Source organism: Pyrus communis, chromosome 3, assembly GCF_041283825.1.
Source record: "Pyrus communis isolate YQ-2024b chromosome 3, ASM4128382v1, whole genome shotgun sequence".
NCBI lineage: Eukaryota > Viridiplantae > Streptophyta > Magnoliopsida > Rosales > Rosaceae > Pyrus > Pyrus communis.
In genome coordinates, this window is record NC_142567.1 from 11,137,209 (window position 1) to 11,198,156 (window position 60,948).

General features: G+C 38.3%; 2 protein-coding genes and 1 pseudogene across 2 annotated transcripts; 1 reads left to right on the forward strand and 2 right to left on the reverse strand.

Moving 5' to 3' along the window:
- Positions 1–32,339: 32,339 nt before the first annotated feature.
- Positions 32,340–37,268, forward strand: LOC137716020 (NAD(P)-binding Rossmann-fold superfamily protein). Its single transcript, XM_068455405.2, has 9 exons — positions 32,340–32,738; positions 33,288–33,400; positions 33,732–33,785; positions 33,895–33,979; positions 34,229–34,334; positions 35,081–35,167; positions 35,326–35,423; positions 36,025–36,134; positions 37,057–37,268. Exons 1-9 carry the CDS (start codon positions 32,432–32,434, stop codon positions 37,120–37,122), a joined length of 1,026 nt encoding a protein of 341 aa, XP_068311506.1. The 5' UTR covers positions 32,340–32,431; the 3' UTR covers positions 37,123–37,268.
- Positions 37,269–37,552: 284 nt separating this feature from the next.
- Positions 37,553–42,854, reverse strand: HY2 (phytochromobilin:ferredoxin oxidoreductase, chloroplast / phytochromobilin synthase (HY2)). The gene is made up of 8 exons (XM_068455406.2): positions 42,430–42,854; positions 40,480–40,596; positions 39,704–39,798; positions 39,118–39,211; positions 38,875–39,006; positions 38,620–38,724; positions 38,076–38,126; positions 37,553–37,994 (listed from the first exon to the last, which is right to left on the reverse strand). Exons 1-8 carry the CDS (start codon positions 42,649–42,651, stop codon positions 37,809–37,811), a joined length of 1,002 nt encoding a protein of 333 aa, XP_068311507.2. The 5' UTR covers positions 42,652–42,854; the 3' UTR covers positions 37,553–37,808.
- A 6,572-nt stretch (positions 42,855–49,426) lies between these two features.
- Positions 49,427–55,065, reverse strand: LOC137714400 (protein pleiotropic regulator PRL2 pseudogene; annotated as a pseudogene).
- Between the last annotated feature and the right edge of the window lie 5,883 nt (positions 55,066–60,948).

The window sequence follows — 60,948 nt, forward strand, 5'->3', positions numbered from 1 at the left end:
CTTATAGTGTGTTTTTGAGTATTTTGAGTCAAAACCAATTCTATTTTTGTCAAAATTAAGTCCTAGAGTTTAAATTGAGTCTTTTTTATTGTTTGTGTTGTTTTGAGTCTTTTAAGTTTGTTTTGAGTCATATACGTTGAGTTAAGAGTCTTTGAGTTTGTTTAAGTGTTTTTAAGCATATTTTTGTATCTTTGGGTCAGTTTTCATTAGATTAGCAATCCCTCATAATCCCCGGCCTAGAACGATCCCTACTTATATCTATACTACAATTGTCAAAAAGAGGGTTTAATTTGAGTGCTATTATTTATGACATCAACTCCTCCGTCTAGATTATGCGATTCTGCAGGGGAAGACATCGTGCTACAGTGATTTGTTCCAGCTCATTGTGCTGCATTCTTCTCTGCTTGTTTCTTTTGCATAGCCGAAGTGGTGTGCAACCCTTTGCCTTTAAATGGTCCTTCAGAGCATCACTTTTTAGTAACTCATCCATGCTTGGCAGCTTCAGTGTAAAGAACCGACATCATGTCAACTGTCCTGAAGTATTCGCTGAGGGAATTCGAGACCTATCAACAGTTGAAAACGAGCACTCGAGAGCGGTGCTAGGTAAGTGACCAGGCAAAGCTTCCGAGCAATCAGTTCCATATCGGAAGTTTGATTTCAGCTTCCGACTGATTGCTTTCTTTCTTCTTGTCCTGAAGGCAAAAGCAAGGGCAAAGGGAAAAACATGATATGAGATACCTTTGCTTTTGACCCCGATGATATGAGATACGTTTGCTTTTGAAGAAGTAGTGGATGGATCAGCACATGTATTTGTTGCGCTTGTCTCCACATGCTTCGATGTGTCATCTTCACTTGCCTCATCTGTTTTCTAGGCAGATGTGGTGTCTTCTTTGGAAGTACATCAACGGTTGAAGATGAGTACTTGAGGGCAATGCTAGGTAAGCACTCAGAGATGGGGTTTCCAGGCAGTCGGTTCCAAGTCGAAAGGTTGATTCCAAGTGTCAGCTGATTACTCTCTTTTTCTTTGACCTGGAGGGAAATATAAGAACAAAGAAAAGGACAGGGAGAAGACATGCTATGAGATACTCTTACTTTCGACCCTAATGATATGAGATACGTTTGCTTTTGAAGACTCGGTTGAAAAGGTGTTTTCAGGGAAGAAGAAAACTGAGCATATTGAGAGGTTTGGTTCCAGCTGCATCCTTGGCAAGGAAGAAGAGTCATGCATTTTGGATGTATGCCTTGCCATGGAGGATGAATGTTGACATATATAGGGATTTTAATAGCAGCTAGTGGTGCAGGTGCGGCTTTGTCACCCACGCTTGTCGGCAAAAGTGTGGTAGTTGGAATAATGAACTCCACACGTTTTCAACTTTGTCAGAGATCTTTGACAAAGTTGCACGCGTTGTCTGAAAAGCTGAGATTGCGTCTGAAAAGTGTTGATGAACTTTACACAGGAAAATCCAGCTTTTAAAATTTGAAGAATGGTGTCTCTTCGATTTTTTTGGAATTGGTGACTGTGTTGCCTCTCCTTTTATAGAGGTATCGATCACATCCAACATGCACACTTTGAAGATTGCCCGCTTGTGAAAATCGTCTCCAGTGTATTTTTTTTGATATTTTACTCCATCCAACCCTTTTATTTTAACATCTTTGAAAATGGCTAACCCATTTAACAGTTGCTTAAATTTGAGTCTCAGCGGTGATACAGGTGCACCGCGTCAAGGTAATATATGGTGCCCGTCCTTCTTATCTTCTAATGGCCTTCTTATAGGTGAAGACTCTGTGATGAGGGATGCAACAACGGTTACAGTAGTAGCTAGGAACCTCCTCACTTCTAGAGATAATAAGCTGCTTTCAAGATGGTCCGATGAGTTGGTCATTCAAGAGTCCCTAGCTCTCAGTGTTCAGTGTGCGGACTCTGTGTCCAACATGGGCCAACGCTTACTTGCTTGAACCCGTCAAGTTGAATCATTGACGGCCGAGGTGAAAAATCTTAGACAAGAGATCAGACAACTTAAGCGCGAGAATAGAGATTTGCACATGCTTGCAAATAATAATTCGACAAGCATGAAGAGGAAGCTTGATCAATTGCAAGATTCTGAAGGTCAGATTCAAAGTGACCATCAGAGGTTTGTGGCTTTCTTCCAGAGGCACATTTTGCCTTCGTCATCTAGCGTTCAACCAAGTATTAAGGCTTCGAATAATCTATCTTCAATGCCACCTGCTCCTGGGGTTTCACCAAATAGTGGGGCTTCACGTAAGCAACCTTTGTGAAGGGCTCCCTCTTTTTTTCTTTCTTTCTTTCTTTTTTTTTTTAATTATTTATTTATTTTTTAATTTTTATTTTTGTACGCATTTGTAATTTCTTGGAGATATCAATAGACATGCTTTATTTCATTCAGCGTATTATGCTAAGTACAAAGAAAACATATTAAGATGTGTTACTTCCTTTTTTTTTTTTTTTTTTTTAGATGGTGTCTGATGCATCATCATCCCCATTTTTGTTTCTATCTTTCAATGATTTTATCGCCACCGCCCTTTTTCTTTTCTTTCTTTTTGACTTGCTAACAGTAGCATGCATTTGTGAGTAGTGGCTTGAAGATGGCATGGCTGGGTTCCTCAGTGGGCTTCCTCACTGTACTGCACCTCTGTATGTGGACCATTTTCATTTGCTTATCTGGAGACCATCATTTGCACAATCACTGCACTAATAGTTTTTTTTTTATGATTTTATATATATATATATATATATATATATGTGTGGTGTATGGGATGAAAGGCAGCCACCTGCAGCAGGATAGGAGAAGCTTGCAAAGGGTATGGCAGTTTGAGCAAGGACGGCGTGGCTGCTGGCCATTGGCCAAAAAGGAGTCTCGGTGCTAGAGATGGACTGGTGGCTACGATGATGTAGAAGAAGAGTAGGGTCTTTGTAGAAGGAGCAACAGATGGTGGAGTGCTTCGACGAACCACTGGCGCTCGGACTTGGTCTCGCTGGAGTTGTAGGTCGAGAACGAAGGAGCGGGGAATAAAAAAAAACCATGTCCCTAGGGCTGACCACACTAGTGGCGGAGAAAAAGATGATGAGTCATCCATGGAATAGCTTGGATTTGCTGCAGCTGTGGAAGAGCTTGGATTACTGCAACCGTGAAGGAAAAATACGATGAGTCAGCCATGGAAGAACTTGGATTTGTTGTAGCCATGGCGATCGAATCTTCAAACCACGAGGGCTGAATGTGGGTGGTGATGTTGAAGCCAAGGGACTCAAGCTTGAAGTGGATAGAGGTGCAGTTGCTTCTTCTCGAGATTTGATGGTTAGGAGGATGGTGCGAATGGTTAGGCTTGGGGAATCCGTCTGTGTCGAACGAGGTGGGGATGATGATGGCACTGGGCCAGCCCGTGGGGTGTGGTGAGCTTGGCGAGAGCTGGACTTGGGCCTGCTGTGATTGAGATCGTTTTCCTTCATCCATGCGGCTTTTAAGTAGACACTTCAACATATGTATATAATATATATATATATATATATATTTTTTACAACCTGTATTTTTTATTATTATTTTTATTATTATTATTATTTTTATAGGTGCTCTCTTCATTCATGGATTTCCTTGTTGTTCTGACGGATTACCCATGTTCACAGTTGGTGGCAGTTTCTTGTGAATTTGTAATTAGTGACTTAGTGAGAATGATGTAGGTGCAACTGTGTTGTTTGCCTGGTGCTTGTTGCAGTGCGTTATCATTTTTTTTTTACCGCATGGTGTTGTGCAAAAGACTGCAGCTGGATTTCGCTATGTAGTGTCTTTTGCTCACGGTTTTCCTTTGGTGGTGACGTTGTTGTGCACATTGGCCTTACTGCTAGCTATGGGCTCTTTGCCGCTGCTGCTCAGAGCTTGTTCCAGTGCGTCACTTTTACCGTGTCGGGTTGTGCAAAAGACTGCAGCGAGTTTATGTTGTGTAGTGCCTTTTGGTCACAGTTTTCCCTCGATTGTGACATCGTTGTGCTGCTTGTTGCACCGCCGTTGCTACACCTTGGTTGAGAAGGGATCAAGTCATGACGTCATTCAAATGAGTGATGGTTTTGATGATGATTTTGTCGTACACAGTTTATGCTCTTGCGGGCAGGAGCGTTTGGTGCCATTTGCAATTTCAACTCATGTAGGCAAGGAGCGTCTTAGTGCCATTTGCAGTTTCAACTCGTGCAAGCTATGAGCGTTTGGTGCCGTTTGCAGTTTCAACTCGTGTAGGCAAAGAGAGTCTTAGTGCCATTTGCAGTTTCAACTCGTGTAGGCAATGAGCGTTTGGTGCTGTTTGCAGTTTCAACTCGTGCAGGCAAGAAGCATCTTGGTGCCATTTGCAATTTCAACTCATACAAGCAAGGGTTGTCGCCTTTTAGGCTCGTGCGAACGATGAGCTTTGTGAATTTGTCAAACGATCTTGGAGAGGCATTTCTTGCAATCTTCATAGCAAGGAGTCTTGACCAAGTGATTGAAAAAGTCTTTAGGGAAGAAATCGCGCATCGTGATGGCAACGGACGATCTTCGTGTCATAATTTCATCATCCTAAACACTTTCATGTAGCTTTGGAGGTTGACGATAGTTGTTTTGCCTTCTTTCCAATTGGTGAACTTGTGGATTACACGTATGCTTCTTATGCATTTTCTTTGGAGTGACATAAGCCCATCCTTCAACTTCACTTGACTTGACTAACATGGTTTTGGAGCATGAACCCAGCGGTTAAGGTGAAGATTTTGAGTCGAAAGAGCCAGAAGTGACGGTGGTATAGTTTGACTTCACCACATCGTTAAGATCTAGCTCGATGATTCTTTTTTTAGCCAGCTTCATGATGACTGATGAAGCGGTGGAATTTACAGTACCTTGGATTGTCAGTGCGGTTCATCTTTTCCGGCCGTTTGCACTCAGGTAGGTCAATCACCTTTTTGTTAAGCAAGTCTTTCAACATGGCAACCACATCAGAGTCGAGGAATGGAAAAGTTTTCTCCTCAAGCTTCTTCAAAGTGCATCTACGCATCTCTTGACCATGAAAAGCTTCGATTTGAATCGCCTTGCCTCGTGTAGAGATTTTGACTGGAGCTGTGTTGACTATCATTACTTCCTTGGTGGGTTGCCACGTAGCCTTATCTGCCTTTGGCCCCAAAATTTTGTCGTTTTTGTAGTCGGCGATCGGTTCTTTCTTCCCATGATGGGCAATGCTTAACTTCATATCATGGGCGCGGGTGGTTAACTCCTCAAAGGTTTATGGTTTGATGCCTTGAAGGATGTAATGTAGTCTCCACTGCATGCCTTGAACGCACATCTCAATGGCTGAGGTTTCAGAAAGCCGATCTTTGCAATCCAGACTTAATGAACGCCATCTATTGATGTAGTCGACGAGAGGTTCATCATTCCACTGTTTCGTACTGGTCAAGTCCAGCATGCTCACAGTGCGACTAGTGTTGTAGAAGCGATTGAGGAATTCCCTTTCTAGCTGATTCCAACTGTTGATAGACTCGGGCTCGAGGTCGGTGTACCAGTCAAAGGTGTTACCTTTTAGCGAGCGCAAAAACTGGTTGACGAGGTAGTCTCCCTCCGTCCTAGCATTGTTGTAAGTTTCAATGAAATGGGCGACATGTTGCTTTGGGTTTCCCTTTCCATTGAACTGTATGAATTTTCACGACTGATAACCCGTCGGCATCCGTAAGCTATCAACCCTCTTGGTGTATGGCTTTGAGTACAGCAGTGCATCCTGCGAAGTGCCTCCCACCTGTGTTCTGACGGTGTAGGCAATCATGTCCTGGCTTTGAGTATAACAGTGCAATCATGTCCTGGATATGCTATATGGAAAGAGAGCCTATGAGTGTCATTGCTTGGTCTAGCTTCTCCTCGACTTTCTCCACCAGAGGTTTCTCTTCTTCGTCGGCTTCTCTCTTTAGTGGATCAACCTTTGGGTCGCAGTCAACTTTTTTGTCATTCTGCACCTCTAATCAGTTGATGAGTGCGGTGATTTGCAAGTCTTTCTCCTCTACGATCCTTGTAAGCCTTGCAATTGCTTCACTTATTTAAGCTAGTTGTTCTTCAATAGAGGTAACGCCGATGGTCATGACTTGTGCAACCAATAGACATGACTTTCTTTCAGACATCCAGGGTGCTGACGAAAAACCCCATTAGCCGTTATGGGATGTTATCTTGTATGCCTCAGCAACATGCTTCGGTGCCCCCAGCGAGGTTAGGTTGATGATGGACTCGCACATTTGATGCTTCCCTTGCTCCCTTAATGGCACTAACTTTGAAGCGGCATGTTGATGAGCGGTTGTGGAGCCAATGTATTGTCCGTTTGCAACGGAAGTGCTCAAGATCTTTCCCTTGGTGATTGCTAGAATGGCTTGTCCCTTGCTTGATGCCATGGATTTTGAGGTGTGTTCGGATTCCTTAACGGAGAAAGAGATAAGAGGTAGAGGTTGTCCCACTGGGTGTGCCAAATTTGTAAACACGAAAATTCCTAAAACAAGAACACGTGTACAAAATATATTTTTTATTGATTTTGGGGTTACAATCTTTTTTACAATTTGATCCTTTTACTTTATCTTCGTAAAATGTAGATATGCGGATGGGCTATTGATCTAAAGGGCTATTGAGGCTTGGTCTAAGGATGAACAGTTATGCGGATTTATTAATTTTGTTGATCCAAAGGGTCGTCGGGGCTTAATCTTAGGATGAACGATTGATGAACGGATCTTCAAGGGCTTTTGTGCTTGATCTTGAAGAACGGGTGTGTGGATTTGTTGATGTTGTTGATCCAAATGGCCGTTGGGGCTTGATCTTAGGATAAACGGATGATGAACGATGAACACTTTCTTCAAGGGCCGTCGGGGCTTGATCATGAAGGAGGATTTGACGAAGAACGAATAGGGCTTTCTTGATCCTTCGGGATTTGCTTGAGAGCTTTAGAGTTTCAAAGCTTCAAGGTTTTGGTGTGATGTCAATTGGTCTTCTTTCTCCCCCTTTATCCCTTGATGGAGAAGCCTATTTATAGGCTTTGAGAATGAATCACCACCATCCGTTTTTTCTGGTGAAGTGAGTACATGTTGTAGGTGAAATGAGTGGAGTTTGTAGGTGAAGTAAGTGTGTGATATTGGTGAAGTAAGTGGAAGTTGTAGGTGAGATGAGTGGAGTTTGTAGGTGAAATGTGTGTGATGTAGGTGAAATGAATAAAGGTTGTAATTTTAATGCATTGGTCAACATTTATTTCACTGAAATTTTGATGTCTATAGATATATATTACAACGGGAGAAGACTCGTCTGCTGAAAGAGAACCTACGGATACAAATGAATTACAAAAATGAGACAGAGGCCAAAACCCATAGAAGGATAAAAGCTAGGTTTAGGTGTTTTTTTTTTTCTTGTTTTGTGAATGATTAAGAATGTCGCAAGAAGGTAAGTAGAATTTGAAAATTTAGGTGTTCTTGGAAGTTTTTTTTTACAAACTAGTATCCTTTAAGCTTGTAGAAACTGAAAGAAAAGGGATATAAGTAGAAATATGTATGTAAAGTTCCACTCTTGGTTAAGCTTATGCTATAATGATATCGCATTTTGTTCTTATGTTCTGTAAACACCGTAAACACAATAAAGCACTTGCGTAGAGAAAGTCTGGCTTACATTAACAAGGCTATAAACGAACTTGCATATGCTATTTTATGTGTTTTTAAGTTTTGGTATGATTTTTAGCTGATACCTACTACCACTGCATGAAAACTAATGGTTAAGCTAGATTCCATGCTTCGTTATGTGGTCTAATGCTTCAAAACAATGTTATTATTAGTGGACATGACCTCTGTTGGACAACTCCTTGCTGCTTACCTATGTGCATTCATTTTGTCTCGTCAATAGATATAAATAGGAGATTCCCCTCATTAGAGCTTTTGCACCGCTCTCCAAGAGTGATGGATTAACATTCAATAATCACAGGGGGTTTTTGACACGTCTTTGCTAAAGAGCTCTGTCTTTCTTCAATCAAGTAAGATGCTAACTCGCTCACCTTCTATGCATTACATTAGGAGGGTAGGACTTGATCATTTTGTCGTCAACTGTTTTGGAAGTTTGAGATTGAATTCAAATGGGTAGATATATTTTTCTTGAAGTTGTGCCTCTTAATCAAATGTTGCAAATCAAGAGATGTGAGGTTTTGAATGGTTGTTTAACCATTCTAGAATGGAACACTAAAACCTTTATACATAGAGACGAATTTGGAAGGAAACACGATTAAAATTCCTACAAATACTTTACAAATGCTGTATACAAGACATATTATTACCTTTACCTTTTTTTATTGAGAAACCAAAGCAATAAAGACCAATTTTCTGTAAATTTTCTTCTTGGTATAAACTTGAGTGTTTCTTTTTATTTTTTGTGTGTTCGGGATTTGCTTTAGGAATGTGCAAAACTTTGACAAACAATACACGTAAGGTCAGACTTCATTAAATTTACATGGCATATTCGCATCATGCTTATTAATCGTTTGATTCTCCAATTACTCATGTTTTAGGTTTCAGCTAAAGAATTTCTTTATCGGCTTCCTAGTTTCTTGCCCCTTCTGTTCCCCAGTTTTTAAGCTTCGTTATATTAATGACTGCCCGATCGACAGTATTGAGTATATGAACTTTTTTTTTTTCTTCTTCTGGTGAATTATATGAACTTGTTACTATCCCCACACCCTAAAATCTATTGCAAGACTCATACATACAATGTCACTCAAAAAATCGATTGAATTTTTGTTTTCCTTTTACGAATGATTCGTACATACAATATATACTCTCCCTTGTAGTTGCGTTTGTAAATTTTTTCCTCTTTATTCGCATACTATATTTACTTAATTTGTTTCAGTTACATATTTTACTTGACTTCTTAATCATTAGGCATTTTAATGTTCTAATTCTGGAAACTATTGATTATATTCAATCATGATGGACAAAAGTTGGGCCACTTTGAATCCATTTATGGAGGATTACAAAACGGGGCTAGCAAAATTTTCTCAAACTCATTGCAAGTTTCTTCTCATGATGGCAACATCAAATGTCCATGTGCTAAATGCTTGAATAGATTCTGGTTAAGTAACAATGAAGTCGAAGCGCATCTAATTGTTGAAGGTATGAACCGTTCATACTTAGAAGGCTCATAGGTATGGCATGGAGAGACATTTGGTGACCCTCTTCCAAGTAGCCAAGCTGCACAACAAATTGTTGTTGTTAATACTCCTTATTGTGAACTAGGCCCCTTGCTTGAAGATATTTTCTCGGGTCCCAGTGTAATGGGTGGCATGCCTATTAATAATCACAGCGGTCAGGAAGCTCCAATACCTGCATATCCACGTAAGTTTGAAGCCATGGGGCAAGACGCCAACACATAATTATATCTGGGTTGTGGTATGAAGAAAATGGATTTCCTAATATGAGTATTTCAAAACAAGTGCTTATATGGGTGCAACAAAAGTGCAGTGCAAGCTAATCTTCAGCTTTTCAAACATATACTCCCAAATGGTCATTCTTTACCGAAGAAGGTGATGAGTACAAAGGGATTGCTAAAAATTTTCATGTTGCCTCACCAAAAGATCCATGCATGTGAAAATGATTACAGGCTATATTGGAAACATAACAGTGGTTTAGATGTTTGCCATACATGTGGTGTTTCCAGATATAAAACCGAGGTAGATGACACAGCGCCAAGCGGTAAAAAGAGAATACCTCGGAAGGTGCTAGCATATTTTCCTATTACACCTCGCTTGCAAAGGCTTTACATGTCTGGACACACTAGTGAAGACATGTGTTGGCATGGTCTTTCTCGCCCCAAGGATGGCTTCTTAAGACATCCAGCTGATTCCTTTGCATGGAAGCAATTAGACATGAAATTTCCAACATTTGGTGGTGAAATGCGCAATCTACGTCTTAGGTTGGCAAGTGACAGATTCAACCCCTTTGAAAAATGTAGCACCGACTATAGCACCTGGCCAGTATTGTTGACCATATACAATTTACCACCTTGGTTGTGTATGAAATCACCATTCATATTGATGGCTTTGTTAATATCGGGAAAAAAATCTTCGGTAAATGATATTGATGTATACCTTGAACCATTAATAGACGAGTTGAAGGTATTGTGAACCTCAAGGGTTCCCACTTATGATACGTTTTAAGTAAGAGACCTTCACCTAACGAGCAGCTATTTTGTAGACTATTAGCGACTTCCCTTCCTATGGGAACTGGTCCGGCTGGAGCACATATGGGAAATTAGCATAACCTCATTGCAACTACAAGACTAAGTCGACATATCTAAAAAAGGGTAGGAAATATTATTATATGGGTCACTGTCGTTTCTTGCCCATGTCACATGTTTTTTGTCAACAGAGGAAATCCTTTAATCTTTCTGACGAAAGAGAGCAAGCACCTTCCTTGGTGACCAGATGGGAATACCATCGGCAGGTGTCCATTTTATTGTTCAAATATGGTAAGACCTCACGGAAAAAGGTTGGAGAAAAAAGACCACCACCTAGACCAACAGTTGGGCCATGAAAGAAACATAGTATTTTCTTTAAATTGCCGTATTGGGAAAATCTTGTCCTTCGACACTGCCTTTATGTCATGCATATTGAAAAAAATGTCACTAAAAGTTTGGTTGCAACTCTTCTGGGTATTGTTGGGAAAAGCAAGGATAACCTGAATGCAAGGTTGGACCTAGAATTGATGGGCATGAAACCGGGGTTGCAGAGAAAATTTGTCAATGGAAAGTCAAAGATGCCTCCCGGCTCATATACTATGAAACCATTAGAGAAGGAATTGTTTTGCAAGGTTTTAGCCTCAATAAAAGTGCCTGACAATTACTCGTCAAATATTTCACGGCTTGTGCATGTAAAGGAAAAGATTGTAAGGGGACTTAAAAGTCATGATTGTCATGTTTTGATGCAACAGTTCTTTCGAATTGCTATACGCAAAAGCCTCCCAGCTGGGACTGCATAGATATTATTAGAACTAAGTGTATTCTTCAAACATTTGTGTACTAAAAAAGGGTCAGTGGATGACTTTCAGAAACTTACACCAAAAATAGTTATGATCCTATGCTAATTGGAAAGGATATTACCTCATGCATTCTTTGTCGTCAATCTTCACCTCACAATACATCTTGCCAAGGAAGCTGCACTTGCAGGTCTAATACACTACAGATGGATGTACCCAATTGAGAGGTATTCCTTAACCTTAATATGTTTCCATGGGTATTACATTTGTGCATCATACAATTTATAATAGTAAAACTGATTTTGTAGTATTTAAATTAGGTACCTGCTGACCTTGAAGAAGTATGTTCGAAATAAAAATCGACCCGAGGGAAGCATGCCCCAAGGATATCTGGCTGAGGAGTGCTTGTGTTTTTGTGCGATGTACTTGGAAGGTGTGGAGACATGTTTGAACCGTCCAAGCCGAAATACAGATAGAATATGTCCTGACCATGATGGTGACATTGACATATTTTGTGCCATCGGGCATTCACTTGGTATGCGGGAAGATTATCATCTTGACAACCACGATTGGGAAATTGCACGATTGTATGTTGTAGCCAATTGTGATAAGTCAATGGAATATAGGAGGTAATTAAACTTAAATGTTATAGACTGCAGTTGAATGGCCCTAAATTCTGAAACTTGACTTGTGGGTATATAGAGTGACATTGACATTATTTTCACAGACAAAAATTACATGGAGAATGCTCAAAGAACTCGAGGGAGACGTGTAACCATGCTACAAGAAGAGAAATAAGCTATTAAATCCTTCCCAGATTGGTTTGAAAAACATGTTAGTACGGAATAAGTTGATTCTACATATAATGGTTTCCTATTTATTTTCCTATTCTGAACTATGCATATGAACCTGTGTGTAAATTGTGTAGGTTAATGAATTGCAACAATCAAGTGATCTAAGGGCAATTAAAGACTTGGTGGCGCTTGCTAATAGACCTAGTAAGTGGTGTCAGAGATATAAGATTTTTGTATGTAATGGGTTCAGGTTCAAAGTAAGAGGCGCACAATCCAATGGGAAATGCCAAAACTATGGTGTTTTCCTATTGTCTGATGTTCCAAGTTATGCTAGCCCATGTGACCGGAACCCTATTACTGGTTTAGTAGACTACTATGGAGTTCTGATTGATGTATTTAAAATCAAGTACCATATGAAACGCACAGTGGTATTATTCAAGTGCAACTGGTTTAATGGCACTTCTAGAAATACTGGTCAGGGAGTAAAAATAGATAGATATGGCTTTACATTGGTTAACTTCAATAAGATTTCGTATGCGAGTGACCACTTCATTCTCGCATCACAAGCACTACAAGTGTTCTATGTACAAGACCCAACTGATATTGAATGGCACGTTCCAATCAAAACAAGACCACGTGATTTCTTTGATATGTCATCAACACATGATCATGATCTGTGCGATAGACAGGATGTGGAACATGCAACTAGTGATAATGATGAGGTTCAAGTTAGAAGCGATGTAAACGCCTAAGACTTCAAAGAATGCCTGTAAAAGAATCTCACTTTTGATGAAGGTAATAGTTATAGGAAGTATTGATTCGATGAAAGTGTTGTAGGATATGGAAATATTTGTACATTTTGGCATTTAATCTTGAACCAAGCATTGCTCTGACTAATAGTTTTTTTATTCGGTATTATATGCAATATATTAAACTGGTGTCTTTATGTGGCAGCTTCAGGTAGGAAGGATGACTAAAGGTGCAATGGAGGATTGGTTTTTTCCTAATTTAGATCACTACAGTATATTGAAGCCTTCTAGACATAGCACTGCTGCTTGTTCTTTTTTATCTCGCACTCGATAATTGAGTAGTAAGAATATAATCGAGGTATGAAATGAATTGTGAATTAACCAGTTATATTGTCATGATATTTAATTAGCGTAACTGTAGCTGAATACATATAAATTAAACTAGTACACATTTTTATAATTGCAAAATACACAGAGTAGTCTTACAAAATTTTGATTCCATAAACCATCCATACATAAACAAAAATAACAGAGCAATCTATATAGTTACCAACTGCCTAGGTTCAAAATATAAACATCCATATCTTCTGCGGTGGTACAAACTGAGAAGGAATGTTTACAAAAAGCAAAAGACAAGAGATTAAGGTTGATATCATGCGTGCACTGGACATACATGAATACTAATACCACATTGTAACATCCATTCCCACCTAGGTTCAACTATTCTTACCATAAGCGTCATCGGATGGTGATTTTGCATTCTGAATTTGAATATGGATGGCTTTCTGTTTTGCTTTACCTGTAGCACGATTCATCCAATCACAGTGTTCTTGACCACCCACATATTCACATGCAGCACACTCCTTAACAACCTTGTAAGTTTTTTGAGAATGATGAGTCTTCGTTGTACTAGTACAATCAGAATCAAAATTGAAGTGTACAACATTGCAAATCTCAATAGGATCAAAGTGATATGAATCACCCAGGAAAAAAGATGATATTATTTTCACTGTGTCACCACTAATGGAAGGTTATTTTCCACTGGTCATTAATTTCTCAGTATCACCACTGATGCAAGGTTGCTTTCCACTACTACCATGCTTCATGTAGCTGATTTCGTTGGACTAGGGCGGAAGCACATTCACACCGAAACCTGGAAGATCAGATGGAAAGTTCTCATCTTTCAAGATCACATTTTTCGATGCCTTATCACAACGAGATAGTAAATATTGATCAAGGGATTGGGTGATTGAGGAGGGTAAACGAGCATGTTAGAGCCATGCGAAAAGTCGTTCCATTCACCCCAAGCAATAATTGTCTTTACAGGGGATTCAAACTGCTGATTGGCACCTAACTGCAGTGTAGGGTTTTGCTCGTACTTGACTTCGACATGAAAGTTAGCCTCTAGGTAACACCAAAAATCAGGATCTTCATGATTGGCAGTGAGTACAGGTACAAGGTTTTCCTGGGTGGGAACCTTGGTTGCAGTGATATTGGTTGAGGCAAGCATCATGGGACCAATTACTTCATGATCAACCGTAGGAACAAAGGGTTCACTTGTGAGCGTTTGGGAATAAAAGGGCCATTGGTGATTAGTTGTGATTTTGAGAGTTTTTGAAACTGCTGTAAGTCCAAAAAACTCTTCATGGTTGATATTTATAATTGACATTAGAATGGAGGGCAAGGCACTTGTAAGTTCACACCCACTTAGTGTAAAAAAAAATTAATTATGGTGTCAACAATTAATAGTCTGGGATGCTCCTTACAAAAACACCGAACTTTGACCACACAATGCATATGTCAATCTCATCAACCATGAATTCAAAATCTGCTAACTCACCGACTGCCAAATTATTTAATGGGTTGCCAATTTTTTTATTTGGTAATAGCAACACCTGGCAAGTTTGTGTGGCTAGGGGCTTACCTCCATAAGAGTATATCAATTATTTAATGGTTTTACTAGGGATTACTAAGCGGGAAGACTTCCTGCTCGCCTTAACTATCTGCAAAAATTTGAAGATTGGATTTCAAAAAGGAAACATGTATGGCTTAATAGATATCACTTTATTCACTTTACTTGTTTAATTGCATCAAGCTATCAACTCAAACAAGAAAATATCTTAAGGGCACGGAGATTTTATTGAAGCCATTTTAGAAGGTATCTACTACTCTTCTCTTCTTACCAGAAAATTAACGGAGGTATTAAATAGAAATACTTTTGTTTACAATTGTTAATTTAACACACTTGTCTTGTGTTTACATGATAGGTAATTACGAAGGTACTGTGGGTCAACAACAATAACTTACTTGCATCAATGTCAATTGACGATGGCTTCGAAACTCAACCACCGGCATTCAACTTGATGGAACATGACCACATAGATCATTTCATTGTTGCAAATAATGTCGAAGGCGTCGTGGATGAACATCAACGTATGAACCATAGAGCATAGGCTCCTAGGGGAATAAATAGGCCACGATAGGCACCAAATGGTACAAAGGAGATGATGAAATTTAATGAGAAAGGGTAGCCGGTAGAGCCTCCTCATACTGTTGCTAGATTTTCTAGGTTCTTAGGAATGCTTTCTCAAAAAGCATCATATTTTCCAATTAACATAGTTGATTAAAGGCATTTCTATAGGGCTTCAAACATGGATCGTGCTTGGCAGAGGATTAAGGTAAATCAACAGAAGAGGCATTAATGGTTGGTTGGCTTTCTTATATATATAGCTAGTTATTTCATTGTCTTTTAGTTTTAACCCTCGAATAAAAAAAAACCCCCCACAAAATGCCATCACATGGGCTTTTATTTACTTTGTCAACAAGCAAGTTGAAACCATAAGTTTTTAATTATGATTAATTCATTCCAAACTTACTTTGACCTCAACTGCTATTATCCATACACAAGTTTAACTCTTCATTAGTTATGTCAATTATTTTGCAGTTGGTCACTCATAAAGGAGCACTAGAACATATTACGGTTAATTGTGATATATTTGAAATAAGATGCCCCAATTACTTAGTAAGAGGCTCCATATACAATTAGAATAGGGTCCACAACACATTATGCATCACTAAAAGGCAGCATCCATGCAGATTGGTGATGTGCAAGATGGCTTCTTTTAACTTTGTCTCCTTTAATTGTAATTTGTTTTAGTAGAAAAATATTTGAAACCTACTGAAGGGGTATTACAAAGTAATTGTACAGATTCATATTTCATATATTAAATGATGGTGCATAATTAACAATAGCATATATATGTACATGGGCAGGGGACTCTTTATTGGCCAGATGCTATAACACTAGAATTGGAGCCAAAAATTCAGTGGGTTTGTGAGAAGAAGTTGAATGATAGATGGAAGAATTACAAGGCAAACCTCAAGAAGGCATACTATACTCCATGTCTGCACTCACCATTAGTGGAAAGGTTCCATTGTCATGATGGCCGTGTCAACCAAGGCCAATAGAAATTGTTAGTGCAGCTATGGGATACCGTAGATGCTCAGGTACCACACACAAGCAACAAATGTTCTTCCCTTTTTATACACCATATATGCTTCATTTAGTTATGACATATTATGGATGATAAATGTATGGATTGTATGCATTGGAAATTAGGATGAATTTCCTTTCACATAGCCCTACTAATGCATGCTAAACTTGACATATGCAGAAGTGTGCTACATTATGTAGAAAGAACAGGAAGATCCTACAAATAAATCACACGGCTGCAACCAAGACTTTTGTGCAAATCAGACAAAAACATGTAAGGCTCTTCCAAGTGTTATGTGTTATGGTAACTTAAGTACATGTTAGTGCAAATGGAATCAAGATGCAGGTTGATGTCAAGATATGAAATAATGTGGAAATTAGTTGTTTGACATTTTATGTTAATAGGAACAAGTAAATGGAAGCAAACCGGACTGCATTACATTCTTTACGCTGACACATACTCGAAAGAATGGGGAACCAGTGGATACTCGGCCAGCTGCAATAATTGTAAGTATGCCATCAATTACCAGCTGCTACTATTTATATGTAGGCGAGATATATAAAAGGTTTGTCGATTTTAAACTATCAGGTGTTTTAGATTAATTGTTATTTAGTGTCAGTGAAACAAAGAGTATAAGCCAACGACAGCTTGCATTAGTGAACACAGTGAAGTAATGAAAGAGATTCCCATGCATATGAGTTTATTGGTATGCACTATCGCCTGAAGAACAAAACAATCACTCATAGCACACGTATTATTGAGAAACATGGTTGGAATATCTTTGATTTAGAAGGCTTTCAAATGTATATAGAGTGCTTATACATTAACAATCAATCTTGGCAAGTACTTGCAAGATGATTTCAATACAAAGCTGAAACAGTACGAGGATAGGAATGAGATCATAATTGATGAGGTTCACCATATTGTGTACGCTGATGTATTGGGGCTTGAGAGAAACAACCATGTAAGAGGGTTTGGGACAGGGGTTATGAGGTCTAACGTGCCAAGTATTATAATTGAGAAAAAAGGGAATTTGTAGAGAGGTTGAAGCAATTAGAGCATCATATGAAGAGCAAAGAAAAGCTACTAATATTGAAATTGAGAGACTTAGGATGGAGGCAAGTGAAAGAGAGAAGAAAGGCAAAGGATTGAGTTAGAAAATGGGCTGGCATAATTGAGGAAAGAGCATACTGATTCAATGATGGCACACAACAGACGAGTGGAATTGGAAGTGAAGAACATGAAGCGTGAAATGAGGGCTGGAATTATGTCTGCGTTGACGATGACTGCTAATGGAGGCATGGTGGAACCAAATGAAGTTAATCTGACTCAAGTTTGTGTCAATAGAATTGAACAAATGACTAGTTTGGAGATCCAAGCAAGTGGAGAAGTTGAAGATGAAGGTTTTGTTGTGCTGCAGAACATTGGCAGATGATGAGATCAGGTATTGTCCATGCATAGTGAATGTCACTGGCATTAGTAAGTGAAAAGTTAACTGTGATCCTTTTTGTGAATTTTACTTGATGTATATAGTACAAATGCCATAAGGAAGGCATAGAACCAATTGGGCAGGTTTTGTTAGTTATCAATTTGATGTTGGTGGATTTGCATAAGTGCATAGGTGTTATAAAATGTAACGTCATCACCCTTGGATACTTGGTTGTGTTGGACAACATCGTTGAATGTAATATGCTTTCTTATGTAGCACAAACGTTGTTATTGAGACTCTCTATTGGATACAAAGTTTGGTTGGTTGGAAATGTAAATCCTTTTGCAAATTTAAATTTCATGTGAATTTTATATGTTGAAGCTGAGTTTTAATATAGTACAATGGCCCTATTACTAAAATGCATGATTCTCCAATTTGAACCTACTAGCCATTTGGGATGCTATAGATTCACACCAACTTTCGTGTCTATACTTTAAAAGCCAATTATCCTAATACAGACACATAGGATTGGTGTGTGTATGAGTATGAAAGGTACCAATGTTAGTCTCAAATCTAGCCACTAATAAGAGGGACAATGAGATATTTTGAATTTTAGAAATAATTATAAAATATAAAAAAGTTGTACTACTCACGTACACACCAATGCAATATTGGTAGCCATTGTTACAATAGAATCCTCTACATAGGCCATGTTCTCTAGTTTAGTGGCTGCTTGGTGGCCATTGAGGTTTGCCACCAATGAGAGTGTCCACACTTGACAATAGACACCAATGAAAAAGGTGGCTTTTAGCCAAATTGCTAGTAGTGTGAAAACATTACGAGCCTTAGAACGCTGATTCTACACCACCTGTAAAAAATATATCCGTCTTTTATAAGTGAAAGCACAAGACATCATAGTTGTATAATTAAAATCATGTATAACTTGAATGTTCAGTGCAATTTTACATATAATTCAAGCCAGACTACTTTTAAACAAAACAACAAGTGGAATACCGATAACTTGGTAGTTGGTACACATTCTTGTGCTTGTTCTGGGTTTGCTTATATAATCAGGAAACACCAACAACCGATTATCCTCTCAAAAAGTACACAAAGTTGACAATCAGAGTCATGACAGAATTTCACGACTCTTTGAAATTGAAGACTTTTCCTGGAGGATGTCATTGCATATAGCATATGGCTAGACACAGTATACATGATGGAACAACTTAAAAATGCCAAGACAAGAAAATAGTAAGAGATGGAAATCTAAAGAGTTTAGTCATTAAGTCCAAGTCAGAATGCTTCTATCTAAACATTTACACACAAAAAATACAGGTATGGTTTCAATGCTACGTAATGCAAAGGGTATTTTAGCCTTTAGAATTGATTTCCACAACTGTTTAGATCTTCTATTGTTCGCCCCCTATATTAGCCATGGGCATCGCAGACATGCCCGGAATTTACTCGAATAGGGAACTGGCGGGTTGCGAGTGTGCCACTACTAGATGCCGCTAGTAGACAAGATTTGAATGATTGAGATTGCACTTGAGTTCGACTTCTAACCAAGAGATTGTGCCATTGAGTGGGAATGGCTCAAATCAAGGTTCTTTCTTTGCCTTAAAGATAAGGATTTTACTTTTATAGAGAAATGTAACAACATGTAAATGGCAGGGTTGCTGGAAGTGCAACTGACGGAGGAAAGTAAATGACTGGTATTATAGATTGCTTGTGAACTAAATGACTAGAAATGAGTTGTACATAAAATATAAAGGAGATTGATACTACCAGGTGAGTAGCAGAGCTATAAAACTAGACAAAAGATAGCTTTTCTAAGGAATCTATTGCTTAAAAGAATTGGGATCTGGGCTGATTACAGTTTTTGGATGCAAATCTAGCTTGAGAGTGGAGTTTGTATGTTTGTTTGTTTGATTAGTTGAGGATCCTTATCTCTGAGGCCTCTTCTTCCTTTTATAAGCGAATTAGCCCAACTGTTGTGACTTTGCTTTTGCCCGAAAGCATTCGGAGGGTAGTGACTCATCATTTTTTTACTTGTATTACCACTAAAAACTGTTTTTTGGCTGATTGTAAGTTAGTCTCCATCACTTGACATTTAAATCATAAACACATGGTCTATGCATTAATAAGGAGATGCCAATTTGTCTCTGGGCCTGGTGCTGGGCTTCGGGCAAGTCTTCTTTTAATTGGCATCTCCGGGCTTCTTTATTCTTGCAGCCCAATGTTCAAATATTAACCCAAACAGTACCCCCTTTAATCATTGTTGAGTCTACAACCCAAGATGCTAATAATGATTAAACAGTCGTCACATGCTTTCACTCGAGACTTGCACCATTTAAAGCGACCGTTGGTTAACTAAAACCCTTGCACTAACCCACAAACTCCATCGTTAAGTAACCGCTCACTATATAATTCTAACTTAAACTCCTCGGCAAAGTGTCTTAGCCATTTCAAGCCTTCAAATTTCTAGAACTTCCCAGAATCCTCAACTCTATCATAATTTCTAGAAATTTCTTCTTGCTCTTCAGTTCCTACCCTCTAATTCCGATTTTCTTCCCATCTTCTCCTGAAAATCATCCAATGGCACCCAAAGTTGCTCGAATTCAATTTCCTGTGAGACTAGTGAGGGGATTTCCACCATGCCCCACTTGCTCAACGACCTTCATCGCCTTCAGGTAGGCCTGCAGACTTATCTTTTCTTCGAGGAGGGAGAAGTACACTCATTGGGACCTGCATGGACTTTTATGACATTGAGAAGTAGCCGAGTAGCTTTAATCGCACTGGTAAATCCCACTTGTTCACATAAAGCTGTCCTTCCTTGCACTGATATCCACAAGCCCAGACTTCTCCATAGCTTCTGCCTTCTTGATCACTTCATCATCCTATGTGTATGCTTCAGGATCAACTACCATGACCTTGCTGGTTTTAGGACCAACGTCACGGACTTTGGTAGGACTTGTGGAGAAAGGCGCTACTATGGAGGCAAGGATTACAGAGGTGTCTTTTGACATTGAGAGGTTAGAGGAGTAAACCAACCAGTATTTACCAGAAGATTAAATAGGTGAAGAAAATAAATGTTGAAGTTGAAGATGCTGAAGCACAGTTAGCCAATCTAGGATAGCTACCTTAGCCAAAGATGTAAAACTATTGAGCTGGTTCTTATGTAATTCAACATTTAATGAAATGCAAAAGACTTCTTTAATCTTATTTAGCTTGCATTTCCTCCTTGAAAATCAATTGTGATGAATATATACGCTAACTTTAGATCTCTCACAATATTTACACTTCTTCAATGTAGCAATCCCTAACATCCCACAAGGTTGTGTGGTATTTCTTTAAAAACTTAGCATTGATTGGATGCCTCTGCAAGCTTCCTTCCAAATTTGTGAAGTAATATCCTCCTTTGTCTAGCACTTGATTAATAATGAAAGGACCCTTCCAAGTCAGGCTCCACTTCCCAAAGCCTCTTATTTGAGCTCCCAAAGGTAGAATTTCTTTCCATACTAACTCTCCTTCCTTGAAGGTCTTTAATTTTACCTTCTTGTTGTATGCTCAGGCAACAACTCTCTTCCCCTCTTGAATTTTATCTAGGGCTTCAATTTGGGCTATATCTAGATCTTCAACTCCTTCACATATAGCCTGAATATATTCTTCACTGTGTAGCCCGAACTAATTTTGAATCTTAATAGAACTCACATTAATCTTCATGGGGAGTATAGCATATTGCCTGAAAGTCAAGGCATAAGGAGTAGTTCCAGTTCCTACCCTCTTGGAAGTTCTGTGAGCTCACAAAGTGTCTCCCAACTTCTCATGCCACTTCTCTGGACTATCTGCCACCATTATTTTGATAATGTTCACCAAGACCTTGTTGCGAGCTTATGCTTGACCATTTAACTTGGGGTAATAAGGACTAGATTAGATCGCTTTTATCTTGAACTTACTTGCAAACTCCTATACTTCCCTTAAAATAAAAGATAGCATGCGGTCTATAACAATTGTCTCGGGCACCCCAAATATATGTAAGATTTTGGTTTCAATGAACTTGTTGACTGCAGTTGAAGTGATAGTCTTCACAGTTGAAGCTTCTACGCACTTGGTGAAGTTATTCGTTGCCACAATTATGAACGTGTGTCATTTGCTAGAGGTTGGGCGAATCTGCCCAATAAAGTCCATTGCCCATCCTCTAAAGGGCCAAGGCTTGACCACGGGGTTCAAGGGTACTGAGGGCACATGTTGGAGAGGTCCATGTCTTTGGCATTCTTCACACCCTCAGGCATAAGCTTTGCAGTCTTTCTCCATCTCGGGCCAAAAATAGCCATATCTTCTAAGCAACCATCTCATCTTAGTTCCAGCCTGATATACCCCACAGATTCCTTCATGTACTTCAGCCATTACCCTCATTGATTCTTCCTAGCCTAAGCACTTTAGCAAAAGTCCATCTGGAATCTTTCTTAACATAGCTTTACCCCCACAAAACATACTTAGCTGGTTGTCGTCTATTTTTCTTACTTGTGGGGAATGATGGATCTTCCAAATACTGATCAATAGGTGTCCTCCAATCCTCTAACTTTATTTCTTTAGTCATCACATCTAAGTTAAATCCCCATTCAAAGATAGAAGGGATATGTCTTTTCTGCATTTCTATATCCCCTTCAAACTTTCTTTCTTGGATCTATGCTCCAGAAGCCAATTGTGCCATCTCATTGGCAATTACGTTTGACTCTTTAGGGATATTGCTGACTGATATTTCATTGCCCCAAGAGCTCAATAGTTGTGTAGATGCCAAATAGTAACCTACCATGGTGATGTGTCTACATTTGTATTCTCCATTTAACTGATTGATCACTAATTTTGAATCACCAAACACCTCAACTTCAATTGCTCCTAACTCTATTAATATTTCCAGGCCAATTATCAATGCTTCATACTTTGCCCGATTGGTGGTAGTCTCTTGATAATCCAGGAATAATGAATAACAATAGTGCATTCCTCTAGGATCAAGGATGACAATCTCGGCTCCAATAGCATTTTTAGAACAAAAACCATCAAAATATGGTCTCTAATGAGTGATCCAGAGGTTATTTATTCTTTTTATCTTTTGCTGGATCCATTCTTCTCTGCCCGAGAAGGCTCTGCTTGGTGGGATCCACACATTGGCTACCTCCAGAGTTCCTGGGATGTTGATAATCTCTTCTTGAGACTCTTGGTGCTCAGCCAAGAAGTCTGCAATTGCTTATCCCTTAATCGCTCTTTGAGGCACATATTGAAAGCTGAACTCTGATAGTGCTAGAATGCACTTTACAATTCTCCCAATTAGCATTGTTTTTTACAGCATATGCTTGATCACATCTGTCTTGGCAATAATGTGGATGTGGCAAAGCAACATATAATGCCTTAGTTTGCAGGCAGTGAAGTATAGAGCCAAGCACAACCTCTCAACTACTGTATATCTTGTCTCTACCTCAGTAAGGATTATACTGAGGTAGTATATTGATTGTTCCTTCCCACTTTAAAGGCTTCCTCCTTTGAGGTGGCATGAGCACTGGTGGAGAGGTCAAGTAAGCCTTTATTCTGTCAAAAACCTCTTGGTATGGTGGACCCCACTCAAGCTCTTCTTTGTCTTTCAATCTTAGCAAAGGAGTTAGTGGTTGAATCTTGCCCGCCAAGTTAGCAATGAATCTCTTTAAGAAGTTGATCTTTCCCAGCAGCCTTTGCAGTTGTACTTTATTGGTGGAAGGAGGTGATTCTGTTATTGCCCGAGCTTTGTTCTTGTCAATCTCTACACCTCTTTGATGAACAAGGAATCCCAAAAAGTTGCCCGACCTAACCCCAAAAGCACATTTCTTTGGATTCATTTTTAAATTATGGATCCTTATTCTTGCTAAAGCTTGTCTGAGGTCTATCAAGTATTGTTCTTCAGTTTTAGACTTCATCACGATGTCATCAACCCAGCAGCCTTTGCAGTTGTATTTTATTGGTGGGAGGAGGTGATTCCGTTATTGCCCGAGCTTTGTTCTTGTCAATCTCTACACCTCTTTGATGAACAAGGAATCCCAAAAAGTTGCCCGACCTGACCCCGAAATCACATTTCTTTGGATTCATTTTTAGATTATGGATCCTTATTCTTGTTAAAGCTTGTCTGAGGTCTATCAAGTATTGTTCTTCAGTTTTAGACTTCATCACGATGTCATCAATGTATACCTCCATGATATGACCAATTAAGTCATGAAAAATGGCATTCATCGCTCTTTGATAGGTTGTACCAGCATTTTTTAGCCCGAATGGCGACTAAGTATTCATATGCTCCCACATGACTTAGGCACCTAAAGGCTGTTTTGTGTATATTTTCTTTAGCATTTTTATCTGATTATAACGGGCATTCCCATCCATGAAAGATAGGACTTTATGTTTGGCAACTGCATTTATGGATGAGTCAGCCATGGGCATGGGATATTCATCTTTAGGCGTAGCTCCATTTATGTTTCTATAGTCAACGTAACATTGAACTGCTTTCATTATAACTTTCAATACAGGTACAATGTTGGCCAACCACTTGACATATTAGGCAGGCCTAATAAATCTAATATTTACTAGCCTTTCAATTTCTCCTTTGATTTTCTCCTCGGTCTCCTTTGACATCCTCTGTGGTGCTTGCTTTACAGGTTTATATTCCTCCTTAATAGGCATCATGTGTTCTACTAAGGTTGCATCTAAACCTAGCATCTCAGTATAATGCCAAGCAAAATAGTTTTTGAACTCGTGCAATAGGTTGACTATCTTTGCTCGATCCTCCACTTCTAATAGGCCACTAACCTGTATAGGCCTTGGATCTTCCTTAATCCTTAAATCAATAGTCTCCAAGGGGTCTTGCACATCTGGTGGTGGCTTGTCAGGTTATACACATAAAAACTCGACTAACTCTGGATTATTGGGCAAGTCTTCTGGCCTATCCAGGTCATATATACATTCGGCCATTTGTATGGCTGCTTCCAACTCTCTTCCAAAAAACTTTTCTTCACCTCGGTTCTGGCTGCTTGAAGCTTATTCCCCTTGTTCATCAGCCAAGCTCTCCCTTTCCTGCTTCTTCTCTCTTTCATACATCAACAGTCTTTTGATTAAGGACCTGACTGCAACTACTTGGTCCTTTCTTCTTTGTTCTATCATTACCGGTGTTGGGGAGTTGGGACAATATGGGGCTTATCCCATTCTTCCTTGGTGAGGAATAATCCTTACTCTAGAAGCTTTTGGGCCGTCACCTTAGTCGAACGGCTGTTCTTATCAACTCCTAAGCATTGAAGAATCCCAACACTAGGATTGTAAAAGCCGGCTTCTGCCACATTAGTAGTGGGGAGAAATGACCGTGACTCGACCTCCACCATTTCCTAAAATCCTGGTTCCATGGCTCCCTCCCCGTGGTACTGCTACTTGTTGGTATATGGAGGAAGGCACATAGAGACTCTGAAGAATCTAATCTCGGCCTAGTAAAGCTCCATAAGTGGAAGTGTTGTCCACCACGAAAAGGCTAGTATGATTTGGTTGGAACCTAAGTCAACCTCTAGGGGCAATATCCCATAAGTTCTAGTGATGGCTCCAGAGAAGTTGGAAACTCTTGAAGGGCACTCCCTCCAGATGAGCAGTTACATAAATAGGCTTGAGATGGTTGGCTAGGATCAAACTTGGGTGACTGAAGACCATTATATCTGAGTATACTCTTTTAGGCTCTTTCTTTATGAGCTCAGGCAAACCTATTATGCCCGACTCCTATTTTCCTACCTCTTCAACACTAACATGTGCCATCATAGGTTCTGTTGCCAAGTAATCACCCTCTATTGGCAAGTTGATCATGCTTGGGACAAAACATGGCAGATAAAACATATTTCATGTTTACATGGAAGTTGCTAGGTTCAAGTAAGTCATTCTCCTTACCCCCAATGTGACTCATGAATTCATCTAACCAGGCTTGTGTTTCTTCGGGCAATATCAGCTCGGGTAGTGCTTCTTCTTGAGTTACGCCAAAGTTTGGCATTGGTCCTGGAACTTCGCAAAGAGTATCGATCAACAAAGGTGAGGGTATCCCCTTCTCAGGTGAGATAGTTCCAAAACATATAGGTTATGGGCTCCATCTTGGGGTTGGCATCATCACCATATCTTCTTAAGCTCTCCTCAAGATTTTGTACTTTCCTGGATAAGGGTTTTGTGGCACATGATCTCATTCCCCCTCAGTCTTGCTATTTTCCTTTTCTACCTCTTTCTTGCTCTTCCATTGAAGTTGATTTCTTCCCCCATGAGGTACTTTCTCAAACTTCACATTCTCAGAGGTTTCTGAGGTAGTGGGGATTTTTAATGAGTTCATGTGGGTTTTGTGCTGCCTCTGAATTCTCCTAATCATAGAGGCTCCCATTTCTTTGACGGGTATCCCATCATTTCCAAGCATATACCATTTTCGCCCGAGTCGGGCATGATTCTTCTTTGTGACTGGATTCACTATCATTTCCCTTCTTCTGACATGTCCATCGATATAGCTTGGCTGAGGTGGCCTCATATCCACCCATCTTGGTATTTTGGCTTCTCTATCCTCCACCTCTTCAGAGGCTTCATAATTTCTAAATACCTCTGATAAGCCCTTTGATTAAGAATCTTCTCCCAACCTTTGGAAAACATTCATGGAGGTCTCTTTGTCAGCTGTCCGTAAAATACTTATGCGGGCTTCATGTTCTTCTTTCTCTCTTCTTTTGATCAACTCCTGATCAATGATAGCTCATGATGCTGGTACTTCCAACTCACATTCACACTGACAACTACTGCATAATACCACTCATTTGACTATAGTTGTTTTAGGCTTCTCGGGCAACTTGATAGCTCATTCTGTTGGCCTATCAACTTGCCTCCTTTCTGCTTTGACTTCACAGGTAGCCTTCCATTTCCCTTTCTCAGCCCATGTCAAGTTGATCATGTTTATTGGGGCTTCTGGGAAGGGATCCGTGTCAATCATCATATTGGCTTGTGGTTTTTCCAGCAACAACTTTCCTTTCACTATAAGGTCTTATATCCAATCCCTAAACTGGACATAATTGGTTATGGAGTGATTGAAAGTATAATGTAACTTGCAATAATTTTTCCCTCTTAGTTCCTCTAGTTATGGCACCTTTTTGGTTATGTCGGGCACAATCACTCTTGCCTGTACCAATTATTCATAGATCTCCAAGGCCTTGATTAAATCAAAGGAATAACTCTGGTATTTAGGGGGCTTCATGAGGACAAATCCATCATCATTCATCACCAATTTCTGATCCTTGACTGGTTGGACTAACCTTTCACTATTAAAGGTTTAAAGGGGGTAGTCATCTCTGCTGCACACATGTCCATCCATTCTCTTCTATGACCATCACTTTCTTCTGGCTTTGCCTTTTCAAACTCCACTTGGTGAATTGCAGCTTTGCTTTTGTAGAAAGAATGAGCTTTAGATGAGTGTTTCACTTGTTGTTCTTCAAGCAACAGCTTCTCATACTTTGTGGCAACAATCACCAACTCTTGCAACTCATAAAACTGTACATCATAAAACTTCTTCCTCAAAGGCAGCCTCTAGGCCTTCTGAGTAATGGACATAAGTTAGACATGATTGATAGGGAATTGGCACCTCATTCTTGTCCTTCTAAACCTCATCATGAAGTCCTCTGTAGACTCATGTTCATATTGTTTTACCTCCACTAGGTCATTGATAGACATCTCGAGCTCCATCCTATAAAACTACTCATGGAAAGCCATCTCCATTTGCCCCCAATTAGCAATAGAATTTGGAGGCAATAGAGAATACCATTGAGATGCTAGGCCAACCAATGAGTTCCCAAACAATCTTAACTTATAATTAGGATTGTCTTCAAATGCCACGCAATGGTTGAAGAACTTGAAGATATAGTCTTTAGAGGATACACTGCCATCTTCCCCACTAAAAGTGGGAAACGTGGGCATCTTGAAGTAGAGTGGAAAAGGGTTCTGCTCATTAATATACTTCGGGTATGGCTTCTAGTAAGTGATTCTGAACAGCGGGCGAGCCTTGGGTTGGGCATTCTGGGCCACCATCCTCCTCAACTTGGTTAACTCGTCTCTGAGCTATTGGTTAGTTGTATTATTGTATGAAGTATGTGGAGGTTCCCACTTCGGGCTGTAATCATTGCCCAAGAAAATTTCCTTCCTTGGTTCGGGCTTCCTCCATTTAGCATCTCCTCCTTTACTGGCCAATGGTGAAAGCCTGTAAGGAAGAGGCTTGTCTGCCTTGGTACGTTCGCCTTTTCCACTAGGCTCTCTAATTGACTGAGGCATCCCATACTTCATTCTTTCTTGCCTGCTCTGCCCCCTACTATCTAGTGAAAATAATAGGGGGTCAGGCAACTCCACATCTAGGATTTCCTCCAACACTGGCAGACTAGTTCCAAATTCTTCCTTGTTTTTTCCCTTATCCTTTTTTTCTTCAAGCAAAAGAAACAGGGGAATAACTGGTTCTTTCTCAAGATTAGCTCATTTCATCACTTCCATGGCATAACCATTTTTTGGAGTAGAGAACTCCAGATCTAATCTTATTTGCAAACTCCCTGTTAAAGAACAGAGTCTGCTTACTTTTGCTCTGGTTTCCAGAGTGATTTTCTCCATACTTTTCAGCATTTGTACAATGGTGGCTTGCAAATCTTCATTAGTCACCTTTCCCCCTGACTTCTCAAATGAAGTCGAGCTTCCGAGAATATTTGGCCCTTGCAGGGAAGGAAAATCCTCTGGATGATTTGTCATGCTTGACCTTGGTAGACACTGGGGTGGCCCGTATTCTGTGTTCCACCTGAAGGTTTTCTCCTTCCTTCTTCTTCTTGGCATACAAGACTATGAATGTCCCACCGAGCTTGCCAAAACTATGTTCGCCCCCTAAATTTGCCATGGGCATCGCAGACATGCCGGGAATTTACTCTAACAAGGAACTGGCAGGTTGCGAGTGTGCCACTATTAGATGCCATAGTAGATGGGATTTGAATGATTGAGATTGCACCTGAGTTCGACTTCTAACCAAGAGATTGTGCCATTGAGTGGGAGTAGCTCAAATCAAGGTTCTTTCTTTGCCTTAAAGATAAGGACTTTACTTATATAAAGAAATGTAACATGTAAATGGCAGGGTTGCTGGAAGTGCAACTGATAGAGGAAAGTAAATGACTGGTATTGTAGATTGCTTGTGAACTAAATGACCAGAAATGAGTTGTACATAAACTACAAAGGATATCGATAATACCAGGTGAGTAGCAGAGCTAATAAACTAGACAAAAGATAGCTTTTCTAAGGAATCTATTGCTTAAAAGAACTGGGATATGGGCTGATTACAGCTTTTGGATGCAAATCTGGCTTGAGAACATAGTTTGTATGTTTGTATGTTTGTTTGTTTGATTGGTTGAGTATCCTTGTCTCTGAGGCCTCTTCTTCCTTTTATAGGCAAATTAGCCCGACTGATGTGACTTTGCTTTTTCCCGAAAGCATTTGGAGGGTAGTGACTCATCATCTTTTTACTTGGATTACCATTAAAAAGTGTTTTTTGGCTGATTGTGAGTTAGTCTCCATCACTTGACATTTAAATCATAGACACATGATCTATGCATTAATGGGGAGGTGCCAATTTGTCTTTGAGCCTAGTGCTGGGTTTCGGGCAAGTCTTCTTTTAATTGGCATCTCTGGGCTTCTTTATTCTTGCAGCTCAATGTTCAAATATTAACTCAAACATCTATTTTCAATTTCAATGTCCATTTTCTGTATCATTGAATACCACGTAGTATAGAATAAAATTCCAAAATATGATAGGACAAACTCCAGAAATGATAACATTCCTCCGAACACACTGATCTCAAGTACAAAAAAAATATCTTACGGTGCTGCTCTTTGGATGGCACTAATCGTGTTCCTACTCAAGCATTAGCGAATCAAAAGAGGAACAAGGCCGAAACGACCTTCTTCGTCAATGCTTACATACCTTAAAACATATTTTCTCCAATAAAAACATGGATTTTTTCTCATTATTATAGCAGAACAACAAACCATTACCAACCCTTATTTTCACGTTCTCTAGTCTGCGCAAGTGCTACGGCAACTTTAGCACCAACAAGTGCATTGTTCTTCACCAGTCCAATGTCTAAATGTTGGTTACCTAACTGACTTGATAATGAAGAAAGCTGGAGTGTCATCATAAAATTAATTGGCAATATGAGAAGTAGTCCAACCTTATATAATCACATATAAGGTCTCTCCTCTCATCAATGTGGGATTCATTCTCAACACGTCCCCTCACATAACACATGGACAATACAACGGGGTGACGTGGATCACATGTGGCCGTTTGACTTCACACGGGAGACAACTTGCCCTAATACCATAAAGAAAGTTAGGATTCTACTATAAAACCAATTGGCAATATGAGGAGTAGCCCAACCTCTTATAAGCATATACAAGGTCCCTCCTCTCATCAATATGAGATTCATTCTCAACAGATAAATCGAACATATGAAAAAAATTACATAAAATTTCATGAGAATTTCATCTTAATATAGCCTCCTATATACCTTAGGCTTGAATGAGTCAACGCCATACGTAAGGAGTTAGAAGATGAATCCATCATTGTTGTGCAAAGAAGAATAGATAAAGGATACTCGAAGCCAGTGAAGCTTCTCCAGTCAGCTCCTTCACTCTCTTGAGTAAGAATGGAGTTGCATCATTTCCTATTGTGCTCTTATCCCTGAGAAGACAACTTCAATTAGCATATATAAAGATATAACATTTCACTGAAGATTACTGTTGACAAGAACACGACGTTTTACCTAGCTTCTTCAGGGGCTTTCTGTATTGCAGACTCAATTAAACTTCCAGAAGCTGAGTGTTCTTTAGGAATTAGCACCGCAATCAAAATTCCACCTCCAAGCTCAAGTTTCAGATTTGCATGTGTGTGTGTGTCTGTGTGTGTAAGAAAGGCGTATTACTGTAAGTTTTACATATAATTTATAGGAAGAAAGATGAATTGACTTTGTAACTTGCCTATAAGCTGAGCAGTCTTGTGGAGTATCGACATGGCAAGGCAGGTATAACAGGCAAATGATCGAATAAAAGAAAGAACAAAAAATTGGTCCTTATGAACCTGTTAACATAATTGGTGCAACCTATAGAATTGTCAGAGAGCTGGGCCGAAAGCCCACTCTCAACGTCAATATTGTTACTCACTTAGAATTATCAGAGAGTCGGATTGAATGTCCACTTTCAACAACACAGATATTGTTCCTAACTTTTCAACAACATCGATATTGTCCCTAACTTGGTAATTATCACTGCACAATCCCATGTGGGATGTTTTATCACAAAATGCCGAAGTATTAATTGGCGTGGAGTTAAGATATTTACACTATTCTTTTCTCACAGATACAGCCAATGTGAAATATTTCTACGCAACCCTTTAAAGCTGTTTGCGCACACGTACTTTTTTCGTTCCATGTGTTATCACACCAGAAGTTTTCTATATTTGACACTTTCTCCATCCAAAGACAAATTTCTTTGATTTTGGCCCAGTTTAACAAAACAAATACAAAATGATGATTCCATTAGTTCTAACAGTAGCCCATTTTTCTATAAGTTGCGGATTGAATCTATCGTCAGCCCCTCCCTCCCATGCCAACTGTGATGAGGTTCGTGCAGTTTGACCATTTTGATCGCACTGATAGAGAGGCTGATGCCCATTTTAATCAAGGACAATTTTTCATCGTCCTACTAAGGAATATGATTATCGAATCCGAGTTCAGCCTGACTTTGACCCATATTTGAGTAACAGTGCTGTTTGAACTCATAAAACTAAGCACATAACTGACACTCTTTAATACAGGGGTCAAACACAGAACACGGAGCGTGATATCAAATTTGTGTGCTATTTTTTAATTAAAAGATAAAAAAAAATTACAATGAGGATCCTTTAGAAATTTGTGTGCTTAACCCACAAAAAAAAAAAAAAAAAAAAACTATTGCTCAAGTAACGGTTGGCCTAGGATCCTTATGGAGGCTTCGTACCAGCATCTTCAACATTCAAAAACTAGCTTGTCGATTTCTTTTCATCAATTTTCGTCATGTACTTCATGAGGCTAACTTCATTGTTGATGTTCTTGTTTTGATTGTGTCACACTTTTGGTGATAATCAGCTTTGGATACCCTGTCTTCCAAAGGAAGCTCTTGCTCGGCAAATGTGAGATTTCATTTATTATTTTGGACACCTAGTTATCCTAAGATCAAATCCAATGGTTGGGTTAAAACTCAAAACTTCAGTTTTAAACTCGCCCAAAAATTCTTCCAAAAAAGGGTTTTGGGTTAAAACTTTTTTTTGGGCCAAATTTACCCGAGAAAATGAGCCGAGGTTAGTGGCTGGGACCTAGCGTTGCGACTCAGTTGCTGACACTGTCAGCCACTTGCAGAAAGACCAATGACTATTTTCTTTATCGGAAGGCCCACGTGATTCAACTAAGGTCTAGATTCAATTTTTTTCTAAATAATTTATAAATACATTAAATTCAACGATTGAAAACGAATATAAGCAAATCTAATGGTAAAAAAAAAAAAAATCTAAAAACAAAAAATTAAGTCCAACGGCTAAAACAATTAAAAAAAATTATAAATCCAACGGCTTGCCGTAATAATGTAGTTCAACTTCGCCTTTGACGAGAATAAAATCTAAAATCTCTCACTTATAAATGAAAAATATCACTTAACTGTAGTACTAGTGGCAATTTTGTTTTCTTTTGAAAAAAACCAAAAAATAAAATAAGAATTTGTTTGCCAGTAAATGGAATGGATATTTGGGGGACATTTTGGTAAATCTGATAAGAAATACAACGACCACAAGTCATAAACTGCTGTTTCCATCTCCTGTTTCCCTCCTCTGCTTTCTTGCTCACATGGCCATGGCGTCCAGACTCTCACCTACTTCGATTCTTAATCTTCCAATCCCAGCTAGAAATCTCCCAAACCACCCTCACAGAATACCTCTTTTTTCTATTCCACCACCTCTGGATCTCCATGCAAATTCCTCCTTCAATTCAACAACCATTTCGCGCTCTAAAGGACGATCATCGCCACCGGCACTTGGTGCTGTCCAAGAGGAAGTCGCCCAGTCCCCAAGTTCAGAGCGCACCGGAAATTCAGAAGCTTCCCCTTCTTCCTCTTCCAAGCTCGTTCTCGTCATTGGCGGCACCGGCGGCGTTGGTATTCCCCAAGTGGTCCTGCTTTGCTTTACTAGCTCTTCATATGCTTACATATACCATCTTTGTTTTTTTTTTTTTTTTTTAATACTTTTCGAGTGATATTCTAATCTAATTTAAACTGTTGCAGGGGTGACACCCTCTTATTATTTATCTATTATTATTTAAGCGATATTTTAATCTAGAGTTAGACAGTATAGACATCTTTTAACACTATGTATGTAGTATATATGCGCATGTGTGTAAATGTATGTATGTATGTGTTTGTCAGTTTGTGTGTGTATTTATGTATGTATGTGTGTATATGTGTATGTATGTATGTGTGTGTGGATATTACTAGTACTTTTATTTTGTATGGAATTCTATTTTTGGGTATTTGTAATTGATGTTGGTTTATGTGCGTTATAGAAACTGAGTCTTGTGATTGTGGAAATGCGATTGGTTTTGTAGTGATTAGTAAAGTAGGTGTGTATCTGTATCAAATAAGTACTCCCAAGATTTTTACCTCTTTTATGATTTTCTTGGCAACTTTGTAACCTTAATCTCATTCCAGGTCAGCTGGTGGTGGCTTCGTTGCTCGACCGGAATATCAAGTCCCGACTATTGTTGCGTGACCCCGAGAAAGCCACTACATTATTTGGTGAACACGATGAAGAAACATTGCAGGTACCAATTTCTGTGTAAGTAATTTATCTGGAGATTCCTATCAATCAATCACTCAAATGTTTTGCATATATTTCTGTTAAGTAATTTATCTGGAGCCTTGTGATTTATATACTAAGACACGAGGTTGAGACTTAACCGAGCCAAACACTTGGATTAATTATAGTAGGTGACATTTAACATGTGGATGAATTGTCTATGCTTTCCCCATTCCCTTAATAATTTCTTCCTCCAAATTATTTTTTGAGGATGAATGCATGCATTTTCTTGCTTTAAATTTGCATCCTTCCACGAGGAGTAGGGGTATAAGTTCTAAATATTCGAAACTTGTTAGGTATTCAAAGGGGACACTCGGAATCCAGAGGATCTGGATCCATCTATTTTTGAGGTTGGTGCTTTAAGTTCAGTTGCTTGTACCTTTCTTCCATTTATTGGATATAAGTGTCTCTATGATTAAGGATTCTGAAGTATTAGTTTTACAATGTCTTATCTTTTAGGGAGTCACCCATGTGATTTGCTGCTCGGGAACTACTGCCTTTCCTTCAAAGCGGTGGGAAGGCGATAATACACCAGAAAGAGTTGGTTAGAATTATCCATTTTGAAACTTTTTCTTTACGAGTGAGCAAGAATCTCCATCATACAACTTGTTGCATTATTTATCTTCTATTCGGATTTAATAGATTGCTGAACAGCCTTGCATACCGAATAGATTCATAAATTTTGTGCCAACTTCATGGACATGCTTGCATGGGTAGTATGCTCACAACCGAATGTTCTTATTCATCTAGAACTATGCTTTCAGAGATTTTGACTTTAAACTTTTTGTTGAAGATTGGGAGGGTGTGAGAAATCTTATATCTGCACTGCCTTCATCGCTGAAGAGAATTGTTCTTGTATCATCAGTAGGCGTAACCAAGTCAAATGAACTGCCATGGAGGTAATACTAATTCACTTGGAACTACATTTAGGGATTTAAATGCATCAGATTTGTGTAGCGTTCAAAATTTCATAGTTTCATAATAAGATCCCAACAGGGAATTGATAATAGTTCATAGTATGGCTGGAACTCATGCATTGCATCTAATAAGCAGCGGCATAGAAACCATATGAGGCTTGTGAACCTTTCATTTGAGGCACAAATAAATTTACAGAGCTTTCCAGCAAGCTTATGTTTAAAAGATTGTGTGATGCAGCCAACTGTAGGTCTGACGGTAGTAGCTTGTGTCCTTGTTTTCTTGACATTCTTGTTCATTCCCTTCGAACAATTTACAGCAATCAAAGTGCCAAAGTTCCTGTCCTACATCACATACAGGATGCATTTAAAGGATGATATTTTTTCTCCTTTTACAAAATGAGACTCCTTGCAATTCAAGAATCTTCTTAAGCACTGTTTACTTGTACCAATAACAGCTTATTTTTGCGAATGGTTATCTAGTTTCGGAATCTCGGATTGGTTCTTCTTCATAGCGCAGATGTGAGATTTATTGGCTATATAGTTCTTCGGGAGTAATGTAGCATTCTTGTACCTCTTCTTGTTATGGCTTTAAAAATTTTGAAGATGTGACATGAACTCGATTTGGAACTGACCATGTTCATACAATTGGTTCATGATGAACAGATGAAGTGAGTTTCACTTTTCTATCTTCTTCTCACATAGAATAATTGAATTACATTGTTTTGTAGCATTATGAACCTTTTTGGCGTTCTCAAATATAAAAAGATGGGGGAGGATATGCTTCGTAATTCTGGCCTACCATTTACAATAATCAGGTTTGTGTAAACTCGTTAATGTACTTGTCTTTTAATTCTGACTCTCTGAGAGACAATAGAACTTTCATAAAGCAGCTGTATATGGCAGACTTCAAGTTAGAGAAATGCAGCTGATTATTCTTTCAGTGGTTGCTTATATCGTTCTTGGTGCGTTTCAGACCTGGTAGATTGACAGATGGACCTTACACATCATATGATCTTAATACATTGCTCAAAGCTACAGCTGGCAAACGGCGTGCAGTCCTATTAGGTCAAGGTACTTCAATTGCACCGAGCATTGCATAGATGAATTAGAGGTTCAGTACATGAGGCTCAATTATGGGTCCTCTGGTCTTGTATAAAAAATTTAGCATCAATTGGCAGCACCGCAAAAAGCAGAAGAACACAAAACCATATTAAATAAGAGGTTACGAAATGTCAAGTAAATGAAGGCTGCTTTGGCAGAATGTCAAGGGAATACTTTGCTTTAGGATGAGACATAGGCGGAAGGGGAAGGGTTCAATATGGGAAACTGCTGTGTCTATATTTGTTTGTTCCTGGCTTTTAGCAACCTAATACAACTGATGCTGCCTTAGTAGATGCCTAGTCTGAGTCTGGAGCATTGCTCAGTAGCTAGTAAATTATCCTGCATCAAGCAACACATTGAGCCAACCATGTGGGAAGGCTTAATTGTGTTGAGTTGAATATGGTGATTTAAATATCTCAAAATTAAATTTCTGCAAGACTCCAATATATTCCTGTCATACCTCACCAAGTCCTAAAGTTCAGGAAAGAATGATCGTCTGCGTACATGGTTTTTTTATTGAGTTCCTTGCTAGAATGTCTTTAATCGGTTCATATTTTTTTATGGGAACCAGGTGATAAGCTAGTTGGAGAGGTTAGCAGGCATGTCGTTGCTGAAGCTTGCATACAGGCGTTGGACATAGAATGTACCGAAGGACAAATTTTTGAAGTCAACTCGGTCGAGGTAATTTTCTAAAGATGATTGCAGAAGTTAGGAGGTCACCACATAGTAATGTATGTCTGGTCTCAATTTTAAACATCCCTTGGCATTTGAACTCAAACTTCATGTCAGTCTTTAAGTATATCTGAAGATTTACTGACCACAACTACAGAGGAAAAGCGCCTGAATTGAAAGGTCATGCGTTAATACTTAACCTAACTAATAGTGGGAGCCTGTAAATTGCTCTGTGATGCTTCTAAAGGAAAATTTAAGGTTTTGATAATCTACATTGCATGTTGAAAGGTGAATGGTGTCCTTGCTTAATTGTTTCTAGGGAAATTTGAACCTCTCTTATATAAGACCCAGAAAAAGCTTTCGTAGACTCTTATTAGCTTCCACAGTTTGGCTAGTTGTGCGTGGTTCCTCAGCTGCATTCTTTTTGGCTTGTTGAAATTGATGTTGGCTTATCAGCAACCCATATGAACATGGAAGCCCAAGTGGAATGTGAATTCTCCATCCGGATGGGGATGTTGCAGTTTCTAGGCCACCTATTTCCATGAGCTCGCCAGGATATACATCCTGAAAGTGTCCCTTCAAGTTTGGATGTCAGGAAAAGTGACACCTGAAGCCGAATAAGTAGCTGTTAGAATAAGGAATAGAACATAATGAGGCAACAAAATAAGTCTTTGGGAATGAACTTGAATTGAGGGAGATGACCGGAATCAGTTTCCATTCTATTTTTCCCCCTCAGTTTCCGTTCTAGTTTTTCCCCTCGGTGTACACTGCTTTTGACCCTTCACGATTTGGAACACGCTGGATATTGCAGCCGTGTGTTATTAGAGATCTGTTGCATCTGTGATAGAAATATCAAGGATTCCAATTAACCCTATCATGTTGTTATTCTTTGAGGAATTCCTTTCCAACGGAAAAATCTTGTACTGTGCAGGGAGAAGGCCCAGGAAGTGATCAGCAAAAGTGGCGGGAATTGTTCAAAGCTGCCCGAGCTCAATGACTATATTTTTGGATTTCATTTGGATCATTCATGTATATCGACGATACTGTTTGGAAACAACATATATAAATGTCTGTATAGTGTAAATAACTACTGTGTAATACTTCGATTAAGATCTGTAAATTTTGTTCCCTTTCGTTTGCTTATCAGTTGCTCGTGCATCCTCTAGAAGTGATCTCATGTTCTAAACATCCACACTGAAACTAGAGAATCTTGGTTTGTATGTGAGTTTCTAGGTACCATTTTCTTGCAATTCTTCTCCTTTAGTGGACAAACTATAGAATATTTATGTAAACTTTTACTTTGCATCTGCCACAACAAAACCACTCTAGCACACAACGGAACTAGCCACAACCAAGTATCGAACTCATCACAAAAATATATCATCCTTGCCATTGTGTCACTTGTGAAACGGCAATGCGACAAGATATTCAACTCGAGATGAGTTAAAATTTTATTCATTAGGTGGCAAATTACATGATCTAGGGGCATAAACAAAACTCAACTGAGTAGCAGTTCCCAACTGAACTGCATAACAGTAACTCCATCTTACCATCGTCTATCTAGAAAAAGTTATATTACCATATACAAATCTGGATTCCGAAAGAACAAAAAAGAAGGGAAAGAATCCACAGAGGGAAGACGAACGGAACAGATACGAAGATAATAATGTTACAATCTAACTTTCAAAAGTCTCTGTTACTAATAAATTCTCCTTTTGTATCCCAGGGACGACTTTCAAAAGATTTCCCTATCATACTGCGACTCTGGTTTACAGTCCCATCCTCACAGCCGTACTCTGGAAAGTAATCGAGGAAAGTTTTGCTTCCTAGCTCATCAATTCCATTAAAGAGGAAGTTCACCAGCAAGTCCTACGGATTAGATTTTACGTAAGAAACTGCACTGCACTGCACTGATGTAAGAAAATCAAATTCATTCATGTCTAATAATACCTTAGCTTGTGTCTCCCCAATCAACTTTTTCAGTAGTGCGTGTCCTGGATCCTGCTTTCATATGTTACCTCAACAAAATAAGTCACATAAACAGAAAATTGGGGATTAAAGTTAAACTCTAACTTTAGCCAACCAGATTAGGAGATCATTCAACCCGTATAATGCTCGGTTTCACTGCTCAACTTTTGTCAATTTTTGGCATCACAAATCGTTCTTAAACCTTTCCGAATGCCCATTTTCCTCATGGCATGCAAATATAAATATTATGAAAGTGATCACATTGGCCGAAATGTTCATTTCATAATCTTCCAACATTTCCAGCGATAAATCTACCACACTGGGGAAATACCTTTGTTTCTTTTCTTCATTATCTTTGTGTTTCATACCTAAAACACTGATTTTTTAAGCGTTGAGAGTAAACCGAAGGGATGCACGATGACTTCACAAGAAAATCTATTCCAGAATCATATAATAAATCACAAAGAATTCATACAACAGATGCAGAATGTGTGTAACAAAAAACTTGGGAAAGATAATAAATCACCTTCTCTGCTCTCCATGTTAGATATCTATGTTGTGCTTCACGGTTACATATAATTTGGGAGGCATTTGTCTCCACTACTGCTTGGTCCATCAGCACAAGCCATGCCTGCAGGAGCAAGAGGAAGTTGTCGTATATTGCAATTTGGAATCCTACAGGTTAATTGTCCTACAATATGAACATTTGATATCCAATTCCACTTGACGGCATTACGAAAATATCACAAATTTGGGGCCATAAAGTCCATCAAATCTATACCTTGTAATAATCCATGAATGCAGAATATAATACATCATAATTTTTGGGGCTTGACGTAAATCTTGTCCATATCACAATTGGTGAAAAGAATTTAAGTGACTCGCTCGTAAGCTTTCCTCCCCAGGGTAAAAGCTGCATGATATCTGAGTTCAGTTGCAATGCAATATCTCTTAAGAAGGATTGGAAATTACTATTGAATCGACATCCTACATTAGGTGCGCCAGTTCGAATCATTCCACATACCTCAGAATATTTAACACCAAGAGGTATTAGGCTTTTATAGTATTTGTCTCTGTAATGCCTTTGACTGATTACATCGTGCAACGGATTGAGGTCCCTATAAATGATTAATCACAGGTAAGCTCTTCAATATATATGAACGATGCCAAACCCACAACAGCAAAAAAATTACAGTTCTGTTGCACTAAAACTAATAATTTGAGAGGATACAAAAGTGAGGTAAATGGTGGAGTTGTTAGATCACCACATCCAACATGAACTAAAAAAGACAAATAATTTAACGACATATCAAGCCAGAAAGTTGGACTTCTATAAATAACTGTGCTAAATATGGCCTGGTCAGATTATGAAGAGGTAACTCAAATCCAATGCAATAAGAGATTGTGTATAAAATTCTAAAAGGATGGAAACTGGAAAAGCAAACGAATCATACAAGAAAAAGTAGGACGCCAATATATTTGTAATTTTGTTCTTGTAACTCACCCCTAGCTTTTCATAAAAGAAAAAATAAATGTATTTGTGTTTATGCTTAAGATTCGGAGTAATAATTCACAAAGGAACAACAATACATTGATAAATAAGAGCTTACAGCACAACTATGTTTATATTTGCACTGGTGAAGAAGTTGGCACAAAATATGGGCATATCAAATTCGGGTTCCGGGAAGACAGCAAAATCCAAAATCTGCATACAGTTTATGATACAACAGTTATTGGCATTGCAAAGGAAAATGTGAGTAGTTCTATAGATCATAACAGAATATACAATACATGCACTACTTCAAGGAAAAGTTATGCTGATTAAATTCCGCTACAACAGCAGTATATGGCTTCAGCTCTATTTATGGTTCACCTTCTAAATGCTAATTGCTAATTCAAATTGTGTGATATTATATTATTATTGTCCCTTCATAGCGTCAAGAGTGGGAAAAGATCTAACATGACAAAATAAACTTAACCATGAAGCTAGTTGGGAAGCAAATTACTGTAGATATAAAACCGATCAAGCCTTTTGTCAAGAAAATTAATATTCGTGGGGCTACAGCACATTTCGCACAGGACATGTAACCATCTCTATTTATGTAGACAATTCCGAAAAACATAAATCACCCTACAGTTGATTTTCCAACTGGTCTGTAACAAATTTCGTCCATCAATTTCACACGCTACCTCAAATGAACTACCTCTATTTGAATATGCTGGTGAAATACTATTTTGAAATATAGCAAACTGCAGAAAATTCATTAGCTGACTTATTGCACCAGGATTATAGCAATGATAAATCAAACTGAAACTAACATATTGAATAAAATGGAGCCTTGTGAGCATCATAGAGTAAATAAAAAGACATGTTAAAGCATGATACCTGCATTGTTTGGCTCTCAATGCATAAGCTTCGTAGATGTCTGATTTTAGTAGCTTCGAATGATAACATTTGAATATCTGCTTTACCATCCATTGAAATCCTGGAATTATATCTTTCCTGAAGACGTACAAAGGAATGTTAAATATTATGAGAGGTGGTTATATTGTGACGTATTGATAATTTGATACTATCAAAGCAGCAAAAGAGTTCTCACAAATGAAAAAAAAAAAATTGTTCAAGAAATGGCCAATGTGGAAGTTGCAAAAGTTCATTATCTTCTAGCAAAGCACTTTAGTTAGAGACTATATGAATTTAATACTTATTAAACGGAATTGAATATGAAGGATATACTGCTGGCAAACATGATACGATCCTTGCTAAAATTGCAATCAATCAGTTAACATCTCACATTCTGAGGATTCAATTTCATTTTTTGACAGAATTTGGGCAGTCGAATACAACAGTGCTTTCAGCTAACTCTACTGAAACCATACCGAATTGATGTCCTTTCATTGAGTCCTCCTAAATTGCATTGGTTTATCCTAAAGATTTCATTTCAATTGGAATTTAGTTATTCACCATGTACAAGGATCCCCGCTAAGCATCCATGGCTGAATGGTTATAGCGCCCAACTCATAATCAGCGAATTCATAGGTTCAATTCCTACTGGATGCATGCCAATGGGACCGCATGCCAAAGCAGAACAATTCTTTTTTTGTAATGTGAAAAAGATTGTTTTCAAAGAAACTACAAAACCAGTCGATCAATTCACAGATAGATTTCTATCCGGTATCTCCGTGGGTAGAAATAAAGATAGGGATCCAAGCAACGGCTTGGTGATTTTTGGAAATGTTTTGAGAAAAAAAAATGTATCAAACCACACATTTTGAATGAGCCACATGGTGCGAATATAGGACTTGATGACCTGACCACCTACCCAAGCACTCTGGACAATGCCTGAGCACCTTGGTCGAAGACAAATCAGATCTCTATCTTGAGTTGAGCACTCACAATGCTCAGTTTCCAGTCCTAAGTACTAGCCCAACCCTAGTGCTCGGGATAGCACTGGCTTGGTGATTGGGATCCCACGTCCCTACTGGCCCTGACACCTCGGGGGAGAATCATCACAAAGGTGATTTGACACTCAAATGAAGTATGGAGAACATGTTCCTAACCACACACAAATTGAAAGTCAATAGACACTTTATATTCCAACACCAAGTAATCCTTTTCTCCCATGTAAAAAAAAATTCCAGTTAAATCGAGCACTTATACTGGTGATGTATAATCTATGATGATGGTTATAAAGAAAGACTTGGCACTTCACACGATTGGGAACAAAGCTCCACCTAACTTACTGTAAGTTCCCTAGGGGCCAATTAAGGGAGGCCGAATCGAGAAACATATGGAGGCCAAAGCCGCTCAAATATGCTCAGTTGCGACATACGTTGAGCAAAAGTCCGAAGCGCTTTTCATATGTTAGATTCCTCATATGTGCATTTACTGATCTTCATACCATAATTTTCCTATTCCCTGCTTCTTTCTAACTGATGAAGTTCTCATTCAATAGGAACATCCATGTAGTAATGTGATTATTTAACCACAAATGCACAAAACCATTTATGCTAACACACATTTAAAATTGCACAATTAAAAAAATTAATACAGCAACTAATTCCCAAACTAATCCACCCAAAAGAAAAAAGCCATTTATAAAGCTCCAAAAATGGCACTCCACCATTTTATTTTCAAGAAACAGGTGTGCAGCAAACCAGCATTCAATAACTTTGAAAGATAATAGAAAATATTTCTTCATCCAAGAATTGCAATGCCAAAGGCCCAAAACTTCAAATCACACCAGATCTAAGATGTATGCTGAAAGGCAACAGAATGCATACAGGTGTGTGTGTGTGTGTGTGTGTGTTTATAAATGTATAAATACATATATACCTGCAAGGGAGAAGGTTCCAGATGGGTGTGGAGTTTGGTTTCCTCCAAAGCAAAGTGAATGAATTTCTTGTAAGAAGCTGCAGAGAGTTGTTGGGAAATGAGTCTCTGCTGCTTCCTCCTCCTGCTGCTGCTGCTGCTGCAAATACTAGAGAACAATACAGTGCTGATTGATGGCAAAGGTTTTTTGGGTATGCAAAACCTTAGAGAAGAAGAACACTCCATTGAAGAGAGAGAGAGAGAGAGAGAGAGAGAGAGAGAGAGAAACTTGCACTGAGGCAATCAACCACCAACAGCAACCATAAAAATTCAATAAACCCCTCTCTGATGGGGTTTAGGATTTTTCCTTTATTTATTTATTATTTTTTTTATATTTTCTGGTGTTGCTAAAGATGGTAAGACTGCTCCTCAGTCAGTGTGTTGGGTTCAACTCTATCCGGTAATACAGAAGTGGTAGTGAGCAGAAATCTACATGGACCCCACCTCGTATGCTTCATTCGGACAGTAGGACAGTGCTTGTCTTAGAAATTTTCTCGAAATATTTTACTGTACCAACGTTAAAATCAAAATCATCATTCTTTTTATCGTTATTTAAATATAAATATTATTTTCTTTCAAAAAAAAATTTATATATATATAAATATTATTTTTTATATTCATTTAATTTAGGCCAAATTTTTTTTCGATACAACACTTTCAATATGACCCTTGTGGTGAAAAATTTGTTAATTAAACCCTCGTAGTGAGTCTTGTTAGCAATTAAGGTCCAATCCAAACTTCCGTTAGTCTTCCGTTAACTAAACTCATGTGACTACCACATAGAGGGGTCAAATTCGTCATTTCAATCCAAATTACATTGTATGTGATGGACATCTAGTATGACTTAGAGTTTAACTGAAATTAGATTTTACCAAAAAAAAAAAAAAAACACTTAAACGCAGTGAAACTAAACCTATTAAACCATGTCAATGGTTAGGAGAAGAGGTGAATGTAAAATCGCGCCTAATTCCTTAGGTATGATTTCATTTGGAAATCTTGATACTTTTAATAAACTATTGTTTTCTTTTTCAATGCCAACACATTATTGATCTTGAGTTATAGACTTAGTCTTATTTGAATTTTAATTCTTATATCAATTTGTACCAATCTACATATATGCCTTTCAATTGTGTCTTTAATTGGTAGTGTGGTTTGATGCAGGTCGTAGTCTTGCAATACACAACCTTTCAATGCACCTTGGAGACCTCATGAAATGACATCTGCAATATCATCAAATGCTAAAAATCCTTGGAGACCTTTTGGAATGGCCCCAATGCACAACATGCAAAGTCAACATATGAAAAAGCACAATACCTTACACACAAAAAAAATGATGAAGCGAAGGGAATTGATTTTGTTTTGTAAAAAAACTAGATTATTTGTTTATTTTGTGGAAAAAAAAAATTAATGACTTTTTGTTATGATGAACCACAATATATTGTGGAAGAAATACTTTTTTTCTTTGTTATTATTTATTTATTTATTTATTTTTGGGTTGGATATATGCTTTTGTCATTAGTGTGCAAAATACATTATGGTATGAGAAATGATGAAGTTATTTTTTCTTTCCTGAATGGTTAATGTAAATTATATCCCCTTTGTTTCAATTTGCTTTGTATACTGGAATCAGATGTCAACTCACAAGAGAAACAAGTGTATGTCATAACTCGCTCAGAAAGAACACACGTATACGGTATACCTAAGTCATGCTAGATGTCCATGGAATAGGATGTAATTTGGATTGAAATGATGAATTTAACTCATCCACGTGATAGTCACATGAGTTTATTTAACGGAACACTAACGAAAGTTTGGATTTGGACCTCAATTGCTAACAGGACTCACCACGGGGGTTTAATTAATAACTTTTTCAGCACAAGGGTCACATTGAAAGTGTCGTATCACCACAGGGACCAAGAAAAAAAATTTGGCCTTGATTTTATAAATAATTTAGGATTTTATCTATCAAATAAATTAATAGTTATAGTAACAAATAACAATTTCACACTAAACAGTTGGTGTGCTTGATTCATATAGATAATTAAGTGGTTCGAAGTAAATGTGTTCTTTTTAATAAGATCTTTAGATTATGATGAAAAACGAACAGTTCTGATTATGACTTTTATACAGTAAAATGTTGACACGTTGTTATATAAATAAGTTGGAAGCCAAACAATATATTTGATTATGAGAATTTTGTTAATCATACACGATGTATAATTTTATGGAGAGTGATTTATGAAATGTGTAAAGTAAATTATCAATTATTTTGTTAGGTGCAACAATAGTGTTTTTTTATTTTTATTTTTTATTTTTTATTTTTAACATACGATATTATCTATATTAAAAGGGGAGTGGGGGTGGGCTTAGCCTCAATGGACTAACAATAATGTGGTTCAAATTTGCCTTTGGTGAGAATAGAATCTAAGACTTCTCACTTACAAGTAAAGAAAAATATCACTATACCATAATACTAAGTGGAACGGTAGCGGTTTAATAAGAGCGTTAAAAATGTACAAACCTGAAAGTTGGCATCTTGGATTATATTAGAAGGGTCCTCAAAACATAACAAACTCGAAAGCAAAAGACAATGCCAACTTAACCAATCTAATAACTACCCTTTGGGCGATCTATAGACGTGACAAGTATGTGGGAAGAGGATCATCTTTGGATCCACTTTGTGGGGATCCTAGGGATCCCTATATCCTAGCCATTCATCGTACATATTGCACCCAGTTTTCGTCAGATACTATTTGTTTTTAATTTTAAATAATAAAAAAAGTTAAATGATTTCTGACCTCACGATACATGATAAATGGTTAAGATGTAGGGATCCCTAGGATCCCCACAAAGTGGATCCGGATGGGATCCAATTCTAGTATGTGAACCAACAAAGGAACAAAGTCAAATCTTGATATTATCATTAATATTATTATTAAGGGAAGAGAGTTCAAAACTATTACAATAATTTAAAAAATGTGGATTTCGAACCTTGAACGCATTGGTGGAAACTTAACAACCTATCCATTAGGATATTGGGCTACATGCTTAATTGATCAATAATTATACATATATTCATTTTATTGGCAAAGTTATTTGTGAAGAAAGTTAGGGCTCCACCATAAAATCAATTGGTAATATGGGGAATAGCCCACCTCTTATAAGCCCTTGTATGGTTTGGTCCCTCACCGATAGGAGACTTTGTCCTCACATTCTCACACGCCTCCTCATGTGTGGCAAATTTTCAAGGCTAACACGTGGACAACACAATTGGATGATGTGGAGCACATGTCACTGTTTGGCTTCACACGTGGGTCAACTTACTTTGATACTATGAAGAAAGTTAAGGTTCCACCATAAAATCAATTGACAGTATAGGGAGCAACCAAACCTCTTGTAAGGTTTTGCAAGATTTTTCCTTTCACCGATGTGAGACTATTTTACCTTCACAAATGTATAATTGCCAAATGTGAATTTTAAAGAGTCTCATATCGGTGAAAGTAGAAACCTTACAAGGGTTATAAGTAAGTTGGCCTGCTCACCATATTGCCAATTGGTTTTATGGTGGAACCCCAACTCTCTTCATGGTATCAGAGTAGATTGTCCCATGTGGAAAGCCCATCGGCTACACATGCTCTATGATAGGAGCATATTCATGCGACTTAAATGGCTTGTTCTCATGCATTTACGTTATGTTTCTTTAGTTATTTTAGTACTTTAAGCTATTTTCGTGTGTTTGTAGGTCCAAAGGGCTAAAGGAGCAAAAAGATGCATTTTGGAGACTTTTGGAGCACTTTTGGGCTAAGGATGGATAACTTATGCTTGGAGCCAAAGTGTTGGACGAAATTGAAGACCTAATTGAAGACCAAAGTGTTGGAACCTTGCTCCCTTTAGTTTTAGGACATTTAAACCTTTCCTTTATCCTTAGCCGTGCATAACATTCCAACATTCCAATCCTTCATTTCTGCCACACTCCCACATATCATTACTTATCATCACCACTTATCACTTATCATAACCACATATCATATCATAACCACATATCATATCACTTATCACTTATCACTTATCACTTATCATCATCACTTATCATATCACTTATCACATCACTTATCATATCACTTATCATAATCACTTATCACTTATCATCATCACTTATCACTTATCACTTATCATCATCACTTATCACTTATCAATTAACATGCACCCATTACCTAACACAAAACCTTGCAGCCACATCCATTCCACTTCATTGCACATGCATCTTCATAAATCATCACATGCCCTCACCACTATGCCGTGCATCCCCTCACTCTCTAATTATTTCAGCACATGCATTCCACACCTCCATGGCAGCCACCAACCAACCTAGCTGTCATGTTTCCCCTTTCATCATTCCCTCGCATTCTTCAATTCAGCCAACACATGCATTCCCCTTTTGCACATGCTTTCCCATTTCATTATTCATTCACCTTAATCATTCCCTCACATGTTTTCCCAACCAATTGCAGCCACATGCATGCCCCTTACAATTTCACCCATCCATTTCATCATTGCATTCATAAAATACATCCCTTGCCGTGGCTTTCATGCACTCCCATCCTTTACCATTTCAACACATGCATTCACTCTTTAATCACATGCATAAATCAGCCACATGCATTTCCCTTTTCATTTCCAGATTGTCCCCTTGCACATGCACCCACATATTCATTGCACATGCATTTCCAACCCACATGCATCCTTTAATCATTCAAACATGCAGCCACATTCCCTCCTAGCTGTCATGTTCCCCCCATTTCACCTATAAATAAGCATCCATTGCAACCACAATGAAGGCATTCCATTCACAACACAATACACTCTTCCATATTCAGAAAATCATCCATACACACCTCAATTCATATACATTCTTCCATATTCAGAATGTAGACCATCAAACCACCCTTGCCGTGCCTCTCCCTTACAATCCAAACACCATCCTTCCATTTCCACCACTCCCCAAACCATTCACACCATCAAACTATCCTTAGACCTTGTGTCACAATAAAGAGGAAGAGAAGAGTGCCTAAACGTTCATACAATTCAAGTTTGAGTTGTTGGAATGTTTAGGTGTTTCTTTGATTTCAATGTTTAATTTCAATTCTCTTTGTATTGTACGTATGAGGAACTAAACCCCCTTTAGCTAGGGGGTGATTCGAAATATATGTTTATGCTTGCAATATAATTTGATTACTTCTAATTGTGTTTCATAAGTTGTGAATTCAATTTGTTTAACTATTTGATTGATAACTTATTTATGTATGTTTATTGAGAGTGCACGCTTAATTTTCATGCATGAATATGACGCTAGAATATAAGTGAGTTTCACCTAATAGTTATGAACTTATATTCACAAGTAGTGGAGGTTGCTTATAAACAATCGCGTTAAATGAATTCTTGGCAAAAGTTTCATGCATTCATAGTTACAATTGCCTCGTCAACATTTATAATTTTCATAGAGCATAATGATCTCTCACTGTACCTCTTCTATGCATTCATGTTGAGGACCGTTGGAGAATGATTTGAATTGTCGCATGCATCATCCAATTCATTGACATAAGGAAGATTTGAAGGTTAATTAGTGCATCACGGTTAACTTGGGGTGTTGAGAATTATGGTTTATTGAAAGGCAATTGGAAATCGTTTTATATGCAAGTATAACATGTGTGGAGATGAACCCCTTAGCTAGCTTCCCATCCATTCAATTCCATCAAATTCATCTTTACTATCTGTTTTAATTTGAATCTGTGCATTTTATTTAATTTCGTCCAAAACTCAATCCCCCTTTACTTTATTGTCTAATTTAGTTAGAAAGTGTCTTAGTTTGTGTTTATAAGTGTTTTGATTCATTTTGTTACATAAATTCGTCCAAATTCACCAAAGTGCTCAAAACTGCCCAGAAAGTGTTTTTAAGGCAGTTTTGAGTGTTTTGGGTGCTGTTTGAGTCTTTTGGTTTGTTTTAGTGTTTTAAGTGTTTAGTTTTGCATTCTTTGAGTCTAGTATAGTGTTTCATATTGTTATTTTACGTTTTTGAGTCAAATCCAAGGGATTAACAATCCCTCTTAATCCCCGGTCCAGAACGATCCCTACTTACATACTTACTACAATTGTCAAAAAGAGGGTTTAATTTGTGTGCGTACAATTCTCGCATCACTCTACGACACCCAATTTGTGTTGTCCACATGTTTGGCTTGAAAATTCACCACACGTGAGGCGGCATGGGAATATATGAATGTAAATGAGCCCCACATCGGTGAAAGGAAGAACTTTGCAAGGGCTTCTAAGAGGTTGAGCTACTCCCCATTGTGCTAATTAGTTTTATGGTGGAACCTCAACTTTCTCCAATTTGAAGAAATAAAAAACAGAAATTAATGACATGGCTCAAAACGATATCTTTTCCGGCCTTCAAGTGGTCACCTAATATCACTTTTGTTCCTTGACAAATCTACCACTAGTGTGATGACTTTAGTTTAGATTTCACATAGGGCCTTCAAAAATTTCAAGAAGCCTTGTATTTATACTAGACAAAAAGATCAAATAAACTATAGAATTCGTACAAGAAATTCCAAAGATCAGATGCTCAAATAATCTTGACAAACCCATTAAAAATGTACATTCAATTGGACGTGATATGAACGAGGTGGTTCAAGCAAGACTTGGTGAGTGTCAGAGTGTGTGTCTTCATGTATATTCCTTTTATTATTTCTTTTCACCTGTTGATTGATTCGAGTTGTAAAATTTTAATTATTTTGTATTATTAACAATTAAGGACATTGTGATATAAAAGTAAAAACTACAAGTAGTATTATTCAATAAAACAACACTAATTTCAAATTCGATAAAATATTACTAATTATTAGATTAGCCATCATCACTGGGAAACAATATTACACATCAAGACTTAGATACTAGCTAGAGCCTAGAACTGCTGAACATCTATGGGGTTAAGAGACTTAAGTTTGAGAGGATGAGTTTTTGAAGTGGCATTTGGATCTGGTTTCCACATTTAATTCTCATAGAATCGAGAATGAAGTTTTCATAAATAGCAGACAATATGCTACGCTATTTCCTTGAAAGAAGGTGTCCCTTTTAAGATAAGTAGGTGGGTTTTTGCTCTTCATTAAGTTCAATAAGTTTGATTGTCTTGCCAACTTTAGGACTTACCAGACTCGTACTGTGATGTCATATGAAATAGCATAAATCACAGCCTCACTCTCTGCGCCATTGCTTTGGATTGTTGAAAATTGAGACACTATTCCAATCCCAAAACCACAAACCTTCATTGTCACCTCCAGTGGACATTACTCTATCTGCACTAGCTGCCATAACGTTAATAATGGTTTTCTGTTCGGAGAGCATATGGTGTGCATAAATTCTCCCCTCAATCGAAAGGTTGAATTTCTTTATCGTGTTAGTCGAAGCAAATGCAAAGCAATTCTCCTTATGTAATTTAGGATGTTGTGCCATTGCACACACTAATTTCTTATAACGCGTGAGAGTTGAAACGTTTTTTCCATTTCTAAGGTCCTAAAGCTTTATGGTTGTGTCGTGAGAGTGATAACAACTTGTGGATTTGTTGGCCTCGCAAGAAAGGAGCAAATTGTACCTTCATGGCCGAACAATACATGAACTTGCACATGCTTAAGAAAAATATCCCAAACCCGACATACACTATCACATCCTCTGGTATGTAAATAGTCAAGAGTGGGATGAAGAGTCATGCTATTAACACCGCTTAGATGATTGTACTACGAACAAATAACCTTGTTCTGTTCAAGGTCCCAACAATTAACTTGACCTTCATCGCCAATGGAGGACAAATAAGGATGCATGGTGCTAACGGCAATGCCTCTTATCTGCTCAATATGTCTCGTAAATGACAGTTGTAGACCATTGGATGCCAAATCACATATCTTGATTGTCCGATTAGTAGAGCTAGTGCAAAACCACCTATTGCTTGGATTTATTGAATAAAATGTATTTATGTTGATTTAACTTTCCTATTTGAAATAATAAGTGTCATTATTATATGTTTATATACACATAAATGAAAGTATCATGCTTTTTAGATTCTTATATGCAATCTATTTATTTCTTCACTTCTTATTTGCTAGAGATCTTTCTCTCTCTCTTTTCAAATTTAAAGTTATACGATCATGTATCACTATATCGAGTTGAAAAACATTTTGATTATAAATTCGTATTGATCTATGCTGTTATTATTGAGAATTTTGCACTATGAGATCAATTTTGGTATTTTATGTCCTTTATTAATATTGGTCTTACTTGGAGAATTCGGATGAGCTGGGTTTGAAGTTCGTTTCATTATATATAGAATTTACAGATAAGTGACCCGCATTATCTTAGCTATTAAGTTAAAATTATAATGATTTATTGTAAGCATGATACCTTATAGTTATAGCCAACAGGAAAGACATATAAATATTGGTTTATAAGTGGTTTTGTCACATCCAAAACGTGCTGGACATAGTGATTGCTTTCAGTTTAACGCCGAAATTTACAAGCATTTATTGGTTGCTTATTTGCTCATGGATAATTATTAAGATATGACATGCTTTTTATTGATGGAGTTTTTCTCATTGATTAAGATGATGATAATTATTTAACAAGAGTTAATAGACCTATGAATTTCATACTGAATAAAATATAATTAGAAATTGTGGGGGGTGTCCCCATTTTGGTTAACTAGCTTTAATGCGGGGGTTACCGATTTTTAATTCGTTTATACCAACTAAGTATATTGATTAATATTATTTTGAATTATTATATTCATATATTATGTGAGTATTCATATTGAATGAGAATTACAACATGTTATGACATGAGATTATATTCTAACATTATTTCATTCCTATGAATTTGTGGGGGTGTTCAAACAAGTTTCCAGGAGCTAAAAGAAATTTTCATTTTATCATCAATGAGTTTTATCAAGTGATTTAAAAAACAAGTAGATTAGTTTTCGGAAGTCATCAAATCCCCTCATGATGAAAGGTTTTGTAGAAATTGACGTTTTTGGGATATGACCATCTACTTTAAGGTATGTGATTATTCCTGTATTTATTTGAGATTTTCCTAAATTTGGGGGTTGGTCAAGTTTTGCATAATAATATTAATTTATTGACGCTTCATGTGTGGTAATTATATGTTATAGTGTTTATATATAATGGATATGATCTCAACTCCTTATGATTGCACTAATAATTTTATTAGCAAGTATGGCAAGCAAGCTACTAAAGAAGGATAAGTAAATGGTTTCAAATTTGGTGCAAAAGTCATTGTTGGCCTTGAGAATATTATATTTGGAAATGTGGGGGTATGCTAAGTTGGTGTCTTGAGTAGGTGCTATAATATGGATGAGATATTTGTTGAATACTTGAAAGTTATGTTTTGATATCTTTAATTTGTTGGGGTTATTTATTCAATTTATTTATGGAATTAAATTACTTTGATTTACATATTAGCCTTGTTGTTAAAATGATAAGACTTTAGTTTGATGTATATTTAATGCTTGAAAGCAATACCAAATTTGTACGGAGCTAATTAATTGTGTTTGAGTTTTTGTGATGTTTTCATTAGAGTTGATACAAATTAAGAAGAAATTATACATTTTGTGATGAGGATTGTAAACACTAAGATCGAGAAGGGCTAGTTGACATCATTCAAATTGTGGGGGATAGAAAGCCATTCATTAATAAAAAAATTAAAAAAAAAAAAAAAGGTTTGATACAGAGACACATGGGACAAATTTAGCAAGTATTTAAACACTAAGGTTCATTAAAAGCTATCGGAAGGGACATACTTGAGCACTGATGTATTTCTGTGATAATCTTAATATTACATTGTGTGGTGCTAACAATCATGTGAACTACATTTTTTATGCATCTTATGTGTTTGCAAGATGTTTCAGATGCCATATTGAGCAAGTATACTCAAATACAAACCATGTGGAATACTAATAAGCATATGAAGAGATACTAAAATTTAATCTCAATTGTCTTGTGAGACTAACACTTAATTGGTGGAAACGAAGTACTCGAAAAATCTCTCATAGATTATTGCAGAGGTATATTTTGAGCACTAAATATACTTAAGATACAATCAATTATGTTTATCGTACAACGATGCTTGTGGTAAATATTATACAAGCTAATATCATATTTTGGAGACATATATCTTAAATAGATATGCAGTCATTTTGAATGGGAACATGAGTTGATAGCCATTGAAAAAGATATTGAAGCTTAACAACCTCTTTGTTATATCCCATTTTATATGGATGTGACTGTGTTTGATTTGAGATATTCCACTATTTGTGGAAGAGACCACTTTGTTTGGTTTGAGATATCCCACTATTTGTGGAAGAGACTAGCTGGTTCATTGTGTGTGATATCATAGCTATGAGGGCATTAAGCTAAATAACTTGTGCATTTGCGTTTGATGTAATTATTTAGAGGTCAAAAATGGATTTAGCTAATCTTCTGACAAATCCACTAAGCTAAATGCTAGTGATGATTATGATATTGAGGGGATAAGACGTATGCCTATAACATCAATCAAGAGTGATGGTAACCCAACCTATGTGAATGGAGATCCCAGGAAATAGGTTCATATGGGTAAAAACAAGTCACCTGTTGATTGAGCATGCATTATCAATTTATATCATCAACTTTATTGAGAGTTTATCCCTATGGTGTAGATAATGCAACTATTGCAGCATGTGAGGTTGAACTTATGTTCTTAATGAATACCATAGTCTATATGTAAGTGGTGTGCTTGACTGTAGTGTACACTTGATGGATTCACCTATTTAAGTATGGGAGTGGGGCCGCTTCCTATAAGAACTTAGGTAGGTTCTCTAGAGCACTCATGAATGTCCAGTGGGCGCATGGCCTATTCGCGCCAACCCACTAGAACAAGCTTGATTCCAAGGATTCAATGTAGGTGGTTAGTCCTATGAATCACGCAAAGAAATCTTGGTTCATAAAAAATTTAATTTTCACCAAATTTCTATGAGTTACAGCTAGCTTGTCTTAAGGCTAGTTCATAGTCCAAAAGACACCAATTCTGATGAGTTGGATTCTCACTTTCCTTTGGTACTTCTTTGTCCTCTCATTATACTTGTGTTTCTCTAATTCCCTTCTTCTTGTGAATCGATTTGTATTTTGAAATATGTGGGGGATTGTTGGAATTTTAATTGGGTATTTCAAAATACAACTCTTCATTAGTAACTTTAATATTATTAAATATGTTTTAAAGTGCTAATTTCAGTTTTATTTGTAAAACCAAAACTGATGCATTAAAGGGGGTGTATGATGTTATTATTTGACTATGGAATAATGCTACTTGAATTCCCATTATTTGGCCAAACATTTTTCTATGTGACTAGCCTTATAAATTACTATGCATAACTCAAAAGGAGAATGGTAGTTCTAGTGAAGTCTTCTTCACTTCTCCACGCTTTCCATCTTTCTACTTCATTGTTCACTTCTATATCAAAGGAAAGAATTAAGTTGTTCACTTGATCCAAGTATTGCGAGTGTACGCTTACAAGGATCATAGGTTGTTGTATCCTGGATGGTAGAGCGCCATAACCTACTACACCAAGACATTGTCTTTGAGGGGCGAAATCTACTCTTAAGGTCATTGATTACACACCTTAACCTAAAATATTGTTCTAATCAAGTGTGGATGCAAATTCCTGATGTCTTCTCCTTTGACGAAAATGCACCTGCAAAATAATAACACCTAAGATTAAGGACAAAAGCCTTACGCGCCCACGATGAATGGGAGGCTTTGGCCGAAGAATCTCCGATGCCAAAGTTAGAATTTTAAAAAGAATATGTCTAGGAGTTTATGGGTAGTAAATCACCTACTTTCTTAGTGGGATAATAAGGCTATTTATAGGAGAGTGGCTGGTCCTATTTGGAGAGTAGTGGCTGGCCATATATGGTGTGATTGGGTGAATAATTACAAGATATTACGTGAAATAATATCTTGCAATTAACATGGCAATTAATCCTAAATTAAATAGGAAATTCGAGAGTTACCTTCTGAATAAGGATTTGATAAGGAGTGATGAGAGGGATTTGAATAAATACCATTTTGATAACCTTTAACTCTTCTGTGATTAAGCCGTTATTGTCTGTTGCATGCACGTGGGAATCTCAGTGTGCCTCGAGGGTAATTTTTTCCTTTTTACCCAAATGTCCACTTGTCACCTCCATAATATTCTTGATTATTTTTAGCTCCACAAATGCCCCTACACCTATTGGGTTGTTCACAAGAAAGGATAGCAAATGAAGAGACCTTCCCTTGTTTTAGGAAACATAAGATTGTTTCCTATTTTGGTGTAGATTCCCACATTAATTGGAAATTAGATCCTTCTAGGAAAGGGAAATAAATCACTTCCAAAGTCTATTTAAGTCTACATTAAGTAGATGATTAAATCAACTTCAAAGAGAAAGAAAGCTAAAAGATATTTGTTCCCCCTCCCTTAGCAATCTTCTACACTTACCCTTGCAAATGACCATCTTTCATTGCTTTCTTCGCCTTCACGTTGCATCAAGGTAAGAAAAAATTAATTTTTCCTATCTTCGTAATTTTTGGGAACCTTGAGGCTTGACATTTGGCACGACATGGGTCGAGGATGTGTGAAAAAAGGTGGCTTGGGGAGGCCACATCATTGTTTCCGTGAATGGCTTGGTGCGGCGGTGGCTTAGCTTGGGCCAAGGGCTGGCAGCACGAGTTTAGGGCTCGACATGTGGCTGGCATGGGCCAGGGCGCTGGGGCGCTTGGGTCTAGGTCGTTGTGCCTGGGCCCGTGTGGTGATGTCAAGGAAGCGCATGCCTTTTGTTTTGCTAGGCTCGGGCCCGTATGGAGAGAGAAAGGAAATGGAGGCCTTGGGCTTGTCGGTTGTTGGGCTTAGCCCATGCAAGTGAGAAACTAAGGGAGGCGGGGGGCGCCTACCCCTTTTCCTACTTACTTGGGCTGAGAGGAGAGATGGACTAAGTTGTAGGGCTTGGCGTGGCTGTTAGGCTCTTGCGGTCTTAGGCTATGGTTGGCTAGTCTTTAGGTCATGGGGTCTGATGCGTTGTTATTTTTCTTTTGTGTACATCTGTTTAATGATTCTTCTTTGCGTCTTTGTAGAATTTATTCGAGTATGTCTTCTTTAAGCCATAAAGGTGATAATAGTGTGTCGTCGTTGAATCGTCAAGGCGAGTCTTTGAGTAAAGTGGGCTACTTCAAGGTTGCTCAATTCACAATTAATTCCGATGACTTGTTTAGATATTTCCTTGAAGCATATAGGCACGCAATTCCATCCGGGGTGCATGTGAAGCATGTCAATGAGGGTAATAGCCATAAGCCATATAGTGGGGCTCGGAAAGCTATCAAGTTTCACCTCTACTACCTTGTGTTGGGATTTACTTTTCCCATGTCACGTTTTTTTCTAAAAAGTGCTTTGCTCCATGAAGTGCGCCTTCATTCAATGTTTTCCAAATACGGTACATGTGATGGTGTGGTTCCTCAATCTAAGCCAATTCTTTGACCATGATCTAACTGTCAACGAATTCTGGTACTTCTTTGACATAGGTCATATTGATGAAGTTAGGCAACTACGATTCGCCATAGGTTATTCGATAATTCGAGCAAGGGAGATCATGATTGGGCCAATGAGACTTTAATGATAAGTGGAGAGTGGGAGTTTAATTCTTCCCCTGAGTTGCGTGTTCCGACGATTTTCATCACCGCTAAGTAGACTGCTTGGTCTTTAGGCTGCTTTGTGCTTTTGTTAAGCTGTCATCTGATTTAGGTATCCCCCCTGAGTACTGTGAATGACATTAGCTGCTTAGTCCTCTTCGCCAGGAGAAATATGGGCTCCCTCTTAGAGAAGAGGTAAAACAGATCAAGGCAGATGCATTGGCTCATCCGATTGCTGTTGTGGAGCTTGCTGTGAATGAAGGTGGAAATAAGATATTTTCCTTGCTTGCTCAAGAAATGCTGGTTAAGAAAAAACCAAAGGCTTCCTCTGCTGCTCGTGAGGGTCTACCTACTGCAGAGAACGAGATTGGCAGTTACATACCTCATATTCAAGATCTTGAGCGTGTTGTTTTTTGAGCTTTGTTCTGCTACTTACACAAAGGATGATGAGTTGATTGCTGCTTATAATGAAGTGATCCACTTCAAGAAGATTGTTGATAGGTTTGAACCCCAAGTGTCGAAACTACAAGGTGCGCTAAAGATCAACAAAAATCTGAAGAAGGAAGTGGATGAGCTGCAACCATGGATAGATCCATATAGGGACCCAAGAGGTCCAAAGACCCTCCGGAAGCTCGAAGAAATACATGTGATCGAGCTTTAGGACCCTCTAACAATTTGGGCAGGTGCAGCGGAGAGGCTTGTTGCCTCCATGGATGTGCATGCAGCAGTGCTTACAAAAAAGAAGAAGAAGTTTCTAATTTTTGTTTTAATCCTCCAAATTGTCGTAACCTCCCAACTTTAAAATCAACTTATCCCATCCCCCATTACCATTTGCCGTTCCACTACCTCTAGCTAAGATTAATCTTGATTATTATTATTATTATTATTATTATTATTATTAAAGCAGGACAACTAGTGGTAAGTCAGGGTTATCCACCCTTTCTTGGGGCCTAGAAGACCCACAGAGGTATTTCAGCTTTCTCATGGCCACAGTCAAGCAGACTCACTAGCTTGGAGTCTCAAACTCGGGACTTCCCTATTTTTTGTATTTTAAGAGCCAAAATCTGCGCCCTTACCACTTGGCCACTTGATGTGGTTGATTAATTTTGATTATTCAATGAACCAAATTCAATAAAAAATAGTGCTATGGAACCAAACTAGTATAATATATTTTTTTTGAACTTTTATCTTGGGACCCCCCAATCTTGAAATCCTGGATCCGCCACTAGCTGCAACGTGTCCGTGTTAGGCTGCTCGAGGAGAACGAGTAGATGAAGAGTGAGAAAGTTGGACTTGAGGCTTCGTTTGTTCAGAATCAAGCTGATTTCTACAAGCTGGGTTATGTAGATCATCTCTTTGGTAGGCCGTCTGACTTTGCGTTTTCCAGGAAAAACTTCAAGACATTCTCTATTTCTCCGGAAAACTTGTTTACCTTTACTTTTGAGGCTTCCATTGGTGAAGTAGTAAGGGAAGTTAGTGCCTAGGTTGGGGCAGCCAGGGGTAAAACGTTAGATGATGTAGCTGCTGAGAGTGTAGCGGCTGCTGAAGGTGTGATGACGGAGTAGTTGTGGGATGTCCAAGCTGCTGAAGAGTAGTCTTCTAGGTAGCCTTTAGGATTTTCTTTGTTTTCCTTGTTGCTTTTTCCTTTGCTTAAACTTTTTCGACCTTTGCTATTTGTTTATCAATTTTGCTAGAAAATTTAATAAACTTGCTTCCTTCCTTTTTATTCATCTTCACTTCTTCGGCATGCGTGCTATTTTTTTGTAAGCAGACAATCATACGTAGCCTATGTAGCTATAAGTTTTGGTGTAGAACTTTTGCAAAGTTGTTAGCCATAGGATTAGCAGCAAGATGCCTTACTTATAAAAGCAGACGAGCCCATGTGACCACTTGGTTGTTAACTTTAGCTTTCTTTAATCCTTTGAGCTGTGTGGCCTGCATCACAACATACTAAAGATTTCTGGGGCATGAAATTCGTTAACCTTTCATATCAAAAGTATGCGGTTGTATGGAATTTCGTAGGTAAAGGTCCGAGAGAACTCCTTGCTCTTTATGTAATCAATTTCGTGGGTTGCGTAGCAAGTATCACAACACTTTAGAAATTTGTGTAGATCTTGAATGATCATTATGTGCTTGGCAGAGATTAAGCTTATTGATTGCGTAACATGTTGATAGTGGATAGAGTTTTGTATATGCACGTTAACTATTTAACCTTTCACAAAAATGTGCAGTTGTATAAGTTTGCGCGACTTATTGCTCAAAGGGCAAGTCGTAAACAGTCCTGTAGAAACTGTAGGCTACCTTAGTGCACTCGGTAGCAGTCCATAAAGCGTAATGTGTAATGTGCCTCCTCCGTCTCTAAGGCCCGATTCCCTGTGGATTAGGCCAAGAGACCAAAAATCCTTCAATTAGCTAAGCCTTGAAATTGTGGGTATTTCTAAGAATCCCGGCGCAAGCCATCGTGCACCTAGTTACACTATGGTAGCTTGACTCATCCACGTCTAGATATTTAGATTGTATAGTTTATCCTCTCGCATCGGAGAACAAACCCATGTGGGTGTCGGGAATTAGTTTACCTTCTCGCACTGGAGAACATGGTTGGTCCCGAGAGGGGTGCAATTCTTGCGATAAGTTCCTAAGAAGGGCGTAATCTTCTTTGAAGTGCAAGAGTGTTCAGTTGTCGTAAGCATGCAGTCGAGCCAAGTTGTGAATAACTTCTGAATTTTTCATTGAAAAACGAATGAAATGAATGAACACTTAGTTGTAAGGTAGAAATTGCATAACAACTAGATAGTCGTCGGCTTGCAAAGTGGTGCCCGTCAAGCTACTTAAGCCTTCAGGTTTTGATGTTGCGGGAGGTCACGCATGGTACTTCCCCAGATTATAGTTGTTCCACTGTTTTTTGATCTATTTGTCGTTCATGGTGGCAAGGGTGTAACTACCATTGCTGCTTACTCTGCTGATCTGGTACGAACCTTCCCAGATGAGATCCATCTTTTTGAAGCCTTCTCTACGGGCAATGATGAAGACTTTTCTTAGGACTAGGTCTCCAAGCTAAAACTGTCGAATCTTTGCCCTTTTGTTGTAGCTGGAGAAGAGCTGCTGCTGGTAGGCTGTGATGCCGGTGATGACTTTCTCGCATTCCTCCTCTGCCAGATCTAGATTTGTGGCAATCTCCTTTCCGTTCTGCTCGATGCTTGGCAGTAGAGTGCTGATACTTAACACGATGACATTGGGATGAATGATTGTTTCTATACCAAATGCTAATGAGAAATGAGTCACATCGGTTGCTCGTTATTTGGTTGTGTAATATGCCCATAGACATCCAGGAAGTTTGTCTGGCCATTTTCTTTTCTTGAGGTAGTCGAGAATCGTCTTGTTGGATGCTTCGGCCTACCTATTACCTTGAGGATACCTTGGTGTAGACACGTGCTGCTTAATGCCATATTTTTGGAAGAACTTCGCTAAATCTTTGCCTAAGAATTGCAGGTCGTTGTTGGTGACAATGGATTGAATGATGCCAAATTAACAGATGATGTTCCTCTATATGAAGCGCTCTATGTCCATTTGAGTTGTGGTTATCATGGGCTCTGCTTCCCCCCATTTGGTCAAGTAGTTAGTTGCTACGATCATCATGCGTCTACCCCAGTAACGTGCAACATTAGCCCTACCAGGTAGATTACTCACTGCATGAACGACCAAGGGCTCGTTTGCGAGTGTTGTTTGTTGGCAGACAGCATTGGTACTAGCTTGTAGCATTGGCAGCAGTCGCACTTTTGTACTAACTCCTTAGTGTCTTGATGCATAGTAGGCCAGTAGTAGCTTGCATTAAAAGCCTTTTGTGCTAAGGATTGGCTTTCAGAGTGATTTCCACAAACGCCTTCATGGATTGAACTTAAAACCTTTAGGTCGTCGGGAGATGCTAAGCAACGGAGATGTGGTCCAGTGTAGGATCTTCGGATGAGAATATCGTTCCATATATAATAGCATGCTGCCTTTATTTGGAGTTTTCTAAACTTCAATCTTTTTGTAGGGAGTGTGTCATTGACCAGGTAGTCTATAATGAAATCTTGTCAGTTTGGAGTTGTACTATCATGTGACACATTGACTGCTGGCTCCACCTCTATGCTTGGTTTTTCCAGACTCCAGATACTCCACCGAAATAGAGCGTTTGAGTTGGTGGTTGAAGGCAGAGCCTAGGCTGGCTAGCACGTTCGCATGAGCATTGTCTGCCCGCAAAACTTGAGTGAATGTGTAAGTATGAAGCACCTCAAGTTGTTTTTATACATTCTCTAGGTATTGCGTCATCTTCAGATGTTTTGTCGCGTACTCCCCATTAGTCTGGCTGTTGATTAGTTAGGAATTGGAATGAATTGCAAGCTTTTTCACCGTCAAGTCTTTTGCCATTCGGAGACCTGCTAGTAGGGCTTCGTACTCTATTTTGTTGTTAGATACTTTGAAGCATAGAGTGATCGCCTACTCGTGCATCGAACTGTCTGGGGTGATAAGGATCACTCTTGCTCCCTAACCCTTGTAGTTGGATGCGCCGTCAATGTGCAAATGTTAAAAGTCTCTATCGGGTGAGGTAGGTGTGACTAGGGCATGCTTGGTTACTTTCGGGGTGTTGTTGGGTTGCTCTGTTGCATCTCTTAGGCTAGGTGTGAATTCTGCTATAAAGTCTACCAAGGCTTAAACCTTTATTACCGTATTGGCTAAATTCCA

Excerpts from the sequence above, each read along its gene's own strand:
- LOC137716020 (XM_068455405.2), top strand. The coding sequence starts at position 32,432 with ATGGCCATGGCGTCCAGACTCTCACCTACTTCGATTCTTAATCTTCCA. Across the intron at positions 33,401-33,731 it reads ACGATGAAGAAACATTGCAG|GTATTCAAAGGGGACACTCG; the intron begins GTACCAATTTCT and ends GAAACTTGTTAG. Across the intron at positions 34,335-35,080 it reads TCAAATGAACTGCCATGGAG|CATTATGAACCTTTTTGGCG; the intron begins GTAATACTAATT and ends ATTGTTTTGTAG.
- HY2 (XM_068455406.2), bottom strand. The coding sequence starts at position 42,651 with ATGGAGTGTTCTTCTTCTCTAAGGTTTTGCATACCCAAAAAACCTTTG. Across the intron at positions 38,725-38,874 it reads CATTCATGGATTATTACAAG|GCATGGCTTGTGCTGATGGA; the intron begins GTATAGATTTGA and ends TTGCTCCTGCAG. Across the intron at positions 37,995-38,075 it reads TTGGGGAGACACAAGCTAAG|GACTTGCTGGTGAACTTCCT; the intron begins GTATTATTAGAC and ends TCTAATCCGTAG.